This window comes from Pristiophorus japonicus, chromosome 19 (assembly GCF_044704955.1).
Source record: "Pristiophorus japonicus isolate sPriJap1 chromosome 19, sPriJap1.hap1, whole genome shotgun sequence".
In the NCBI taxonomy this organism is placed as follows: Eukaryota; Metazoa; Chordata; class Chondrichthyes; family Pristiophoridae; genus Pristiophorus; species Pristiophorus japonicus.
The window spans coordinates 9,067,415-9,135,542 of NC_091995.1; the positions used below are offsets into that span (position 1 = coordinate 9,067,415).

The 68,128-nt window shown below is 46.8% G+C and overlaps 1 pseudogene; it reads left to right on the forward strand.

The window, feature by feature from the left end:
- The first annotated feature begins 17,378 nt into the window (after positions 1-17,378).
- LOC139230651 (cytochrome P450 2K6-like) lies at positions 17,379-60,290 on the forward strand (annotated as a pseudogene).
- Positions 60,291-68,128: the final 7,838 nt, after the last annotated feature.

Sequence of the window (68,128 nt, forward strand, 5' to 3'; positions counted from 1 at the left end):
GATATTTTTTTCCCCAATTTAAAATGTTTTTTGACGAGTTTCTCTGCTGCCAGCTTCGATTTCATCGCTGAGCGAACATTGTGGTTTCTCAAGGTTATTGCATGTGATTTGTGGAAAAGCGAATGAAGCTTAAGTAACATGTATACTTTACCTGGGGCGGGGGGGTTTAGGGGATGGGGAGATGGACGGACGGGAGATTTTTGTGTGTCGGAATAAATACATTGCTTTGAAAAAAGTCAACAATTGCAGTTTTCAACGGTTTCATTGCAAGGAAAGAACGCAGCAAGGGCAAAAATATTCTGGAGAGATTTGCACAGAACAAGGGGAGAGAGCATGTTGGCAAACATGGAGTCATTCTATCCAAGTCCCTTCGCAGCAAGGATCAGATCACACTTGGCAGTGGGTCAATTGCACAGCTGTAAATGTCACATCTGTGACTTTTGCAAATCTTTGACTGCCGGCAAAAATATAGATTGAGCCGTGTCCACTCCTCAGCTCTCCCCGGCATTGGATTCAGCTGCCTTGTGAATGCCTCTAATGCCATAGGAACATAGGAACAGGAGGAGGCCATTCAACCACTCGGGCCTGTTCCGCCATTCAATTGGATCATGGTTGATCTGTATATTAACTCCAATTACCCGCCTTGGTTCCATAACTCTTAATATCCTTGTCCAACAAATATCTGACAATTTCAGTTTTGAAATTTTCAATTGGCCCCAGCCTTTTCGGGATGAGCGTTCCAGATTTCCACTACTCTTTGTGTGAAGAAGTGCTTCCCAACATCACCCCTGAACGGCCTGGCTCTAATTTTAAGGTTATGTCCCTTTGTTACGAACTCCCTCCACCAGAGGAACCCATCACAGTCCTGGTCCCCAAGGTACCCCAGCTCCTTTAACTAAATAGGGAAATCCTACTCACGTCCAGTTTATATTGCTTCCTCTAATTGTCTCCCTTTCTCTCTTGCTGCTGCAATAAAAATCAAAGCTATGGAAACCTGGTTGCAGAGTCTAGGACTACGAGACCTAGTCTAAAAATTAGAGCCAGGCCTATAGAAGCGAAGTTAGGAAACACTTCTACACGCAAAACCTGGTAGAAGTTTGGAACTCTCTTCCGCAAATGGCAATTGATACTGGTTCATTTTAAAACTGAGTTTGTACGATTTTTGTTAGCCAAGGGTAGTGAGGGATATGGGCACTCTATGGAACCATGTCTACGGAGTTAGGTCACAGATCAGCCATGATCCGATTGAATGGCGGAACAGGCTCGAGGGGCTGAAAGGCCTTCTCCTGTTTCTATATTCAGAATAGAATAGGCCACAATATTATATATTATATCATGTACTTTGTATGTTTGTAGGTTGAAATTGAAGCATTTAATGTACAAGGAGTCTAGGAAAATGCAACTTTTAATAGAAAGCAGTGATAACATTCCTGCAGTGGCCGTTTCTTGTATTTGACCTGATTTCTCAGGTTATCTCTGAGTAAATAAATCCATGGCTTCCCTTGCACAGACTGCGGTTAATGAGTAAAATGTTAACAAATATTTTTATCAACAATTTGAAGCTCATTGGGGGTGGATGGAGTGACACCACACAAAATGCCAACGAACAGATTGAGCAGTCACAGAAATACAGCTGCTGGTGGAAATGCATTTTTTTTAATTAAATGCAATAAAAAGCATACCACTCTGTATCTTTGCAGAAACGGTAATGAAATGGGGAATAGGGAACCTTCCATAGTAACTGGGTTGCTAGGCGTTGAGCTGCTTATGGAAGCAGGTTTAAGGAGGCCAGTAAAAACAAGAGTTGTTCAATGGCGTTGAGACCATTGCTGCACTTGCCTTTCCTCTCCTGGGTAGGTGCTCATGGTCCTTTACCCAGCTGGATATATTGTAGCACTTTGGCCCCCAGCACCAGTACGAGCACCAATGAGCTTTGCCGTGGCTCAGTGGTGGCACACTCGTCTCTGAGTCAGAAGGTTGTGGGTTCATGTCTCACTCCAGAGACACGAGCACAAAAATCTCGGCTGACACTCCAGTGCAGTACTGAGGGAGCGCTGCACTGTCAGAGGTGCTGACTTTCGGATGAGACGTTCAACCTGCTCTCTCAGATGGACGAAAAGATCCCTCAGCTCTATTTTGAAGAGCGGGGGCTTTATCCCTGGTGTCCTGGCCAATATTTATCCCTCAATTGACATCACTAAATACAAATTATCTGGTCATTATCACATTGCTGAATGTGAGAGCTTGCTGTGCACAAATTGGCCGATGCATTTCCCACATTACAACAGTGACTACACTAAAAATAATAGTACTTCATTGGCAGTATTGTACTTCATCGGGATGTCCTGAGGCTGTGAATGGCACTGTATAAATGCATTATGTTCTTTCAGAAAGTGTTATTTAGAATGTGGTCTGACTGTGTATACATCCATCTATATATCTTATGCAAAAGCTTTACTTCTGTGTGATCTGGCCTAATTATTCACAGACTGACAACTTCAATTCACTTGAAGGCTGCACGCCCTGGTGTAGATGTTGGTCTTTACTCGCTGGACATTAAGGGACCAGAATTCACCCCCGCCGGAAACGGGGCTCACTTACCATTTTTGCTGTGACGCAGCGACCCATCCTGCGGAACTCAGCTCTGTGTCATTTTTTTTCGAGTGGGGCGGAAGTCGGTCATAGTGGGGGTGGGAGCGGAGTCTCGGCCGCTGTCAGTCATCAGTGCCGGGCTGGTGACATCATCGCGCTGGCGCGCCACAATGTCTTTCCCCTTCAGTTAAAGGGTAAGTCCGCTGAGAGCTTGGCATCTTTTTACGTTCGGTCCATTGGGCCACCAGGGAGGGTTTCGGCCGAGCCAGCGACCTGGTACCCAAGAGGGGGGTACCAAGCTGCCTGTTGGCGGCCCGGCCGAACCCAGGGGCATAATTGTTGGGCCGACCTGGCAGTTGACCGACAAACAAAGTAAGATGGCCGCCGCGACAGTGCGCCCTCCCCTTTAATGGCGGCCACGCCACCATTTTGCACACTGTGCACTGTCAAAAAATGCTGTCAGGGGTACCGGCCGGCAGCCAGAAGATTATCTCAGCTGAATGTCGCTCGCGGGGCGGGATATCGGCGGTGTGCGCTCTGATGACGCACTGAGGAGGCTTTGGCAGCAACGGGGCAGAAGTGGGGGGGGGGAAGCGGAGTGGATATGGTCACCGCTGGGAAAAACCCTGAGGAGAATTTTGCACGTGTCGGTCAGTCCGGCCACAAGTCGGTGACCATTTAACGCCGCCCTCTGGCTGCTGTTCTCCGGCAGCCAGAGGCTTTATCAGGAGGCTGAATTTCGACCCCTAAACACAGAAAGTAAAGGTTGAGTGCGTTAGGGAATCGTTCAGTTGTAACAGAAACCACTGACTTTCCTTTTATTATAATCTACTCCCCCCCCCCCCCCCCCCCCACAACACACATACCTTGTACAATGCCACAGGTGATCGCCTAGTGCTAGGTCTGGGGCAGTTTTAACCTAACCCACCCGTCGGGAAATTGACGGGTTCAGGCGCAGCGCTGCTTTTTACACCCCATTGAATTTCGCGCTGACTGATGTGGAACGGGGGGCGTAAAACCCCATCCTATGGGATTTCCGCCGTGGGGCGATTCGGTTAAAATTTACAGCCATTAATCATCGCCACCTTCTCTTCTCTTCTTCAGCTGCACTCATGGATCTATTTGAGGGTAACACGTCTACTGAATCAGATATTTGGCGTCATGCAAAATCCAGAGGCAATCACAGGAACCAGTTGTGCTCCTGTTCTGGGTGGTTGAGTGCAGACTTCTGCTTGTTTTTAAGCCGTCTTTCCTGCAATATTAGTTTAACAAATATAATTGCTGTTGCTGAATTAAAGTGGTTCAAAGGGTGACCGAACAGGTCAGCCGCTGGAGGTGGGCCCAACTGTACAATGGTTGAACTCTGAAGGGGGAGTGGGGTTATAACTTTCGGATACAGCGCTACTCCACGACTTTTCTGAGTATGAATCTTCCCAGTCCCAGCTCAGTGGTGCTGATCTGCGCCGTAATTGTCTTGCTTTGTTTGATAAACCGATGTGGACACAAAACTCGCTTCAACTATCCTCCCACTCATCGGCACCCTGCATCAACTGGATCCGAAGAGACTTTATAAATCCCCGCTTGAGGTAAGATAGAACCACGGTCCACAGACCAGAAGGCAATTGCTGTCAGTAACACTGACGGCATGATTGCGAGTAATCTCCAAGACAGAACGTTTCCGCGAACAGTTTTGAGCCACAACTTTTCTGTTTTCATTTCCTAAAGTAATATTTGTACTGGTTATTTTGACATTCATAGCTATGGCTTGCATTGTACCATTGAACCGTTTTTTGCCTTTAAATAATACTGCGCAATGAGTATGTTAATTGTTAAAATAGCAAACATTAAAGTGGTAGTGTGAAATTTATTTGTCTTCTGTTTTAATGAATAAATGGCTTAAAATGGCCAGTCAAGGAAATGTATATTACATAGAATCCATTGCTGTATCTGGTTCTGGAGAATGAGCTGGGTCAAGTATAAGGGGTAATCTAAGGATAAGGGGTAAGCCATTTAGAACCGAGATGAGGAGAAACTTCTTCACCCAGGGAGTGGTGAACCTGTGGAATTCTCTACCACAGAAAGTTGTTGAGGCCAATTCACTAAATATATTCAAAAAGGAGTTAGATGTAGTCCTTACTACTAGGGGGATCAAGGGGTATGGCGAGAAAGCAGGAATGGGGTACTGAAGTTGCATGTTCAGCCATGAACTCATTGAATGGCGGTGCAGGCTCGAAGGGACGAATGGCCTACTCCTGCACCTATATTCTATGTTTCTAAGTAAAGGAAGTGTCAGCAGGGCAACATGTATGGAACAGTGAGCATAGTATCATAAGGTTTAGATTAGCTATGTAACAGGATTAGAGTAAAAAAAAATACTTAATTGGAGGAAAGCCAATTTTAGTGGTTGAGAATGGTAAATTGGAATCAAAGATTGGCAGGCAAAACTGTAATCGAACAATGGGCTGCCTTTAAAGAGGAGATAGAAACATAGAAAATAGGAGCAGGAGTAGGCCTTTTGGCCCTTCGAGTCTGCACCGCCATTCAATATGATCATGGCTGAGCCTCTATTTCAACACCATATTCCCGCTTTTTCCCCATACCCCTTGATGCCTTTTGTTTCTAGAAATCTATCTATCTCCCTCTTAAATATATTCAGTGACTTGGCCCCCAATGCCTTCTGTGGTAGAGAATTCCATAGGTTCTGAGTAAAGAAATTTCTCCTCATCTCGATCCTAAATTTCCTACACCGTATCCTGAGGCTGTTCGGGTACAGTCAAGGTACACTTCCAGGAGGGAGAAAGCTAGGGCAAATAAACTAGAGATCACTGGATGATGAAAGAGATAGAGAGTAAGATGAAACAGTAAAATGGGGTATATGTCACAAGAAATCTACAAAGGGATATAGACAGACTAAGTGAATGGGCAAACATTTGGCAGATGGAGTATAATGTGGGAAACTGTGAGCTTATCCACTTTGACAGAAAAAATAGAAAAGCAAATTATAATTTAAATGGCGAAAAATTGCAAAGTGCTGCAGTACAGAGGGACCTGGGGGTCCTTGTGCATGAAACACAAAATCATTATCAGCAGTCCCTCGAAATCGAGGAAGAATTGCTTCCACTCTAAAAGTGAGTTCTCAGGTGACTGTATAGTCCAATACGGGAATTACAGTCTCTGACACAGGTGGGACAGACAGTGGTTGAAGGAAAGTGTGGCTGGGGAGCTATCTGCGCTGGATTTCCGCATGCTCTTGGCGATGAGACTCGAGGTGCTCAGCACCCTCCTCTACTTTGGGCGGTCTTGGGCCAGGGACTCCCAGGTGCCGGTGGGGATGTTGCACTTTATCAAGGAGGCTGTGAGGGTGTTCTTGAAACATTTCCTCTGCCCACCTGGGGCTCGCTTGGTGTGTCGGAGCTCCGAGTAGATCATTTGCTTAGAGAGTCTCGTGTCGGGCATGTGGATGATGTGGCCCGCCCAACGGAGCTGGTCGACTGTGGTCAGTGCTTCAATGCTGGAGATGTTGGCCTGAGCGAGAACACTGACATTGGTACGTCTGTCCACCCAGGGGATTTGCAGATCTTGTGGAAGCAGCATTGGTGGTACTTCTCCAGCGCTTTGAGATGTCTGCTGTGTATAGTCCATGTCTATGAGCCATGTCTATAGGAGGGCGGTTATCACTACTAAGAAAAAGTTAGTGTGCAGGTACAGCAAGTGATCAGGAAGGCAAATGGAATGTTGGTCTTTATTGCAAGGGGGATGGAGCAGAGAAGTCCTGCTACAACTATACAGGGTATTGGTGAGGCCACACCTGGAGTACTGCATCCAGTTTTATTCTCCGTATTGAAGGAAGGATATACTTGCTTTGGAGGCTGTTCAGAGAAGTTTCACTAGGCTGATTCTGGAGATGAGGGGGTTGACTTATGAAGATAGGTTGAGTAGGTTGGCCCTATACTCACTGGAGTACAGAAGAATGAGAGGTGATCTTATCAAAAGATATAAGATAATGAGGGGGCTCAAAAAGGTGAATGCAGAGAGGATATTCTGCATAGGGGAAACTAAAACTAGGGGGCATAGTCTCAGAATAAGGGGCCGCCCATTTAAAACTGAGATGAGGAGGAATTTCTTCTCTCAGAGGGTTGCAAATCTGGAATTCTCTGTCCCAGAGACCTGTTGACGCTGGGTCATTGAATATATTTAAGGCGGAGATCGACAGATTTTTGAGCGATAAGGGAATAAAGGTGTTATGCTCATAACAAAGGATGAAACTGAGTACTGTGTACAATGAGCAAGTGTGACCTTAGCTCCTTTAATGCGACTCCAGAGTGCAGGTACCTCGTGGGTGGCCTGCTTATATACCGTGCTCCCAAGGGATGCTGAGATCCCTTGGGACTCCAACAGGTAAGCCCTGTTGGTAACACAGGTTACAAGGGTTTAAATACATAACATCACTCCCCCGTAAAGTCAACAGTACACTTATTTACAAGGTGAGATGATCTGGGGCTTTTCGCTCCCTTGTTGATTGTCTCGGTACAAATGCGGGTGTGGGTGAGTTGATCAATTCTTCACTGGGCTGTTGGGCAGCCGGCATTGCCGGGCTGCTGGGGATGGTGAGTTCAGCTTCGTGGTCAAACATGATGTCAGTTGCCACTTGTGTGTGTGTTGGAGGGTCAAAGTTGGTGGTGTCTGCTTCGGGTTGTTCGTAGCTGTTGATGAACCGCAATTTGATTTGGGCCAAATGTTTTCTGTACATTTGTCCATTGGTCAACTTAACCTGAAACACCCTACTCCCCTCTGGTTGTGACCGTGCCAGCAAGCCATTTGGGACCATGTCTATAATTGAGCACAAACACAGGATGATTGATCTCAATATCGTGTGACAAATTTGCGCGATCATGGTACACACTTTGTTGATGCCACTTGCCCTCCACGTGATCATGGAGATCAGAATAGACAAGAGAGAGCCTAGTTTTTAGTGCCTTTTTCATGAACAGCCCGGCTGGGGGAACCGCGGTGAGAGTGTGGGGTCTGGTGCGGTAGCTGAGCAGCACGCGGGACAGCCGGGTCTGCATGGAGCCTTCTGACACGCGTTTCAAGCTTTGCTTGATGGTCTGAACTGCCCGTTCTGCCTGACCGTTGGATGCAGGCTTGAACGGGGCATAGAAACATAGAAACATAGAAAATAGTTGCAGGAATAGGCCATTCGGCCCTTCGAGCCTGCACCACCATTCAATAAGATCATGGCTGATCATTCCCTCAGTATCCCTTTCCCGCTTTCTCTCCATAACCCTTGATCACTTTAGCCGTAAGGGCCATATCTAACTCCCTCTTGAATATTTCCAATGAACTGTCATCAACAACTCTCTGCGGCAGGGAATTCCACAGGTTAACAACTCTCTGAGTGAAGAAGTTTCTCCTCATCTCAAGCCTACCCCTTATCCAAAGACTGTGTCCCCTGGTTCTGGACTTCCCCATCATCGGGAACATTCTTCCTGCATCTAATCTGTCCAGTCCCGTCAGAAGCTTATAAGTTTCTATGAGATCCCCTCCCATCCTTCTAAACTCCAGTGTATAAAAGCCCAGTTGATCCAGTCTCTCCTCATATGTCAGTCCCGCCATCCCGGAAATCAGTCTGGTGAACCTTCGCTGCACTCCCTCAATAGCAAGAACGTCCTTCCTCAGATTACGAGACCAAAACTGAACACAATATTCCAGGTGAGGCCTCACCAAGGCCCTGTACAACTGCAGTAAGACCTCCCTGCTCCTATACTCAAATCTTGTAGCTATGAAGACCAACATACCATTTGCCTTCTTCACCGCCTACTGTACCTGTATGCCAACTTTCAATGACTGATGAACCATGACACCCAGGTCTCATTGCACCTTCTCCTTTCCTAATCTGCTATCATTCAAATAATATTTTGCCTTCATGTTTTTGCCCCCAAAGTGGATAACCTCGCATTTATCCACATTATACTGCATCTGCCATGCATTTGCCCACTCACCTAACATGTCCAAGTCACCCTGCAGTCTTTTAGCGTCCTCCTCACAGCTCACACCGCCACCCAGTTTAGTGTCATCCGCAAACTTGGAGATATTACACTCAATTCCTTCATCTAAATCATTAATGTATATTGTAAAGAGCTGGGGTCCCAGCACTGAGCCCTGCGGCACTCCACTAGTCACTGCCTGCCATTCTGAAAAGGACCCGTTTATCCCGACTCTGCTTCCGGTCTGCCAACCAGTTCTCTATCCACGTCAGTACATTACCCCTAATACCATGTGCTTTGATTTTGCACACCAATCTCTTGTGTGGGACCTTATCAAAAGCCTTTTGAAAGTCCAAATACACCACATCCACTGGTTCTCCCTTGTCCATGCTGCTCGTTAAATCCTCAAAAAATTCCAGAAAATTTGTCGAGCATGATTTCCCTTTCATTGGACCGATCCTATCACTGCTTTCCAAATGTGCTGCTATTTCATCTTTAATAATTGATTCCAACATTTTCCCCACTACTGATGTCAGGCTAACCGGTCTATAATTACCCATTTTCTCTCTCCCTCCTTTTTTAAACAATGGTGTTACATTAGCTACCCTCCAATCCATAGGAACTGATCCAGAGTCGATAGACTGTTGGAAAATAATCACCAATGCATCCACTATTTCTATGGCCACTTCCTTAAGTACTCTGGGATGCAGACTATCAGGCCCCGGGGATTTATCGGCCTTCAATCCCATCAATTTTCCTAACACAATTTCCCGTTTTATAAGGATATCCTTCAGTTCCTCCTTCTCACTAGACCCTCGGTCGCCTAGTATTTCCAGAAGGTTATTTGTGTCTTCCTTTGTGAAAACAGAATCAAAGTATTTGTTTATCTGGTCCGCCATTTCTTTGTTCTCCATTATAATTTCACCTGAGTCTGACTGCAAGGGACCCACGTTTGTTTTCATTAATGTGACATGTTTGATCCTGTTGCGGGTCATGAATTCCTTGAATTCAGCACTGGTGAAGCACGGCCCATTGTCGCTGACTAGGACATCAGGCAAACCGTGCGTGGCAAACATAGCTCGAAGGCTTTCAATTGTGGCCGTGGACATGCTTACAGACATAATCGCACATTCAATCCATTTTGAGTAAGCGTCCACGACAACCAAAAACATTTTGCCTAGAAATGGGCCTGCATAGTCCACGTGGATCCTTGACCACGGTTTGGAGGGCCACGACCAGAAACTTAGTGGTGCCTCTCTGGGTGCATTGCTCAACTGAGAGCAAGTGTTGCACTGGCGCACTCATGACTCTAAATCTGAGTCGGTGCCTGGCCACCACACGTGGGATCTGGCTATGGCTTTCATTATTACAATGCCCGGGCGGGTGCAGTGCAGTTCACAAATGAACGTATCTCTTCCTTTCTTGGGCAAGACCAAGCGATTGCCCCTCAACAGACAGTCCGCCTGCAGGGACATATCGTCTTTGCGCCTGTGGAACTGCTTCATCACCTCCTGCAGCTCTGCTGGGACACCGGACCAGCTCCCATGGAGGACACAGTGTTTTACCAAGGACAGTAAAGGATCCTGGCTGGTCCAGGTCCTGATCTGGCAGGCCGTAACGGGGGACTTTCCTTTCTCGAATGTTTCCATGACCATGAGCCAGTCCGCCGGCTGCGCCATTTCCACCCCGGTGATGGGCAATGGCAGCTGACTGAGAGCATCTGCGCAGTTCTCTGTGCCCGGTCTGTGACGGATTACATAGTTGTATGCCAACAGCGTGAGCGCCCATCTTTGGATATGGCAGAGGCATTGGTGTTAATGCCTTTGCTCTCAGAGAACAGCGATATGAGCGGTTTGTGGTCAGTTTCAAGCTCAAACTTGAGGCCAAATAAGTACTGGTGCATTTTTTTACCCCGTAAACGCACACCAGAGCCTCTTTTTCAATCATGCTGTAGGCCCTTTCGGCCTTGGACAAACTACTGGACACATACGCGACCGGTTGCAAAATCCCCGATTCGTTAGCCTGTTGTAACACACACCTGACCCCGTGTGGCGACACATCGCAAGCTAGCACTAATCGTTTACAAGGGTTATACAGGACAAGCAGTTTGTTTAAACACAACAGATTTCTGGCTTTCTTAAAGGCAGCCTCTTGTGAATTCCCCCATAACCAGTCATCTCCCTTGCGCAGTAGCACAAGTAGGGATTCTAGCAGGGTGTTTAACCTCGGTGGGAAATTACCGAAATAGTTAAGGAGTCCCGGGAACGACTGCAGCTCCATCACATTCTGTGGTCTCGTCGCATTCTTGATGGCTTCCATCTTGGTGTCGGTGGGTCTGATGCCGTCTGCTGCAATTCTTCTTCCCAAGAACTCGACCTCCTGTCCCAGGAAAACACACTTCGAGCGTTTCAACCTGAGCCCCACGCGATCCTACCGACTAAGAACCTCTTCCAGGTTCTTCAAGTGCTCAATGGTGTCCCGACCTGTAACCAGTATGCCATCCTGGAAAACCATGGTGCGAGGAACCGACTTTAGCAGGCTCTCCATGTTCCATTGGAAGATCGCCGCGGCCGACCGAATCTCGAATGGGCACTGGTTATAGATGAACAGACGTGTTGATGCAGTTGAGGCCTTTCGAGGACTCTTCCAGCTCCTGCATCATGTAGGTCGAGGTCAGGTCCAATTGGGTGAATGTCTTCCCTCCAGCCAGGGTTGCAAATAGGTCGTCTGCCTTGGGTAGCGGTTACTGGTCCTGTAGCGACAAACGGTTAATCGTTACTTTATAGTCCCCACAAATTCTAACTGCACCGTCCTCTTTATGTACCGGAACAATCGGACCAGCCCACTTGTTGAATTCCACCGGCACGATGATGCCTTCTCGCTGCAGCCTGTCCAGCTCAATTTCTACTTTCTCACGCATCATGTACAGTACCGCCTGTGCCTTGTGGTGGATGTGTCGCATACCGGGAACCAAATGGATTTGCACTTCTGCCCCCGAGAAGCTTTCAATGCCAGGCTCGAACAACGATGGGAACTTGCTCAGAACTTGGGCACATGAGGCATATTCGACGGATCAAAGCGCTCGGATGTCATCCCAGTTCCAGCAGATTTTTCCCAGCCAGCTTCTGCCAAGCAATGTGGAGCCATCCCCTGGCACAAACCATAGCGGGAGTTCGTGTACTGCTCCATCATAGGAGACTGACTTCTGCATTGTCAATTACAGGGATTAGTCCCTTGGTGTAAGTCCTTAGTTTGGTGTGAATGGGGCTGAGCTTGGGCCTGTGTGCCTTTTTGCCCCACAGCCTGTCGAAGGCCTTTTTACTCATTATGGACTGACTTGCCCCATGTCCAGCTCCATAGATACTGGAATGCCGTTCAGTTCAACTTTCAACATTATTGGTGGTGAATGTGTGTACCCCGTACACTTCTGCCTCCTCGGTATAAGTCTCCAATTCAGCCTGATCCCCAGTGGATCGATGTTCCTCTGCAACGTGGTGGTTTGCAGGGTTTGCAGGGTTTGCAGCTCGCCTGCACATTCGCTGGTGGTGTCCCATTGTTCTGCAGCCGTTGCACACATAGTGCTTAAAGCGGCATTGATGGGGCTGATGATCACCTCCACAGCGCCAACAAGGTGTTAACTGCCTCGCATTAACGATTGATGGCCGACTCTGGGTCATCTGAGGTCGGGCCGCAACATCCGGCGTGTACGTTCTGCCATGTACATTTCTGCTCGAAACCGACGTTACTTTGTGCACAGTACTGGCCAAAACTTCTTTCCTCTGTGAAATCTGTTTGGTGTTGTCGCTGGTGGACATAAGTGCCTGGGCTATCGTTAAGGCTTTACTTAGATTCGGAGTTTCTACAGTCAACAGTTTACGAAGGATTGTCTCATGGCCAATGCCCAGTACAAAAAAGTCTCTGAGCATTTGTTCAAGGAATCCATCAAATTCACAATGTCCTGCCAGGCGCCTTAGTTTGGCGACATAGCTCGCCACTTCCTGGCCCTCTGATCATTGACACGTGTAGAACCAATATCGCGCCATCAAAACGCTTTCCTTAGGATTTAGGTGCCCCCGGACAGGGTACACAATTCTTCGTAGGATTCCCCTGTTGGTTTTGCCGGAGCTAGGAGATTCTTCATGAGGCCATAGGTTATTGCCCCACTGAAAGTTAGGAGGATCGCCCTTCATTTGGCGGTGCTCTCATTCCCTTCCAGCTCATTGGCCACAAAGTATTGGTCAAGTCTCTCCATAAAGGCCTCCCAATCGTTCCCTTCTGAGAACTTCTCCAGGACACCAACTGTTCTTTGCATTTTCACGCGGTTGTTCATTACCTCATCGCCAATTGTTATGCTCATAACAAAGGATGAAACTGAGTGCTGTGTACAATGAGCAAGTGTGACCTTAGCTCCTTTAATGCGACTCCAGAGTGCAGGTACCTCGTGGGTGGCCTGCTTATATACCGTGCTCCCAAGGGATGCTGGGATCCCTTGGGACTCCAACAGGTAGGCCCTCTGGTGGTAGTGTAATACAGGTTACAAGGAGTTAAATACATTACATAAAAGGTTTATGGGGAACGGGAGCTGAGTCCATGATCAGATCAGCCATGATCTTATTAAATGGCAGAGCAGGTTCGAGGGGCCAGGTGGCCTACTCCTGCTCCTATTTCTTATGTTCTTATATCAAGTTGAGAATACACGTGAGAACCAGGCTGAATATAGAACTTTCAGAGGGGAAGTGAAAAAGGAAATAAGAGGGGCAAAGAGAGAATGTGAGATCAAATTGGAAGCTAACATAAAAGGGAATTAACAATTCTTCTATCGGTATATGTAATAAATGGGTAGTAAGCGGGAAGTTGGGCCGATTAGGGACTAAAATGGAGACCTCTGCATGGCTGAGTACTTTGCATCAGTCTTTACCAAGGAAGAAGATGGCCAAAGTCATAGTGAAAGAGGAGGTAGTTGAGAAACTGGAGGGGATAAAAATTGATGAGGAGGTACTAGAAAGGCTGGCTGTACTTAAAGTAGATAAAGTAGACTGTACTTGAAGTAGGATGCTCAGGGACGCAAACGTGGAAATTGCAGAGGTACTGGCCATAATCTTCCAATCCTCCTTGTTCAAAAAAGGGCGCAAGGATAAACCCAGCAGCTATAGGATGGTCAGTTTAACCTCAGTCGTGTGGAAGCTCTTAGAAATGATAATCAGGGACAAAATTAACAGTCATTTGGACAAGTATGGATTAATGAAGGAACGCCAGCACGGATTTGCAAAACCAACTTGATTGAGTTTTTTGATGAGGTAACAGAGAGGGTTGATGAGAGCAGTGTGGTTGATGTACTGTACATGGATTTCCAAAAGGTATTTGATAAAGTGCCACATAATTAGCTTGCCAGCAAAGTTGAAGCCCATGGAATAAAAGGCAGCATGGATATGAAATTTGCTAAGTGACAGGAAACAGAAGGGTGTGGTGAACGGTTGTTTTTTGGACTGGAGGAAGTGGTGTTCCCCAGCGGTTGCTTTTTTGGATATATATTAATGACAGACTTGGGTGTACAGGGCACAATTTCAAACTTTGCAGATGACACAAAACTTAGAAGTATAGTGAACAGTGAGGAGGATAGTGATAGACTGCAAGAAGACATAGACAGGCTGGTGGAAGGGGCAGAAGAAATTTAACGCAGAAAAGTACAAAGTGATACATTTTGGTAGGAAGAATAAGGAGAAGCAATATAAACTAAAGGGTACAATTCCAAAGTGGGTGCATGAACAGAGAGACCTGGGGGACATTTGTACAAATCGTTCAAGGTGACAGAGCAGGTTGAGAAAGCGGTTAAAAAAAAGCAGACGAGATCATGGGCTTCATGAATAGACGCACAGAGTACAAAAGCAAGGAAGTTATGATAAACCTTTATAAAACAGTAGTTTGGCCTCAACTGGAGTATTGTGTCCAATTCTGGGCACCACACTTTAGGAAGGATGTGAAGGCCTTAGAGAGGGTGCAGAAAAGATTTATGAGAATGATTCCAGGGATGAGGGACTCCAGTTACGTGGATAGACTGGAGAAGCTGGGGTTGTTCTCCTTAGAGCAGAGAAGGTTGAGAGGAGATTTGATAGAGGTGTACAAAATCATGAGGGGTCTGGACAAGATAGAGAGAAACTGTTCCCATTGGCAGAAGGGTCGGGAACCAGAGGACACAGATTTAAGGTGATTGGCAGAAGAACCAAAGGCGACATGAGGGAAAACCTTTTTACGCAGCGAGTGGTTAGGATCTGGAATGCACTGCCTGAAAGGGTGTAGGAGGCAGACTTAATTGTGGCTTTCAAAAGGAAATGGGATAATTACCTGAAGGAAAAAAAAATTGCAGGACTATGGGGAAAGGGCAGGGGAGTGGGACTAGCTGATATGCTCTTGCAGAGAGCCGGCACGGGCTCGACGGGCCGAATGGTCTCCTCCTGTGCTGTAACTATTCTACAATTCTATGATTCTATGAGCCTGTTAGCTGTGGTTCAGTTGGTAGCACGCTCGCCTCTGAGTTAGAAGATTATGGACTCAAGTTCCACTCCAGAGGCTTGAGCACAGAAAATCCAGGCTGACACTCCAGTGCAGAACTGAGGGAGCACTGCACTGTCGCAGGTGCCGTCTTTTGGATAAGGCATACAACCAGGTCCCATCTGCCCTCTCAGGTCGATGTAAAAGATCCCACGGCACTATTTCGAAGAAGGGCAAGGGAGTTATCCCCGGTGTCCTGGCCAATGTTTATCTCTCAAATAACATAACAAAAACAGATTATCTGGTCATTACATTGCTGTTTGCAGGCGCAAATTGGCTGCCAAGTTTCCCACATAACAACAGTGACTACATCTCAAAAGTACTTCATTGGCTGTAAAGCACTTTGGGACGTCCGGTGGTCCTTAAAGACGCTGTAGAAATGCAAGTCTTTTGTCCTTCTAATCCCTCTTCATCTTACCCCATCAACATATCCTTCTGGTCTTTTCTCCCACATGTACTTACTTAGCTTCTTCTTAAATGCATTTTTGTTATTCATCTCAACCACTCCTTTTGTTGGTGAAATCCACATTCTAACCACTCTCTGGATAAAGAAGTTTCTCTTGAATTCCCTATTGGATGTATGGGTCTATCTTGTATTTATGGCCCTTGGTTTTGATACCCCGCCGCCCGCCTCAAATGGAAACATCTTCTTTACATCTATCCTATCGAACCCTTTCATAATCTTAAAGACCTCTGTCAGGCCAATTCTCAGTCTTCTATTTACTCGAGCAAAGAGCCCCAGTCTGTTCAGTCTTTCCTGACAGGTAAAACCTGGTTCTGGTATCATTCTTGTACATTTTGGGGGGGCTTTCTCCGATGCTTCTATATCCTTTTTGTAATATGCAGAGAATGGGTGGGGAACTTTAACCCCATAAAACAGGTGGTTGAAAAGGTGACAACCTGAATCCTGCCCCCAACCCATCCACTTTCAGTTTTAATGGAGTTGCAACAAGGGGGCGGGCAGCCAACCTCCTCCCAGGAGGAGGGTTGGCCCTTTAAATATTATAATGAGGTTGTGTGCCTCAATTTGAATCTCCATTTTAAATTTAACTTTGTCGCCCGGGTTTCCCGAGTCTTGGGGAAAGGGAGACGAGGACTCCTGGGTCCAGGAGATAAGTGCCTTTCCACCTACTGCCTTGCCAAGCCCCCCTGACCCTTCCGATCTCCCCATAACCTCCCCACCGAGGCCTCTGATCTCCCCCATGAGGCTTACGACCATCTCCCCCCTCCCTCCGCCGCCATGAGGTCTCCGATCCCCTATCCCCCCCCAAGGCCCTCCTCGGGCCCATCGATCCTGGGCCCATCGCCTTCCAACAACCCCCCCCGTCCCCAAGATCCCGGCCTTGCAACCCACCCTGCTGCCTATCCGTACCCCGCCGATTCCAGCCTTCCAGCCCCCACTCCGATCCCGGCCTTCTGACAAAATGTGAATCAGGCCCTGCCGTTAAATTCGGTAGGGCCTGAGGGAAACTCGTTTTCCCAGGTTTCCCGACTGTAATGGGTTCTTTGCTTAAGAATTCATAGCAACACATTGTTAAACCAACTGCTTCTTAATAGCAATCACACTACACATTATCAGTTCAGTTTAACAATCACACGACACATTGCAGGCTCACAACCACCTGCCTCATCGTGAATCCCCCCCGAATCCAACTGGCTGGGGTTTTATTGACTCTTGTGAACATCACGTGACTGGCTAAGCCACTCCCAACTAAGCCATTCCCAACTCAACAGCTCCACCAACCTGTGAACATACTCACAGGTATATACATTACACCGACCACAATCCAGCTTCCTTGTTCCCTCCGGGAGTTCGAAGCCCTGATGAAAGAGCGCAGAGTTCGGGAGGTGGGGAGGAGGAGCAGCAGTTTGGGAGTTCGAGGCCCTGATAAAAGGGCGCAGAGTTCGGGAGGAGGGGAGGAGGAGCAGCAGTTTGGGAGCGGGAGATCGAGGCCGAAGGTAAAACAAAGAAGTAAAAAGAAATCAAGTGTGACATCACAGCCAAGAGGGTAAGTGATTGGCTGGTTGATTGGTGAGTAGTTTTACTTTTTTCATTTTCTTTTCTTTTTCGTATCAGTAAGAAACCTTTGGCATTGTTGCCAAATTAATTTAATTTAAGTCATGGCAGGAGAGCCTAGACCCGTGTCATGCTCCTCCTGTGCTATGTGGGAAATCAGAGACACTTCCAGTATCCCTGACTACTATGTGTGTGGGAAGTGTATCCAGCTGCAGCTCCTGTCAGACCCCATGATGTTACTGGAGCTGCGCATGGATTCACCCTGGAGCATCCGCGATGCTGAGGATGTCATGAATAGCACGTTTAGTGAGTTGGTCACGCCGCAGGTAAAGGTAACAAAGACAGATAGGGGATGGGTGACCATCAGGCAGAGCAGGAGTATGAAGGTAGTGCAGGAGTCCCCTGCAGTCATCTCCCTCCAAAACAGATATACCACTTTGGATACTGCTGGGGGAAATGGCTCATCAGGGGAAGGCTGCAGCAGCCAAGTTCATGCACCAGGGGTGGCTCTGCTGCACAGGAGGGCAGGAAAAAGAGTGGGAGAGCTATAGTGGTAGGAGATTCTACTGTAAGGGGAATAGCTAAGTGTTTCTGTGGCCGCAATTGAGACTCCAGGAAGGTATGTCTCCCTGGTGCAAGGGTCAAGGATGTCTCGGAGTGGCTGCAGGGCATTCTGGAGGGAGAGAGTGAACAGCCAGTTGTCGTGGTGCATATAGGTACCAACGATATAGGTAAAAAAATGAGATGAGGTCCTACAAGCTGAATTTAGGGAGCCTCAAAGGTAGTAATCTCAGGATTGCTACCAGTGCGACATGCTAGCTAGAGTAGAAATAGCAGGATAGTTAAGATGAATACGTGGCTTGAGGAATGGTGCAAGAGGGAGGGATTCAAATTCCTGGGACATTGGAACCCATTCTGGAGGAGGTGGGACCAGTACAGACTGGATGGTCTGCACCTGGGCAGGACTGGAACTGATATCCTAGGGGGAGTGTTTGCTAGTGCTGTTGGGGAGGGTTTAAACTAATATGGCAGGGGGATGGGAATCTATGCAGGGAGACAGAGGGAAGTAAAATGGGGGCAGAAGCAAAAGGTAAAAAGTGTTATGTCTCAAATAAAGCAATGTGACTGAGTACTGTAGACTTGAGTAAGTGTGACCTTAGTCTCTTTATTCTGACTCCAGAGTGCTGGCACAGCATTGGAGGCCTGCTTATATGCAGTGCTCCCAAGGGATGCTGGGATCCCTTGGGACTCCAAAAGATGCACCCTCTGATGGCAGTAGAATGCTGGTTGCAAGGTGTTGCATACATAACAGAAAGGAGAAAAAGAAAAGTGGAGGGCAGAGAAATCAAGTGCAAAAATCAAAAAGGGCCACATTACAACATAATTCAAAGTGTTAAAAAAACAAGCCTGAAGGCTCTGTGTCTCAATGCAAGGAGCATTCGTAATAAGGTGGATGAATTAAATGCGCAGATAACTGTTAACGGATATGATGTAATTGGGATTACGGAGACATGGCTCCAGGGTGACCAAGGCTGGGAACTCAACATCCAGGGGTATTCAATATTCAGGAAGGATGGACAGAAAGGAAAAGGAGGTGGGGTAGCGTTACTGGTTAAAGAGGAGATTAACGCAATAGTAAGGAAGGACATTAGCTTGGATGATGTGGAATCTGTATGGGTAGAGCTGCAGAACACTAAAGGGCAGAAAGCACTCGTAGGAGTTGTGTACAAACCACCAAACAGCAGTAGTGAGGTTGGGGATGGCATTAAACAGGAAATTAGGGATGTGTGCAATAAAGGTACAGCAGTTATCATGGGTGACTTTAATCTACATATAGATTGGGCTAACCAAACTGGTAGCAATACGATGGAGGAGGATTTCCTGGAGTGTATAAGGGATGGTTTTCTAGACCAATATGTCGAGGAAACAAGTAGAGAGCTGGCCATCCTAGACTGGGTGTTGTGTAATGAGAGAGGATTAATTAGCAATCTTGTGTGAGGCCCCATGGGGAAGAGTGACCATAATATGGTAGAATTCTTCATTAAGATGGAGAGTGACACAGTTAATTCAGAGATTAGGGTCCAGAACTTAAAGAAAGGTAACTTCGATGGTATGAGACGTGAATTGGCTAGGATAGACTGGAGAATGATACTTAAAGAGTTGACGGTGGATAGGCAATGGCAGACATTTAAAGATCACATGGATGAACTTCAACAATTGCACATCCCTGTCTGGAGTAAAAATAAAACGGGGAAGATGGCTCAACTGTGGCTAACACGGGAAGTTAGGGACAGTGTTAAATCCAAGGAAGAGGCATATAAATTGGTCAGAAAAAACAGTAATCCTGAGGACTGGGAGAAATTTAGAATTCAGCAGAGGAGGACAAAAGGTTTAATTACGAGGGGGAAAATAGAGTATGAGAGGAAACTTGCTGGGAACATAAAAACTGACTGCAAAAGCTTCTATAGATATGTGAAGAGAAAAAGATTAGTGAAGATAAATGTAGGTCCCTTGCCTTCAGAATCAGGTGGGAAACAAAGAAATGGCAGACCAATTGAACAAGTACTTTGGTTCTTTCTTCACTAAAGAAGACACAAATAACCTTCCGGAAATACTAGAAGACCGAGGGTCTAGTGAGAAGGGGGAACTGAAGGAAATCCTTACTAGTCAGGAAATTGTGTTAGGGAAATTAATGGGATTAAAGGCCGATAAATCCCCAGGGCCTGATAGTCTGCATCCCAGAGTACTTAAGGAAGTGGCCCTAGAAATAGAGGATGCATTGGTGGTCATTTTCCAACATTCTATGTTCAGTTCCTATGGATTGGAGGGTAGCTAATGTAACCCCACTTTTTAAAAAAGGAGGGAGAGAGAAAACAGGGAATTATATACCGGTTAGCCTGACATTGGCAGTGAGGAAAATGTTGGAATCAATTATTAAAGATGTAATGGCAGCGCATTTGGAAAGCAGTGACAAGATTGGTCCAAGTCAGCATGGATTTATGAAAGGGAATTTTTTGAGGATGTAACTAGTAGAGTGGACAAGGGAGCACCAGTGGATGTGGTGTATTTGGACTTTCAAAAGGCTTTTGACAAGGTCCCAAACAAGAGTTTAGTGTGCAAAATTAAAGCACATGTTATTGGGGGTAATGTATTGACGTGGATAGAGAACTGGTTGGCAGACAGGAAGCAAAGAGTAGGAATTAACGGGTCCTTTTCAGAATGGCAGGTAGTGACTAGTGGGTTACCGCAAGGTCCTCCAGTGTGCCAGTGCAGCCTTCGGCCAGCTGAGGAAAAGAGTGTTTGAAGACCAGGCCCTCAAAACTTCCACCAAACTCAGAGGTCTATAGTAATACCCGCCCTCCTGTATGGCTCAGAGACATGGACCATGTACAGTAGACACCTCAAGTTGCTGGAGAAATATCACCAACGATGTCTCCGCAAGATCCTACAAATCCGCTGGGAGGACAAGCGCACCAACATCATCATCATAGGCAATCCCTCGGGATCGAGGAAGACTTGCTTCCACTCTTAGCATGAGTTCTTAGGTGGCTGTACAGTCCAATACGAGAACCACAGTCCCTGTCAAAGGTGGGACAGACAGTCGTTGAGGGAAAGGAAGGGTGGGACTGGTTTACCGCACGCTCCTTCCGCTGCCTGCGCTTGATTTCTGCATGCTCTCGGCGACGAGACTCAAGGACCTCAGCGCCCTCCCGGATGCACTTCCTCCACTTAGGGCAGTCTATGGCCAAGGACTCCCAGGTGTCAGTGGGAATGTCGCACCACATCAGGGACGCTCCGAGGGTGTCCCTCCAACGCCTCCTCTGCCCACCTTTGGCTCGTCTGCCGTGGACGAGTTTCAAGTAGAGCGCTTGCTTTGGGAATCTCGTGTCTGCATCAGCGTCCTCATTCAGGCCAACATCCCCAACATTGAAGCACTAGCCACACTCAATCAGCTCAGCTGGGCAGGCCACATAGTCCGCATGCTGGACACAAGACTCCCAAAGCAAGTTCTTTACTCAGAGCTCCCTCACGGCAAACAAGCCAAAGGTGGGCAGCTGAAACGCTACAAGGACACCCTCAAAGCCTCCCTGATAAAGTGCGACATCCCCACTGACACCTGGGAGTCCCTGGACCAAGACCGCCCTAAGTGGAGGAAGTGCATTCGGGAGGGCTCTGAGCACCTCGAGTCTCAATGCCTTTGAGAGCATGGAGAAATCAAGCGCAGACAGCAGAAGGAGCGTGCGGCAAACCAGTCCCACCCACCCCTTCCCTCAACGACTATCTGTCCCACCTGTGACAGAGTCTGTGACTCTCGTATTGGATTGTTCAGCCACCAAAGAACTCACTCCAGGAGTGGATGCAAGTCTTCCTCGATTCCGAAGGACTGCCTATGTTGATGATGATGCCTGCATGGTTCAGTGCTGGGACCTCAGCTATTTACAATATACATTAATGATTTAGATGAAGGAATTGAATGTAATATTTCCAAGTTTGCAGATGACACTAAGCTGGGTGGCGGTGTGAGCTGTGAGGAGGATGCTAAGAGACTGCAGGGTGACTTGGACAGGTTAGGTGAGTGGGCAAATACATGGCAGATGCAGTATAATGCAGATAAATGTGAGGTTATCCACTTTGGTGGCAAAAACAGGAAGACAGAATATTATCTGAATGGTAACAGATTAGGAAAAGGGGAGGTGCAACGAGACCTGGGTGTCATGGTACATCAATCATTGAAAGTTGACATGCAGGTATAGCAGGCGGTGAAGAAGGCAAATGGCATGTTAGCCTTCATAGTGAGAGGATTTGAGTATAGGAGCAGGGAGGTCTTACTGCAGTTGTACAGGGCCTTGGTGAGGCCATACCTTGAATATTGTGTTCAGTTTTGGTCTCCTAATATGAAGAAGGACATTCTTGCTATTGAGGGAGGGCAGCGAAGGTTTACCAGACTGATTCCCGGGATAGCAGGACTGACATATGAAGAAAGACTGGATCGACTAGGCTTATATTCACTGGAATTTAGAAGAATGAGAGGGGATCTCATAGTAGCATATAAAATTCTGACGGGACTGGACAAGTTAAATGCAGGAAGAATGTTCCCGATATTGAGAAAGTCCAGAACCAGGGGTCACAGTCTAAGGATAAGGGGTAAGCCATTTAGGACCGAAATGAGGATAAACTTCTTCACTCAGAGAGTGGTGAATCTGTGGAATTCTTTACCACAGAAAGCCGTTGAGGTCAGTTCATTAGATATATTCAAGAGGGAGTTAGATGTGGCCCTTACGGCTAAAGGGATCAAGGGGTATGGAGAGAAAGCAGGAAAGGGGTACTGAGGTGAATGATCAGCTATGATCCTATTGAATGGTGGTGCAGGCTCGAAGGGCCGAATGGCCGACTCCTGCACCTATTTTCTATGTTTCTATGTTTTTACGTTACCTGCCTCCAAGTTAAAACCCTGCCTCACATCTTTATAATATGGTGTAAGTCATTGATTATTAACATTAGAAAGTCAAGTAATTTAAGTATACACAATCCCTTCACATGGCTTTACATGACATAAGAGAGTGGTGAGAATGTGGAGCTACTACCACAGGGGGTAGTTGAGGCAAATTGATGGATTTAAGGGGAAGCTAGATAAGCACATGAGGGATAAAGGAATACATGGAAATATTGATAGGGAGAGAGGAGGCTCGTGTGGAGCTTAAACACCGGCATGGACTTGTTGGGCCGAATGGCCTGTTTCTGTGCTGTAATTTGTAATGAAGTGAAACTTATTATAAAGCTTCAGTGTTTCAGGGGCATCACTGAAGGAAATGCCACGGGCAAAGTGGAGAGGTTTCTGAGGCTTCATTGCTTGAACAGTTAATGATTTTCAGGATACAAACTCAGGTCACAAAGTTTAAGCAACAATTGTACAAACCAGTCCCCTCCTGAAAGGAGATTTGCACGGATCCTGCACAAAGCATAACGAAACTGGAATGTAAGACATAAGCCAGGGGGATTATTGAGGGCAATCGGATCGTATTCGAGTCAGTTAGTGAGTCGTCATAAGGCAGTGAAATGTTCAGGCTCTCACTGAACCTCAAAAAAGGAAGAAAGACTTGCATTTATCATGACCTCAGGATGTCCCAAAGCACTTTGCTTTTGAAGTATCATCACTGTTGTAAGGTAGGAAACCTGGCAGCCAATTTGTGTACAGCAAGATCCCACAAAAAACACTGTGATAATGACCAGCTCATCTGTTTTTTTTGTGATGTTGATTAAGTGATAAATATCGGCCAGGACACCTGGGATAATTCCCCATCTCTTCAAAATAGTGGCCATGGGATCTTTTACACCCACCTGAGAGGGCTGGGTTTAACGACACATCAGAAAGATGGCACCTGCAACATTGCAGCACTCCCTCACTACTGCCCCTCTGACAGTGCGGCTCTACCTCAGTACTGCCCCTCCGACAGTGCAGCGCTCCCTCAGTACTGACCCTCCGACAATGTGGCTCTCCCTCAGTACTGACCCTCCGACAGTACAGCGCTCCCTCAGTACTGCCCCTCCGACAGTGCAGCGCTCCCTCAGTACTGACCCTCCGACAGCGCAGCACTCACTCAGTACTGACCCTCCGACAGTGCGGCTCTCCCTCAGTACTGCCCCTCCGACAGCGCAGCGCTCCCTCAGTACTGCCCCTCCGACAATGCAGCACTCCCTCAGTACTGACCCTCCGACAGTGCAGGACTCCCTCAGTACTGCCCCTCCGACAGTGTGGCTCTACCTCAGTACTGCCCCTCCGACAGTGCAGGACTCCCTCAGTACTGCCCCTCCGACAGTGTGGCTCTACCTCAGTACTGCCCCTCTGACAGTGCAGGACTCCCTCAGTGCTGCCCCTCCGACAGTGTGGCTCTACCTCAGTACTGCCCCTCTGACAGTGCAGGACTCCCTCAGTACTGCCCCTCCGACAATGCAGTACTCCCTCAGTACTGCCCCTCCGACTGTGTGGCTCCCCCTCAGTACTGCCCCTCCGACAGCGCAGCACTCCCTCAGTACTGCCCCTCCGACAATGCAGCACTCCCTCAGTACTGACCCTCCAACAGCGCAGCACTCCCTCAGTACTGATCCTCCGACAGTGCAGCGCTCCCTCAGTATGGACCCTCTGACAGTGCAGCACTCCCTCAGTACTGACCCTCCGACAGTGCAGCGCTCCCTCAGTACTGACCCTCCGACAGTGCAGCACGACCTCAGTACTGCCCCCCGACAGTGTAGCACTCCCTCAGTACTGCCCCTCCGACAGTGCAGCACTCCCTCAGTAATGATCCTCCAACAGTACAGCACGACCTCAGTACTGCCCCTCCGACAGCGCAGCACTCCCTCAGTACTGCTCCTCTGATAGTGCAGGACTTCCTCAGTACTGCCCATCCGACAATGCAGAACTCCCTCAGTACTGCCCCTCCGATAGTGCGGCTCTCCCTCAGTACTGCCCCTCCGACAGTGTGGCTCTACCTCAGTACTGCCCCTCTGACAGTGCAGGACTCCCTCAGTGCTGCCCCTCCGACAGTGTGGCTCTACCTCAGTACTGCCCCTCTGACAGTGCAGGACTCCCTCAGTACTGCCCCTCCGACAATGCAGTACTCCCTCAGTACTGCCCCTCCGACTGTGTGGCTCCCCCTCAGTACTGCCCCTCCGACAGCGCAGCACTCCCTCAGTACTGCCCCTCCGACAATGCAGCACTCCCTCAGTACTGACCCTCCAACAGCGCAGCACTCCCTCAGTACTGACCCTCCGACAGTGCAGCGCTCCCTCAGTATGGACCCTCTGACAGTGCAGCACTCCCTCAGTACTGACCCTCCGACAGTGCAGCGCTCCCTCAGTACTGACCCTCCGACAGTGCAGCACGACCTCAGTACTGCCCCCCGACAGTGTAGCACTCCCTCAGTACTGCCCCTCCGACAGTGCAGCACTCCCTCAGTAATGATCCTCCAACAGTACAGCACGACCTCAGTACTGCCCCTCCGACAGCGCAGCACTCCCTCAGTACTGCTCCTCTGATAGTGCAGGACTTCCTCAGTACTGCCCATCCGACAATGCAGAACTCCCTCAGTACTGCCCCTCCGATAGTGCGGCTCTCCCTCAGTACTGCCCCTCCGACAGCGCAGCACTCCCTCAGTACTGCCCCTCCGACAATGCAGCACTCCCTCAGTACTGACCCTCCAACAGTGCAGCACTCCCTCAGTACTGACCCTCCGACAGTGCAGCGCTCCCTCAGTATGGACCCTCTGACAGTGCAGCACTCCCTCAGTACTGACCCTCCGACAGTGCAGCGCTCCCTCAGTACTGACCCTCCGACAGTGCAGCACAACCTCAGTACTGCCCCCCGACAGTGCAGCACTCCCTCAGTACTGCCCCTCCGACAGTGCAGCGCTCCCTCAGTAATGATCCTCCAACAGTACAGCACGACCTCAGTACTGCCCCTCCGACAGTGCAGCGCTCCCTCAGTACTGACTCTCCGACAGTGCAGCACTCCCTCAGTACTGCCCCTCCGACAGTGCAGCACGACCTCAGTACTGCCCCTCCGACAGCGCAGCGCTCCCTCAGTACTGCCCCTCCTACAGTGCAGCACTCCCTCAGTACTGCCCCTCCGACAGTGCAGCACGACCTCAGTACTGCCCCTCCGACAGCGCAGCGCTCCCTCAGTACTGACCCTCCGACAGCGCAGCACTCCCTCAGTACTATCCCTCCGACAGTGCAGCACGACCTCAGTACTGACCCTCCGACAGTGCAGCACGATCTCAGTACTGACCCTCCGACAGTGCAGCACGACCTCAGTACTGACCCTCCGACAGTGCAGCACGACCTCAGTACTGCACTGCAGTGTCAGCCTAGATTTTTGTGCTGAAGTTTCTGGAGTGGGACTTGAACCCACAATCTTCTGATTCAGAGGCGAGTGTGCCACCCACTGAGCTGATACAGGAAAGGTGCTACATCCTCCAAGATGGAAGGAAAGTGGTAGTGTGACAATTGTGTGGGAAGTGTAAGTGTGAACACAAAGGTGAACTTTTACACTTCTGTCGCACTTCTCACATGTACAGGAAGAGGTCTCAAAACTCTGTGCCTATAGCGCCACCTCTAGGTACCAAGATTAGCTGTGACATTGTGAAATTCTTTCACTTTGTGGAATTTATGTATGTTTCTTTTTTTAACAGCTTTCAGAGAAGTACGGCACGGTGTCTTCAGTCCAATTAGGAGCAAGGAAATTTGTGGTGCTGGTAGGTTATGAGACAGTGAAGGATGCTCTTGTCAATCACGCCAATGAATTCATAGGAAGACCCTCCATACCAATAGTGCACATGTTGAAAAAAGGTTTGGGTAAGTCTTGAGATATTAGATTGATTCCTCGGAGGAGAGGGCTGTTCTCTGAGGAGAGATTGAGTAGATTACGCCTATACTCTCTGGAATTTAGAAAAAAAGTGTTAAAATTCTTAAAGGGATTGACAGGGTGGATGCAGGGAGGATGTTTCCCCTGGCTGGGGAGTCTAGAACCAGGGGTCACAGTCTCAGAATAAGGGGCTGGCCTTTTAAGACTGAGATGAGGAGAAATGTTTTCACTCAGAGCATTGTGAATCTTTGGAATTCTCTACCCCAGAGGGCTGTGGATGCTCAGTCGTTGAATATATTGGATTTTTGGACTCTAGGGGAATCAAGGGATATGGGGATCGGGCGGGAAGGTGGAGCTGAGATCGATGATCAGCCATGATCTTATTGAATGACGGAGCAGGCTCGAGGGGCCGAGAGCCTACTCCTGCTCCTATTTCCTATGTTCTTATAGTTAAACAGTCAAACACCACTATCTCACCATTCTTAGCTCACTTTTGTAAGTTATCTGACAGTACCACAATATTCAGTGTACCTCAGTGAGATGGGTTTGCTTTTTGGTTCTATTTGCAATTATGCAAAGACATCTTCATATACAACAACAACAAACACATCTTCTTATAAAACAATAACAAACAGCAGCAAGTTGCATTTAGACAGCGCCTGCAAGGTAGTAAAAGGTGCCAAGGTGCTTCACAGGAGTATTAATCACCGAGCCACATAAAGAGATATTAGGACAGGTGACCAAAAGCATTGGCCGTGCAACTTTTGTTACTTGTTTTTCTGCTTTCCCAATGACTGGGCAAATGTTTGTGCAGGGTAGGGATGTGAAAACCACATTAACCCTATACAGGAATGCTGTGTGCACAGCCCACTTATAGCCATCAAAATGCCTAGCCATTGGTGGCGGAGGTGCCATTTACAATGTAGTTCTGGCAACTTTGGTCTCGCAGGTCCTGAGAAAACTATAACTGGAGATGGCCCAGGGCGCTCCAGTGGGAGCATCTCATTTCGTTCACAGCTCTGTGCCTGAACTCACGGGAATCAGTGACACCCAGGCCGTACCATAAATAGCACATTGGATCAAATGGGAATAATTGCCCATTCATCGTTCATGACAAGCGTACTCTGCAACCTCCTCCAGCCCTACAGCCCTCCGACAACTCTGCGTTCCTCCAACTCTGGCCTCCCGTGTAACCCCCCCTTCCTTCGCCCTACAATTAGTGGCCGTGCCTTCAGCTGCCTGGGCCCCAAGCTCTGGAACTCCCTCCCTAATCCTCTCTGCCTCTCTATCTCTCTATCTCTATCTCCTCCTTTAAGAAGCTCCTTAAAAATGACCTCTTTAACCAAACATTTGGTCACCTGTCCTAATACAACAACATTTAGATTTAGATAGTGCCTTTAACATAGCATAAGCGCTTCACAGGAGGGGTGTGACACTGAGCCACACAAGAGATATCAGAGCAGATGACCAAATACTTGGTCGAAAAGGTAGATTTAAAGGAGCGTCGTAAAGGAAGAGAGAGAGGTAGAGAGGCTGAGATGTTTAGGGAGGGAAATTCTGGAGCTTGGGGCCTAGGCTGCTGAAGGCATGGCCGCCAATGGTGGAGCGATTAAAATCAGGGCTGCGTAAGAGATCAGAATTGGAGGAGCGCAGAGATCTTGGAGGGTTGTAGGGCTGGAGGAGGTTACAGAGATAGAGAGGGGAGGTGAGGCCATGAAGAGATTTGAAAACAAGGATGAAAACTGTTATATATGCAAACTATAGTTATACTCTCTGTGTAGTCACTGTATAGTTGCATAAGATGGAGACTTGTTAACTGATGTACTTTCAATAAGGTTTACACTGTGTATATACTATGCTGGCACCACTAGAGGGTGCAACTGGTGGAGACCGGGATTTCCTGCCCCTGTGACAGAGGGCACTGCGGTGGGAGACCTGAGAGTCACCTGTATAGGTGTGCAGGGCCCAGTATAAAAGGCTGCCCACCATGGAGTTACAAATAAAGGACTAAGGTCACTAAGTTTGTATACAACCTTGTGGAGTCATTCATAAGCACATTATAGACATAACAAAAACGTTTAAATTCTTTGGCTCGGTGTTACATTTTGTTTACATTAAAGGTGCTATATAAATGCAAATTGTTGTTTTTAGTCAGTCTAATCTATACTATATTGCAGCCCCTTCACTGCAGAAAATATTGGTGGTCGGAGGATTGGAAATGCTTCATTTCCACAGAAAGATTATCATTAGAATGCTGAGCCTCATGAATATTCATCAGGCATCCAGACCAGGTGCAACAGACTGCAAAGCACTTGAGGAAATGAGGTTAGATGTGGGCGGAAAGCTGGCACACACCCTTCACAGCTGATGGAGCGCGAGGAAGCTGTGTAGAGTATTGGGAAGGAGCTGATATTATTGCAAGCCTTACACAAAGACCTTGAATGTGCCATTCTGTGAATTAAAGACACAGTAGATTGACACTGGTGGTGGTTAAGTTATTGGAACCTATTATCAAGCAATCCAAGTGGATTTTATAAGGGTGAAAGCATTAGGGTGTAAAACTCCAACTGTTTTGGTCACAGATGAAGCTGAATTAAGTATATATTAACTTGTATTTAACGCGGAAACCAATCTCTTCCGGCAAAGAAATGACACGGAGTCATCCAGGCCGGGGCTGTGAAAAATCATCCAACCAGAAGTCCGTCTTAGTTTTCAGACTCTTTTTTTTTGAGAGCCAGCATCTCAACTACAACAACAACTTGCATTTATGTAGCACTTTTGGCTCAGTAAAACATCCCCAGGCGTTTCACAGGAGCGTTACCAAACAGAATTTAACAGCGGGCCAAAGAAAGATTTTTAAAATTCTCATCCCTGTTTACAAATTCCTTCCATGACCTCGCCACTCGCTATCTCTGTAATCTCTGCCAGCCCCACAACCCACCGAGATCTCTGCGCGCTTCGAATTCTGGCACCTTAGTCACTCCACCACTGGCGGCCGTGTCTTCAGCTGCTTGGGCCGTAAGCTCTGGAATTCCCTCCCTAAACCTATCCACCTCTCCACCAACATCTCCTGTAAGCTGCACTGCCTGCTGCATGACCTGCCTCCCGCTCTGCGCAGCCCATTCTAATTTTTGCGCATGCGCGATATCTACATTGTCATCATCATCATAGGCAGTCCCTCCGAATCGAGGAAGACTTGCTTCCACTCTTAGGCTGAGTCATTAGGTGGATGTACAGTCCAATAGGAGAACCACAGTCCCTGACACAGGTGGGACAGACAGTCATTGAGGGAAAGGGTGGGTGGGACTGGTTTGCCACACGTTCTTTCCGCTGCCTGCGCTTGGTTTCTGCACGCTCTCGGCGATGAGACTCGAGGTGCTCGGCGCCCTCCCGGATGCACTTCCTCCACTTAGGGTGGTCTTTGGCCAGGGACTGCTAGGTGTCGGTGGGGATGTTGCACTTTATCAGGGAGGCTTTGAGGGTGTTCTTGTAATGTTTCCTCTGCCCACCTTTGGCTCGTTTGCCGTGAAGGAGGTCCAAGTAGAGCGCTTGCTTTGGGAGTCTCGTGTCTGGCATGCGGACAATGTAGCCTGCCCAGCGGAGCTGATCGAGTGTGGTCAGTGCTTCAATGCTGGGGATGTTGGCCCGGTCATAGCCAGTGAGTGGCCTGTGCAGGAACTTTCAGATGACTGCACGGCTGTGTGGCCACACAGCTTAGCAGGAACATTGCTCTCTACCTCTCTCTCCTCCTTTAAGCCTCTCCTTAAAACCTACTTCTTTGACCAAGCTTTTTGGTCACCTGTTCTAATGTCTCCTTATGTGGCTCGGTGTCAAATTTAGCTTGATAATGGCTCCTGTGAAATGCCTTGGGACGTTTTATTACGTTAAAGGTGTTATATAAATGCTAGTTGTTGTTGTATTCGGATAGGTGACCAAAACTTTGGTCAAAGTCGTAGAAACCTTTCCAAGGCCTAACACAGGAGCGATTATCAGACAAAATTTGACCCCGAGCCACATATGGAGATATTGAAGCTTGGTCAAAGAGGTAGGTTTTAACAAGCAGCTTAAAGGAGGAAAGAGAGAGGTGAAGAGGTGGAGAGGTTTAGGGTGGGAATTCCAGAGCTTAGAGCCTTGGCAGCTGAAGCACTGTCTTGTCCAAGAGCTGGTCTTAGTAAAGCTCTGACATGTTATTCCATGGAGTGGCGGGACACAAGGTTACACCCACCTGTAATTCCCAATTGATGAAGCACTGTGGTTAGTTTCTGAATGGTGGCCAGGTAATTCTTCACATATATATATAAACTGTAGATCTTATTGTCTTATTATTCTACCTTACGTAAACGAGAGGTGATCCAAAACTTGGCTGCCCGTGTCCTAACTCTCACCAAGTCCCGCTCACCCATTGCCCCTGTGCTCGCTGACCTACAGTGGCTCCCGGTTAAGCAACGCCTCGATTTCAAAATTCTCATCCTTGTTTACAAATCCCTCGATGGCCCTCACCCCTCCCTATCTCTGTAATCTCCTCTGGCCCCACAACCCCCACAAGATGTCTGCGCTCCTCTAATTCTGCCCTCCTGAGCATCCCTGATTATAATTGCTCAACCATCGGTGGCCGTGCCTTCAGCTGCCTGGGCCCCAAGCTGTGGGACTCCCTCCCTAAACCTCTCCACCTCGCTACCTCTCCTCCTTTAAGACGCTCCTTAAAACCTCCCTCTTTGACCAAGCTTTTGGTCACCTGCCGTAATTTCTCCTTTTGTGGCCCGGTTTTGTCTCATAATACCCCTGTGAATCTCCTTGGGACGTTTCACTATGTTAAAGGGGCTATATAAATACAAGTTGTTGATGTTATTAGAGCTCTTTCACTAGCTTTATGAATGCTAGGCTAGTGCTGCCTCCTTGTAAACATTCCCTTGCCTTCTCTCACTGGAGAAATCGAGTGAGAAATCAAACGTATCTGTATCAACACTGAAAGCCCCCACTGAAGGTGTCTTTCCCGAATTGACGAGCTCTTTGGGTTGACCTGCAGGTGTTGTTTGGTCCAAAGGTGAGCTGCGGAAACAAATGCGAAGGTTCACGCTCGCGACCCTGTGGGATTTCGGAATGGGCAAGAAATCCATCGAGGAAAAGATAATCGAGGAAGCTGGCTTCCCGGCGGGAAAGATCGAAACGTACAAAGGTGAGGCCTCAGCGGAGATTTTCTGACCTTGTGCGGCTGCTGGAAGTCTCACCCGTTGACAGAACGTGATGGAGATTGGAACGGTGGCACAGTGGTTATGTTACCGAACTAGTAATAGCTTCTGGGGGAGGAGGGACCTGTACAAGCCGGACGGGTTGCACCTCAACAGAGCCGGGACCAGTATCCTCGAGGGGGGGAGGGTTTGCTAGTGCTGTTGGGGAGGGTTTGAACTGGCTTGGCAGGGGGATGGGAACCTGAGAATAGATTCAGTAGGGAGGGGAGTAAAGCTGGAATTGAAGAGCAAGGATGTAGGAAGTGAATTTGAAGGTTAGAGGAAACAAGGGCTAGAAAGTAGTCAACAAGGCGGTCAGGCTGTACAAATGGTATATACCTCAATGCAAGGAGTATAGGACTAAGGCAGATGAGCTGAGAGCACAGGTAGACACTTGGGAGTATGATATTATAGTTATTATAGAGACATGGCTAAGAGTATGCCAGCTCAACAATCCTGCTTACAGGATTTTCAGACAGGATAGAGAGGGCGGTAAAAAGGGGAGGGTCACGGTATTGATTAAGGAAACTATTACAGCGGTGAGGAGGGATGATATGTTAGAGGGATCATCAAATGAGGCCAAATGGGTCGAACTGAAAGACAAAAAAGGGGCGATCACATTGCTGGGCATGTATTATAGACCCCCAAACAGTGGGAGGGAGATAGAGGAGCAAATATATAGGCAAATTTCTGAGAAATGTAAAAACCTTCGGGCAGTAATAGTAGGGGATTTCAAGTATCCTAATATTAACTGAGACAAAATTAGTGTGAAGGGTATAGAGGGTACAGAATTCCTAAAATGCATTCAAGGGAACTTTTTTAGCCAGTATGTAGCAAGCCCAACATGGGAGGGGGTTTGGATTTAGTTTTCAGGAATGAAGGTGGAAGGGATATCAGTGGGAGAGCATTTAGGTGCTAGTGACCATAATTCAGTTAGATTAAAGGTAGTTATGAAAAAGGACAAGGATAGACCAGGAATAAAAGTTCTAAATTGAGGAAAAGCCAACTTTGCTAAGCTGAGAAGTGATTTGGCCATAGTGGACTGGAAACAGCTACTTGAAGGTAAATCAGTGTCGGAGCAGTGGGAAGCTTTCAAGGAGGAGATCCGTAGGGTTCAGGCCAAATATGTGCCTTTAAAGAAAAAGGGTGGGACTAACAAATCTAGAACCCCTGGATGTTGAGGGATATACAAGGTAGGATAAAGAAAAAAAGGGAGGTTTATGACAGATACCGAGGGCTAAATACTGCAGAATCTCTAGAGGGGGAAAGAAAGTTCAGGGGTGAAATTAAAAAGGATATTCGGAAAGCAAAGAGAGAGCATGAAAAATTATTGGTAAGTAAAATCAAGGAAAACCCAAAGATGTCTTATGAATATATTAAGAGCAAGAGGATAACTAAAGAAAGGGTAGAGCCTATTAGAGACCATGAGGGTAATGTGTGTGTGGAGGCGGGAGATGTGGGTATGGTTCTTAATGAATACTTTGCATCTGTTTACACAAAAGAGAGGGGCAATGCAGACACTACTATCGAGGAGAAGAAGTGTGAAATATTAGATGAAATAAACATAGTGAGAGAGGAGGTATTAAGGGGTTTAGCAACTTTGAAGATGGATAAGTCCCCAGACTCAGATGAAATGCATTCCAGGCTGTTAAGCAAAACAAAAGAGGAAATAGCAGAGGCTTTGACGATCATTTTCCAATCCTCTCTGACTTCAGGTGCGGTGCCAGAGGACTGGAGGACTGCTAATGAGATACCTTTGTTTAAGAAGGAAGAAAGGGATAGACCGAGTAATTACAGGCCAGTCAGCCTAACCTCAGTGGTGGGAAAAATATTGGGAAAAATCCTGAAGGACAGGATAAATCTACCTTTAGAAAGACATGGGTTAATCAGGGACAGTCAGCATGGATTTGTTAAGGGAGGGTCGGATCTGACTATCTTGATTGAATTTTTCGAAGAGGTAACCAGGAGGGTCGGTGAGGGCAGTGAGTATGATGTAGTGTATATGGATTTTAGCAAAGCTTTTGATAAGGTCCAATATGGCAGACTGTCGCAAAAGTAAAAGCCCATGGGATCCAGGGCAAAGTGGCAAGTTGGATCCAAAATTGTCTCAGAGGCAGGAAGCAAAGGGTAATGGTTGATCGGTGTTTTTGTGACTGGAAGGATGTTCCCAGTGGAGTTCCGCAGGGCTCAGTACTAGGTCCCTTGTTTTTTGTGGTATACATCAATGATCTAGACTTGAATATAGGCAGTACAATTAAGAAGTTTGCAGATGATACTAAAATCGGATGTGTGGATGATAATGAAGAAGAAAGCTGCGGACTGCAGGAAGATATCAATCAACTGGTCAGGTGGGCAGAACAGTGGCAAATGGAACTTAATCCAGAGAAGTGTGAGGTAATGCATTTGGGGAGGGCTAACAAGGAAAGAGAATACACATTAAATAGTAGGACACTGAGAAGTGTAGAGGAACAAAGTGACCTGGGAGTGCATGTCCACAGATCTCTGAAGATAGCAGGCCAGGTAGATAAAGTGGTTAAGAAGGCATATGGAATGCTTGCCTTTATTAGCTGAGGCATAGAATAGAAGAGCGAGCGGGGGTGGGGGGGGGGGGCGGTTATGCTTGAACTGTATAAAACACTGGTTAGGCCTCAGCTGGAGTAATGCGTGCAGTTCTGGTCACCGCATTACAGGAAGGACGTGATTGCACGGGAGAGGGTGTAGAGGAGATTTACAAGGATGTTAAGGGGAGTGGAGAATTTTAGCTATGAGGACAGATTGGATAGGCTGGGTTTGTTTTCCTCGGAACAGAGGAGGCTGAGGGGAGACCTCATTGAGGTGCATAAAATTATGAGGGGCCTAGATATAGTGGATAGACAGGGCCTATTTCCCTTAGCAAAAGGGTCAACAACCAAGGGGCATAAATTTAAAGTAATTGGTAGAAGGTTTAGAGGGGATTTGAGGGTTGTGGGAGTCTGGAACTCACTGCCTGATAGGGTGGTAGAGGATGTTTAGAGACATTTAAAAAGTAGTTGGATGTGCACTTGAAGTGCCGTAACCTGCAGGGTTATGGACCTAGAGCTGGAAAGTGGAATTAGGCTGGATGGCCATATGTTGGTTGGCACGGACACAATGGGCTGAAATGAACTCCTTCCGTGGTGTAAACTTCGATGATTCTATAATGTAGTGGGCCTGGACTAATGATCCACGAGACTTGAGTTCAAATCCCATCACCGCAACTATGGAACATAAATTCAGTAAATTAAATAAATCTGGAATTTTAACAAAAAACTACTATCCATAATGGTGATTGTTGTAAAAACCCATTTGGTTCCTCAATGTCCTTTAGGGAAGGAGATCTGCTGCCCTTACCCGGTCTGGCCTATATGTGACTCCAGAGCCACAGCAATGTGGTTCACTCTTAACTGTCCTCTGAAATTGCTTAGCAAACCACTCAGGAAAGATATTAAGAATAAAACTAGACGGACCTCCTGACATCGACCGAGGCACCGAATTCAGACATGACAATGGCACACCCAGCCCAGTCAATCACTAAGTCCTCCTCACTAACATCTAGGGACCTGTGCCAAAATTGGGAGAGCTGTCCCACAGTCAAGTAACAGCCTGTCGCTGTGGCTGCAGTGTATACCTCTGAGCCATATAGGAGGGTGGGAATCACTACTGCTCTGCAGACCATAAGCTCGGTGCCAGATTTGAGGTTCTTGACTTTAAACACTCTCTTCCTCAGGCAACTGGAGGTGGTGTTGGACCTCGTCATCGATGTCTGCCGTTGCTGATAATAGGCTCCCGAGGTATGGAAAATGGTCCACGTTGTCCAAGGCCGTGCCATGGATTTTGATGACCGGAGGGCAGTGCTGTGTGGCGGGGTCAGGTGGGTGGAGAACATTTGTCTTACGGATGTTTATTGTAAGGCCCATGCTTCCATATGCCTCAGTGAAGGTGTTGACGATGGCGTGGAGTTCGGCACCTGAGTGTGCGCAGACGCAAGAGTTGTCCGCGTATTGTAGTTTGATGACAGAGGATGGGACGACCTTGGAGCTAGCCTGGAGAAGTAACACCAGAGTTGCCTCTGCAAGATCCTGTAAATCCACTGGGAGGACAAACGCACCAACGTCAGTGTTCTCGCTCAGGCCAACATCCCCAGCATCGAAGCACTGACCACACTCGACCAGCCCCGTTGGGCGGGCTACATCATCTGCATACCCGACACGAGACTCCCAAAGCAAGCGCTCTACTCCTACACAGCAAGTGAGCCCCAGGTGGGCAGAGGAAAAATTTCAAGGACACCCTCAAAGCCTCCTTGATAAAGTACATCATCCTCACCGGTACCTGGGAATCCCTGGCCCAAGACCGCCCTAAGTGGAGGAAGTGCATCCGGGAGGGCGCTGAGCACCTCAAGTCTCGTCGCCAAGAGCATGCAGAAATCAAGCGCAGACAGCAGAAGGAGCGTGCAGTAAACCAGACCCCCCACCCACCCTTTCCTTCAACCACTGTCTGCCCACCTGTGACACAGACTGTAATTCCCGTATTGGACTGTTCAGTCACCTGAGAACTCACTTTTAGAGTAGAAGCAAGTCTTCCTCGATTTTGAGGGACTGCCTATGATGATGATGATGATGAGTGTATACCAACTATAAGATGCACTGCAGCTACTCGCCAAACTCACTACCTCCACCACCTAGAAGGACAAGGGCAGCAGGCGCATAGGTACACCATCACCTCCAAGTCACACACCATCCTGACTTGGAAATATATCGCCGGTCCTTCATCGTCGCTGGGTCAAAATCCTGGAACTCCCTCCCTAACAGCACTGTGGGAGCACCTTCACCACATGGACTGCATTGGTTGAAGAAGGCAGCTCACCACCACCTTCTCAAGGACAACTAGGAATGGAAAATAAATGCCGGCATAGCCAGCGACGCCCTTTATCCCGTGTATGATTTTTTTTTTTAAATGATTTTATAAAAGACTCTGAAAAGAACTCTAATAATTCAAATATTTTGAAGTACATGGGTTGTTTAAGGAACAATGAGAGTAAAAGTACAATATTGCTATTTTAAGTGGTGATTTATATTACTTCTCTATAAATTTCTGTCTTACAATTTATAGTTTGCCCTTAAATTTATGGGCTAGTTTTTCCTGAGTGTATTGAATCAGTTGGGCGCAGAGAATGCAGGAACTCAGGCAAGAAGGAACACACTGCCTGTAAGTGACCCTGTCTGATTCTCCATAAGAGTGGTTTGGCATTTACTTACCCCGACTCCCTATGGCATTGTTTGTATTTGCAATACATCCATTAAATAGCCAAAGATGAATATTCCGCTAATCCTTCTTTACTCGGGGAGTGATTAGAATGTGAAACTCACTAACACAGGAAGTTGTTGAGGCAAATAGCTTAGATGCTTTCAAAAGGACACTAGACAAGTAAGTGAGAGAAAAAGAGAACAGAGAGGTAAGCTGCAAGGCTGAGATGAGGCAGATGGAATGGGAGGAGATGTGTGTGGAGTATAAACCCCAGCACAGACTAGTTGAGCTGAATTGGCTGTTTCTGTGCAGTGGCTCAGTGGGCAGTACCTCTTGTTTCTGGGTCAGAAGGTTGTGGGGTTCAAGACCCACTCCAGGAACTTACTTGAACACATAAATCTCAGCTGACACTCCAGTGGAGTACTGCACTGTTGGAGGTGCTGTCTTTCAGATGAAATGTTAAACCGAGATCCTGTCTGCTCTCTCCAGTAGATGTGAAAGATCCCATTGCAATATTTTAAAGAAGAGCAAGGGGAGTTATCCCTGATATCCTGGCCAATATTTATCTCTCAATCAACATAAGAAAAATAGAGTGTCTGGTATGCTGTTTGTGGGAGCTTGCTGTGCAAGTTGACTGCTGCATTTCCCACATTACAACAGTGATTACACTACCAAAGTACTTTGTTGGCTGTAAAGTACTTTGGGACATTCGGTGTTCGTGAAAAGCGCTATATAAATCTACGTCTTTCTTTCTATTTTATGTAACTCTCTTTCATCCTTATCCTTAATTCTCACCTATCCCTCGTGTCTGAGGACTTGTAGACTTCTGTCCCCCTCATTCCTCATCCCCAAAGATTGAGAGCCCTGTTCCTCACCCCCTATCTAGGGGCATTTGGCACCCTCTAATCTCCATCATTTTGTTTACAGGGCAGCCCCTTGACACCAACATCATCTTAAATTCTGCTACAGCCAATGTCATCTGTTCCATCGTGTTTGGTCACCGGTTCGATTATGAGGAAGAAACATTTCTCAGCCTAGTGAAGATGACCAACGATAACTTCAAGCTGCTTGCAAGCACAATGATACAGGTACAGTGTTTACAATGGCAGCACAATATTTGGAACATAGGAACAGGAGGAGGCCATTCAGCCCCTCGAGCCTGTTCCTCCATTCAATTAGATTATGGCTGATCCGTATCTTAACTTGGTTCCGTAACCCTTAATACCCGTGCCTAACAAAAATTGTACCAATCTCAGTTTTGACATTTTCAGTTGACCCCTAGCCTCAACAGTTTCTTGGGGAGCGAGTTCCAGATTTCCACGACCCTTTGTGTGAAGAAGTGCTTCCTGATATCACCCCCAGACAGCCTAGCTCTAATTTTAAGATTAGGCCCCCTTTTTCTAGATTGCCTCCCCAAGAAGGAATAGTTTCTCTCTCTCTATCCTAGCAACTCCTTTAATCATCTTAAACAGCTTAATTGGTTCACCCCTTAATCTTTTATATTCGAAGGAGTATAAGCCTAGTCTATGCAACCCGTCCTCATAATTTAACCCTGTGAGCACCAGTATCATTCTGCTCAATCAAAACTGCACCCCCTCTAAGGCCAATATATCATTTCTGAGGTGCGGTGCCTAGAACTGAACGCAGTGCTCCAGCTGGGATCTAACCAGAGCATTTTATTTAACACAGTGGATGTGATTTTTTTTTTTAAACCATTTATTTTTTTGGCTCCCAGCAACACTTATTTTGTTCTGGCTTTGATCCCATTATCCTCCTTGGCTAGAAATCAGCACAAAATGTCTTCACACAAAAATTTGTGAGAACTTACTGTCTCAGAAGGCAAAATCAATTGACATGTTTTAACGGGAAATAAATACTTATTTGAGAAGGGACATAGAGAAATGGCGAGGTATTGGGATCAGTAAGATAAAGATCATCCTTGGCTAACAAAATAGCACAGCAGACTCGATGGGCCGAATGGCCTACTCCTGTCCCCATCCTCAAGCTGCTGGAGTGTTTCCGTACCCCCAAAGTCTGGATCACCTGCTCAAGTCTCTGGAGTGGGACTTGAACCCACAACCTTCTGACTCAGAAGAGAGAGTGCTACTCAAGGCACCAATCTTCATTGTAAGAATCCAGCCTGATCGTACATCCATTAATATAAATTGGGCTCCCTTTTAGAAGTTTACAGCACCGAAGGAGGCCATTCAACCCATCGTGTCCGTGCCGGCCGACAAAGAGCTATTCAGCCTAATCCCATTACAATGAATAATTGATCACAGAACATACCAGAGTCAAAATGGAAGAGACACATCGATTTACATGAGTGGCTGATCCGTTAAGAACCACAGACTTAGTTCTAAAGTGAGTTTTCTAGTCCCACTGCATGGTTCCGTGTGCCCAGAGAGTCAAATAGCTCCAGTGTCGAGCTCACCCAATATTAAGCAGGAAAAGGTGGTTTACATTAACATAGGCACTTAACGGAAATATTGGGCAGAAATATTTTAGCGGTGTTAAAATCTGCAGCATTTACTGTTTCTAATATTACTGTAGCTGAATAGTCTGCCAATCATTCCATTGTGTTCCAGATCTTTAATTCCTACCCATTCCTGGGATTTCTGCCAAGAGTTCATAAGAAAGTTTTCCAGTACATAAAGGACACAAAGGCATTGCTGAATAATAGCATTAACCAGAGAAGACGGACTCTGAATGAGGGCAACATCAGCAGTTTTATTGACACGTTCCTTCTCAAGCAAAGAGAGGTAAGGTGATAATAGATAAACAGAAAGCAATGAGCAGAATGGAAAACGGGGATTACAGTAATAACTTACACCCCCGAGTAACAGAAGCTAAGATCAGAGTAATAGCCCACACCACAGCTAACAGGAACTGAGATAGAGTATAAATTACAGTACAGAACATTCGGAACTGAGATTAAAGTGATTACTCACACCAGAAAGTAATATGATCTGAGATTACAGCAATTACTCACATTACAGAATAATAGGATCAGAGATTTCAATGCAAGGAGTCTCCAGCAAATAAGGCAGATGAGCTGAGGGTACAGTCTGGGAGTATGATATAGCTATTACTGAGACATGGCTGAAAGAAGGGCAGGAATAGCAGCTCAACACTCCTGGTTACAGGGTTTTCAGACGGGATAGAGAGGGGCATAAAAAAGTGGGGGGGGGGGTGAGGTGGGATCACAGTATTGATTAAAGAAATTATTACAGCTGTGATGGGGGATGATATGTTAGAAGGATCATCAAGTGAGGCCATATGGGTTGAACTGAAGAACAAAAAAGGGGCACTGTTGGGAATATACGATCGACCCCCAAACCATCAGAGGGAGATAGAAGAGCAAATATGTAGACAAATTTCTGAGAAGTGCAAAAACTATAGGGCAGTCATAGGGGATTTCAACTACCCTAATATGAACTGGGATAGAATTAGTGTGAATGGTATAGAGGGAGCAAAATTCTTAAACGCATTCAGGAGAACTTTTTCAGCCAGTACGTAGCAAACCCAACAAGAGAGGGGGTGGTTCTGGACTTCGTTTTAAGGAATAAAACTGGACAGGATTAGGGTTAGGCTTCGGGTTGGGAAGTGGTATCATTGGGAGAGCATTTTGGTGCTAGTGATCGTAATTCAGTTAGATTTAGGGTAGTGGAAAAGGACAAAGATAGACCAGGAATATAAGTTCTCAATTAGGAAAAAGCTAATTTTACTAAGCTGAGATGTAATTTATCCAAAGTGGACTGGAAACAGCTACTTGAAGGTAAATCAGGCTTTCAAGGAGGAGATCCGGAGGGCTCAGAGCAAGCATGTTCCCTTAAAGAAAAAGGGGTTGGACTAACAAATCTAGAGTCCCCTGGATGTCAAGGGACATACAGGGTAGGATAAAGAAAAAAAAAGGGAAGCTTATGACAGATATCAAGGGCTTAATACTGCAGGAACCCTGGAGAAAGTGCAGGGGTAAAATTAAAAAGGAAGTTTGGAAGCAAAGAGAGAGTGTGGTAAATAAGGTTGGTTCACTGCAGTCACAGATATCCACATCGGAATATGATGTTGTGTTGATAACGGAGACCTGACTCAAAAATGGGCAGGATTGGGTTCTAAATATTCCTGGATACAAGGTGCTCAGGAAAGATAGGGAAGGAAGGAAAGGAGATGGGTTGGGAGTATTGGTTCAGGAGAATATTACAGTGTTGGAGAGAGAGGATGTCCTGGAGCAGTCAAATACAGAAACCTTTTGATTAGTGTTGAGATGCCATTAGACTACTAGGTGAATTCTATAGGCAGCCAACTAATGCAAAGGGTATAGAGCAGCAAATTTGTAGGGAAATTACAGAGAGGTGCAAGAACTATAGAGTAGTGATAATGGGGGACTTTAACTATCCTAATATAAACTGGGATAGTAATAGTGTAAAGGGCAGAGAGGGGGATGAAATTCTGAAGTGTGTTCAGGAGAACTTTCTTGATCAGTACGTTTCTGGCCCAATTAGGAAGGAGGCATTGCTGGATCTGGTTCTGGGAATGAGATGGGTCAAGTGGAGCAAGTGTCAGTAGGGAAACATTTAAGGAACAGTGATCACAGTATCATAAGGTTTAGACTAGCTATGGAAAAGGATATGGAGCAATCTAGAGTAAAAATTCTTAATTGGAGGAAAGCGAATTTTAGTGGGTTGAGAATGGTAAATTGGAATCAAAGCTTGGCAGGCAAAACTGTAATCGAACAATGGCTACCTTTAAAGGGGAGATGGTTCAGGTACAGTCGACTGGAGAATTGTAACTGTTACACCCTTGTTCAAAAACGGGTGTAAGGATAAATCCAGCAACTGCAGGCCAGTCAGTTTAACCTCGGTAGTGGAGAAGCTTTTAGAAATGATTATCAAGGACAAAATTAACAATCACTTGGACAGTATGGAATAATTAAAGAAAGCCAGCATGGATTTGTTAAAGACAAATTCTGCTTAACTAACTTGATTGATTTTTTTGATGAGGTAACAGAGAGGGTTGATGAGAGTAATGTGGTTGATGTGGTGTATATGGACTTGCAAAAGGCGTTAGATAATGTGCCACATGATAGGCTTACCAGCAAAGTTGAAGCCCATAGAATAAAAGGAACAGTGGCAGAATGGATATGAAATTGGCTAAGTGATAGGAAACAGAATAGTTGTGAACGGTTGTTTTTTCAGACTGGAGGAAGGTATACAGTGCTGTTCCCCAAGGGCCGGTTCTGGGACCACTACTTTTCTTGATATATATTAATAACAGCCTTGGGTGTACAGGGCATAATTTCAAAATTTGCAGATGACACAAAACTTGGAAGTATTGTGAATAGTGAGGAAGGTAGTGATAGACTTCAAGAAGACATAGATAGGCTGGTGGAATGGACGGACACGTGGCAGATGAAATTTAATGCAGAGAAGTGCGAAGTGATACATTTTGGTAGGAAGTATGAGGAGAGGCAATATAAACTAAATGGCACAGTATTAAAGCGGGTGCATGAATAGGGAGACCTGGGGGTCTATGTGCACAAATCGTTGAAGGTGGCAGGGCAGGTTGGGAAATCGGTTAAAAAAGCAGACGGGATCTTGGACTTCATAAATAGAGGCATAGAGTACAAAAGCAAGGACGTTATGATGAACATTTATAAAATATTGGTTCGGTCTCAACTGGAGTATTGTGACCAATTCTGGGCACCGCACCTTAGGAAGAAGGTGAAGGCCTGAGAGAGGGTGCAGAAAAGATTTACAAGAATGGTTCCAGGGGTGAGGGACTTCAGCTACGTGGATAGACTGGAGAACCCGGGCTGTTCTCCTTTATCAGAAAATGTTGAGAGGAGATTTGATAGAGGTGTTCAAAATCATGAGGGGTCTAGACAGAGTAGATAGAGAGAAACTGTTCCCATTGGCGGAAGGGTCAAGAACCAGAGGACACAGATTGAAGGTGATTGGTAGAAGAACGAAAGGCGACATGAGGGAAACATTTTTACGCATCGAGTGGTTAGGATCTGGAATGCACTGCCTGAAAGGGTGGTGGAGGCAGACTCAATCATGGCTTTCAAAAGCAAATTGGATAAGTACCTGAAGAAAAAAGATTTGCAGGGCTATGGCGAAAGGCCGGGGGAGTGGGACTAGTTGAGGTGCTCTTGCAAAGAGCCGGCACGGGCTCGTCGGGCCGAATGGTCTCCTATTTTGCTGTAACCATTCTATGATTCTATGTTTCTATTCTATGAACTGAAGCAAGAATAATGGGGTGGAAATTCGTCTCGGGCGATGGAGCAAGCAACTGTCCATTAGACGCAGCGCCTGATATTCAGATCCATTGCTATAAATACTTTATACTACTTTTAAATTTCATCACCAATTCAACTCGGAATGTATGGTTTCTGTAAATGAATGTCAACTAACTCAACTTTGTTAAGGTGCTGCAGATTATGTTTTGAAAGGTATTTGCCTTGTTTCCCAGCTTGGCATCGGGTTCTGTTTATTGACAGGCCTCTTGCGATTGATTTTTTCCCCGCTCCCTGTAGGGTATGGATTGCCCTGCTGACTGCCCTCTGCTCTCCCTGTGTAACACAATAGCTGCACTCTGTGAGCAGGAGGCCAAACATGGCCTCTGCCAATGGAACATGGAGCTGGCTGCCAACATGCACACCGAGTGTAACGCAGCCAAATTTGCTTCTGATACAAAGATGGGTGGGAAAGCAAGTTGTGAGGAGAACGCAAAGAATCTGCAAAGGAATATAGACAGGCTAAGTGAGTGGGCAAAAATTTGGCAGATGGAGTATAATGTGGGAAAATATGAGGTTACCCACTTTGGTAGGAAAAATAAAAAAGTAAATTATTATTTAAATGGGGAGAGATTACAAAATGCAGCGATTCAGAGGGACCTGGGGGTCCTCATACATGAAACACAAAAAGTTAGTATGCAGGTACAGCAAGTAATCAGGAAGGCAAATGGAATGTTGGCTTTTATTGCAAGGGGGATAGAGTATAAAAGCAGAGAAGTCCTGATACAACTGTACATGGTATTGGTGAGACCACACCTGGAGTACTGCGTACAGTTTTGGTCTCCTTATTTAAGGAAGAGGATATATTTGCATTGCAGGCAATTTAGAAAAGGTTCACTAAGTTGATTCTTGGGTTATAGGGGTTGTCTTATGAAGAAAGCTTGAGCAGGTTGGGCCTATACTCATTGAAGTTTAGAAGAATGAGAGGTGATCTTATTGAAACGTATAAGATGCTGAGTGGATTCGACAGGTTAGATGCAGAGAGGATGTTACTCCTAGTGGGAGAATATGGAACGAGGGGGCATCGTTTCAGAATAAGGGGTCGCCCATTTAGAACAGAAATTAGGAGTTTCTCATCTCAGAGGTTCGTGAATCTTTGGAACTCTGCCCCAGAGAGCTGTGGAGGGTCATTGAATATATTTAAGAAGAAGATAGTCAGACTTTTGAGCGATAAGGGAGTCAAGGATTATGGGGAGCGGGCAGGGAAGTGGAGCTGAGTCCATGATCAGATCAGCCATGATTTTATTCAATGGCGGAGCAGGCTCGAGGAGCCAAATGGTCGACACCCACTCCTATTTCTTATGTTCTTATGTATGTTCTTAAGGCGGCCCCAGTAGGGCTCCCCTGCTTCTTCACCTAATGACACCCCACGACAGTGTGACTGCGATTGGCAACTCGGTGGAGGATGGAAATTCAGCCCGCGCCCAGCATTGACTGCTGCAGGACGTTCATCAGATGTAATGCGTTGTGCTACAGGGTGTGCACGTCACATCAAAGATGTTTGACTGAACTGTCACTCTGTGTTCGCTGACTTACACTGGCTCCCGGTCCAGCAACGGCGCGAATTTTAAGTTTTCATCTTTGTGTTCAAATCCCTCCATGGCCTCGCCCCTCCCTATTTTAGAACCTTCTCCAGCCCTACAACCTTTTGATACCTCTGCGCTCCTCCAATTTTGGTCTCCTGTGCATCTCCCCTTTCCTTCACTCTACCATTGGTGGCCGTACCTTCAGTTGCCTGGGGCCTCAAGCTCTGGAATGTCCTCCCTAAACCTCTCTACATCTCTACCTCCTTTTAGACCCTCCTTAGAACCTACCTCTTTGACCAAGCTTTTGTTCACCCTGTCCTAATATCTCCTTATGCAGCTCGGTGTCAAATTGTTTCTGGCAACGCTCGTGTGAAACACCTTGAGACATTTTGCTACGTTAAAGAGGCTATATAAATGCAAGTTGTTGTTGTTCCAGTCTCAATCCATGGCCTCCAATTGTTTTCAAGGAATCAGGAAATCCGGAGAACCTTTTCCACAACAAGAACCTGCTGATTGCAACTCACGATCTGTTTTCTGCTGGGGACTTCTCCTCATGATGAAATACCAAGAGATTCAGAGTACGAGCCAACAGCAGTTCAGCTAGCAATTACTGTTGTGATGTTAGTAGATCAACATTTAATGATTGGTCTGAACTACATTGTTATTTTAGTGTTAGAAACATAGAAATTTACAGCGCAGAAGGAGGCCATTTCAGCCCATCGTGTCCGCGCCGGCCGACAAAGAGCCGCACGGCCCTCGGTCAGCAACCCTGAAGGTTACATATAAATCTATGAACAATGAACAATGACGGAAAGTCAAAGAGCATCCGGCCCAACCAGTCTGCCCCCCACAACTGCGATACTCCATGTATCGCAACATTTTACACTCCACCCCACCCGGAGCCACACGATCTCCTGGGAGAGGCAAAAAAACAGATAAAAACCAGTCAATGTCAGTGCGCATGTCAGCTGTGGCTCAGCTGGTAGCATGCTCGCCTCTGAATCAGAAGGGCATGGGTTCAAGCCCCCACTCCAGAGACTTGAGCAGAAAAATCCAGGCCGACACTGCCAGTGCAGTACTGAGGGAGTGCTGCATTGCCAGAGGTGCCGTCTTTCAGATGAGACATTAAACCAAGGCCCTCTGAGGTGGGCATAAAAGATCTCATGGCCACTATTTGAAGAAGAGTGAGATTTATCTCTCAACCAACAGCTAAAACGGATGATCTGGTCACTATCACACTGCTGTTTATGGGAGCTTGCTGTGTGCAAATTAGCTGCCACATTACAATAGTGACTACACTTCAAAAGTATTCCAATGCCTGTAGCTGTGGGCCATCCTGAAGTTGTGAAAGGCATTACAAAAATGCAACTCTTTCAGCCTTTAACATTGCGGAAGAAGATTGCTTCAAGAACATGTTAAGCGCTCGGTCGATAATAGCGACAACAGTAATTTCCAAGCTCTTGTGTTGATATATCTGACAGCTTGAGATGAGACTGAGCCACATTATAACCGGATTCACCCAATCTTTCATCTTTACTGTGAGACTATAGGAAACTTCAGCCCCAATAAGTCTGTCCTTTCTTCACACATCAATCCCAGTCTCCTTCTCACCACATCCTTCGAACCTTCTCACTTCAGAAAAGCATCCAATTATCTCAAGCTCATTATAGTATCCACTTCAAATACCTTATTTCCCTTATTTCTCCTAACTTCCGAATTGCATCCTTCCTGTTTCAGCCCTTTTTACAGCAATGAGTAATTAACCAGCTTTGTCAATCCTTTTGTAATCGTAAAAATGTTACGATGCAGTCCGTGTGGTGAAGGCACTGTTCGGGAGGCAGTCCCAGGATTTTGACCCAGCGACGATGAAGGAACTGCGATATATTTCCAAGTCAGGATGGTGTGTGACTTGGCGGGAAACTTAGAGGTGACGGTGTTTCCATGCGCCTGCTGCCCTTGTCGTTCTGGGTGGTAGAAGTCACGGGGTTTGGGAGGTGCTGTCGAAGAAGCCTTGGCGAGTTGCTGCAGTGCATCTTGTAGATGGTACACACTGCAGCCACGGTGCGCCGGGAGTGAATGTTTAAGGTGGTGGATCTGGGTGCCAATCAAACAGATTGCTCTGTTCTGGATGGTGTCGAACATATTGGGTTTTGTTGCAGCTGTTATATATTACTTATATTGTCTTCATTATATATCACTTATATTAAGCCTATTGCATATTACTTATATTGACCCCATTATATATTATTTATAGTAAGCTTGTTATATATTAGTTACATTATCCCTGTTATATATTACTTAGGTGCTTCTTTGTCCTAAAATAAAAAGATCTATTTGTTTCTGTTTCAGAGAAAGTGCAGGAAGAAATCGACCAAGTGATTGGATCAGAGTGATCTCCCAGAATGGAAATGTAAGCACATGCCCTACACTGACGCAGTTATACACAAGGTGCAGAGGTTTGCCAACATCGTGCCACTAGGTGTTCCTCGGGCAACGACCGTGGACATTAATTTCCGAGGCTATTTTATACCCAAGGTAGGCCTTTTTCGGCACGTTGTCCCTTCCTGGTTATATTTTCTCCGGCTTCCCCCATCTAGAGCCCTTCGCACCTCAGACTAGTGACTGTATCCCAGGTCTTTACCCATCTGGCCACCAGCGGTGCATGGGTGGCCCTGGTCTGTCAGGTCGCCTCCTTACATCTCAGGTAGGGAATCATGACTGTAGGATCCTCGTTCTCTGTCTCCATGGTAACCATTGGCGCTCCAATATGTTCCCTCAACATAGATATTAATACGTGCATCTGAAGCCCAGGTTACAAGAAAAGATTAGGTAATTAAATATGTTCAAATCTTCAATTCCCATTTCTAATTTCTTTTGTCCTATATCTGACCTATTTATTTTTCACAACGAGTTGGGATTTGATAGAAGCACAGGCACTCAGTCCTACCTCATTCATCTTTCGGATGAGACGTTAAACTGAGGCCTCGTCTTTCTCTCAGGTGGACGTAAAAGATCCCATGGCACTATTTCAAATAGCAGGAGAGTTCTCCCCAGTGCCCTGGGCCAATAGTTATCCCTCGTCCAACACCACTAAAAAACAGATGATCTGGTTGTGATCTGTTTGTGGGAACTTGCTGTGCGCAAATTGGCCTGTCGTGTCCCCCTACATTACAACAGTGACTACACTTCACAGAAGTGCTTCATTGCCTGTGAAGCGCTTTGGGACATGCTGAGGTTGTGAAAGGCGTTATCGAAATGCAAGTTCTCTCTTTTATCGCAAGATCTGCCCATGTTTTTGGGGACATGGGGGAAGAGAGTGAAATGAAGTAACATGCAAAATAAGCAAGCTCATACCATCCCAGCAGAATGTTTGTGATCTGTGTTTGTGTCAAGTTACAGGTCCCGAAGTGTTGGGCAACAGCCAAGCTGCTTGTGTTTAAAAGATCATTTCAGTGTGTCATTGCATTTTATTGCAAAGATAGTGTTACTGATCTGCAGGGAAAGCCAAGGACTTTAACATGCTACCATTAGGTCATCAACTTAAATTTCATTAAATTTTACAGCACAGAAGGAGGCCATTCAGCCCATCATGTGCCGGCTCTTTGAAAGAGCTGTCCAAATTAGTCCCACGACCCTGCCCTTTCCCCCCATAGCCTTGCAATTTTTTCCATTTCAAGTATATATCCAATTCCCTTTTGAAAGTTACTATTGAATCTGCACCAGACTGATTCCCGGGATGGCTGGACTGACATATGAGAAGACACTGGATCAACTGGGAATTTATACACTGGAGTTTAGAAGGATGAGAGGGGATCTCATAGAAACATATAAGATTCTGACGGGACTGGACAAGTTAGATGGGGGAAGAATGTTCCCGATGTTGGGGAAGTCCAGAACCAGGAGACACAGTCTTAGGATAAGGGGTAGGTCATTTAGGACTGAGATGAGGAGAAACTTCTTCACCCAGAGAGTTGTTAACCTGTGGAATTCCCTGCCGCAGAGAGTTGTTGTTGCCAGTTCATTGGAAATATTCAAGAGTGGGTTAGATATGGCCCTTACTGCTAAGGGGATCAAGGGGTATGGGGAGAAAGCAGGAAAGGGGTACTGAGGGAATGATCAGCCATGATCTTATTGAATGGCGGTGCAGGCTCGAAGGGCCGAATGGCCTACTCCTGCACCTATTTTCTATGTTCTATGTTCTATGACATGAAATAAATGGAAACAAACTGCTTCTCCTCAGGCTCAGAGCAAGAGATCAGATAGTGGGAGTGGTGGGGAGTAGGAGGCAGACTGGCGCTGGCGAGGCTGTCCGCTATGAACGCAGCTTCGTGAAATTACCTCCAGCCAGTTAACCAGTAGCTCTTCTGTACACCCAGTGACTGTTCAACAGCATTGACAGACATCGGAGAGGAGATTGCGGGGGGGGTGAAATTGGACGGTGGAGGGAGGCAAAACCGAGGGAATCACTTTTTCCGCCCGTTATACCGCACGCCCGATATACAATTTTGTTGATGTCAATGGACTGAATATGGAGCGAAGCGCATAACAGACGTCCTTTTGTTTTATTCGTACATAAAATATAAATATCACTGGCAAGGCTGGCATTTATTGGCCATTCCTAATTGCCCTTGAGAAGGTGGTGGTAAGCCACCTTCTTGAGCTGCTGCAGTCCGTGTGATAACGGAGCAGCTGGCTAGGCCATTTCAGAGGGCCGTTAAGAGTCAACCACATTGCTGTGGGTCTGGAGTCACATATAGGCCAGACCAGGTAAGGGCAGCAGAGTTCCTTCCCTAAAGGACATTAGTGAACCACATGAGCCTTTACAACAACCCAGTAGTTTCATGGTCACCATTACTGACACTAGCTTTGTAATTCCAGAGGTATTTAATTAACTATATTTAAATTCCCCAGCTGCCGTGGTAGGATTTGAACTCATGTCTGCAGATCAGTACTCCAGGCCTGCTGGATTACTAGTCCAGTAACATAGCCATGATGCCACCATTCGTCCGATGTGACACTGCCTGCTTTGCGTCCCCCGCCCACTGTCCAATTTCACGCCCACATGCCTGTTTAATCTTAGCTTGGAGAAGCACGGGGGAAACCCATGTGACCTTTCCTTTCCTGTGCTTAACATTGATAAAAGTAATTTTCATATCATCGCTTTTGTGTGAATAGTAAGACTCACTGCAATTATACGGTGTCATGATTTTAAGGATATCTCAGTGCCCCTGCATAATGAATCATGTTTGAAGTGTAGTGACTAATAACGTCTCATTCAAAGGCCCGGACCTCAGACAATGCAATGCTCCCTCCAGACTATGCTGCAATGGCAGCGCAGGGTAGGAGCTCTAACTCTGAAGTGGTCTCAAACCCGTTACAACGGCGCAGCTTAAAAATAAATGTGGTCCACGAGTACATCTCAAGTGGCACCTAAATAATTGCAGCGTAGCAACGGCAGAGCTGTCACATCACCATAGCAACAGAGCGACTCACTGTGAGATCATCGGCTTCGTAACCATGTGAGTGTCACCAGGCCAACTTACCTTCTCTTCCCGCCACCTTGCCCCAAATGATCGTGTGTGCTTCCGTTGTTGGCTTCCGTGCTTTACGACAAAACTCAATGGGAAAAACCGGATGAGTTCAAGCCGGCTCATTTTCTGGATGTCCGGAGGAAGTTTGTGAACAAGTATGCCTTCATGCCTTTCTCTGCAGGTGAGGTGCTGGTCACCTGTCCATGGGCATCTTCCGAGTCTTAGAATATCACTCTGTGGAGGGAGCCGGGCTTTTGGCTCCGAGGTAGCATTCCCGCCTCTGGATCAGAAAGTGGAGGGTTCAAACCCGGCTCCTGCCAATCTCGGGCTCCGAATTTCTGGGTTAATATCCTGTGATATACTTTCATCCGGTGGGTATGAGTGGCCCTTCTCCCTGCTCACTGTATGGGTTGTGGGAGCCCATAAAATGCTCCCACAGTATAGGACTAAACTCCCACCCCCTTCCCGCCCCCCCCCCCCCCCCCCCGCAACTCTCAGAACATAAGAAATAGGACTATGTCATTTGGCCCCTCGAGCCTGCTCTGCCATTCAATAAGATTTAAAGCTATGATCTGATCTTGGCCTAAACTCCACTTCCCTGCCCGCTCCCCATAACCCTTGACTCGCTCGTTTAGCTGGTAGAAAAGATGGTTATGGCCCTCTGAAGGATTGAGCATGGTGGGGTTGATTTCCTAAGAACAGAGGAGGCTGAGGGGAGATTTAATTGAGCTGTATAAAATTATGAGGGGCCTAGATAGGATAGGAAGGACCTATTTCCCTTGGCAGAGGGATCAATAACCAGGGGGCATAGATTTAAAGTAGTTGGTAGAAGGATTAGAGGGGAGATGAAGAAACATTTCTTCTCCCAGAAGTTGCTGGGGGCCTGGAACCCACTGCCTGAAAAGATGGTAGATGCAGAAACCCTCAACACATTTAAAAGCTACTTGGATGTGCAGTTGAAGAGCCGTAACCTGCAGGACTACGGACCAAGAGCTGGAAGGTGGGATTAGGCTAGTGTAATGTCTGTAACTCCACACTCTGGACGCCTGTGTTAACATAGAAACATAGAAAGTAAGTGCAGGAGTAGGCCATTCAGCCCTTCGAGCCTGCACCACCATTCAATATGATCATAGCTGATCATGCAACTTCAGTACCCCATTTCTGCCTTCTCTCCATACCCCTTGATCCCTTTAGCCGTGAGGGCCACATCTAACTCCCTTTTGAATATATCTAACGAACTGGCCTCAACAACTTTCTGTGGCAGAGAATTCCACAGGTTCACAATTCACTGAGTGAAGACGTTTCTCCTCATCTCGGTCCTAAATGGCTTATCCCTTATCCTTAGATTGTGACCCCTGGTTCTGGACTTCCCCACATCGGGAACATTCTTCCTGCATCTAACCTGTCCAATCCCGTCAGAATTTTATATGTTTCCATGAGATCCCCTCTCATTCTTCTAAATTCCAGTGAATATAAGCCTAGTCGATCCAGTCTTTCTTCATATGCCAGTCCTGCCATCCCGGGAATCAGTGTGGAGAACTGCACTCCCTCAATAACAAGAATATCGTTCCTCAGATTAGGAGACCAAAACTGCACACAATACTCAAGGTGTGGCCTCATCAAGGCCCTGTACAACTGCAGTAATAACTCCCTGCTCCTATATTCAAATCCCCTCGTTATGAAGGCCAGCATGCCATTTGCTTTCTTTATTGCCTGCTGTACCTGCATGCCAACCTTCAATGACTGATGTACCATGACACCCAGGTCTCGTTGCACCTCCCTTTTTAACTAATCTGTCACCATTCAGATAATAATCTGCCTTCCTGTTTTTGCCACCAAAGTGGATAAACTCACACTTATCCACATTATACTGCATCTGCCATGCACTTGCCCATTCACCTAACCTGTCCAAGTCCCCGTGCAGGCTCCTAGCATCCTCCTCACAGCTCACACTGCCACCCAGCTTAGTGTCATCTTCAAATTGGAGATATGACATTCAATTCCTTCGTCTAAATCATTAATGTACATTGTAAATAGCTGGGGTACCAGCACTGACCCCTGCGGCACCCCACTAGTCACTGCCTGCCATTCTGAAAAGGACTCATTTATTCCCACTCTTTGCTTCCTGTCTGCCAACCAGTTCTCTATCCACGTCAATACATTACCCCCAATTATCTGTGCCTTAATTTTGCACACTAATCTCGTGTGGGACCTTGTCAAAAGCCTTTTGAAAGTCCAAATACACCACATCCAGTGGTTCTCCCTTATCCACTCTACTAGTTACATCCTCAAAAAACTCTAGGAGATTTGTCAAGCATGGTTTCCCTTTCATAAATCCATGCTGACTTGGACTGATCCTGTCACTGCTTTCCAAATGCGCTGCTATTTCATCTTTAATAATTGATTCCAGCATTTTCCCCACCATTGATGTCAGGCTAACCAGTCTATAATTCCCTGTTTTCTCTCTCCCTCCTTTTTTTAAAAGTGGTGTTACATTAGCTATCCTCCAATCCATAGGAACTGATCCAGAGTCCATGGAATGTTGGAAAATGACCACCAATGCATCTACTATTTGTCGGGCTACTTCCTTAAGTACTCTGGGATGCAAACTATCAGGCCCTGAGGATTTATCGGCCTTCAGTCCCTTCAATTTCCCTAACACCATTTCCTGACTAATAAGGATTTCCCTCAGTTCCCACTTCTCGCTCGACCCTCGATCCCCTAATATTTTCGGGAGGTTATTTGTGTCTTCCTTAGTGAAGACAGAACCAAAGTATTTGTTCAATTGGTCTGCCATTTCCTTGTTCCCCATTATGAATTCACCTGATTCTGACTGCAAGAGACCTACATTAGTCTTCACTTATCTTTTTCTCTTCACATATTTATAGAAGCTTTTGCAGTCAGTTTTTATGTTCCCTGCAAGCTTACTCTCATACTCTATTTTCCCCCTCATTAAACCCTTAGTCCTTCTCTGCTGAATTCTAAATTTCTCCCAATCCTCAGGTTTGCTGCTTTTTCGGGCCAATTTATATGCCTCTTCCTTGGATTTAACACTTTACCTAATTTGCTTTGTTAGCCACGGTTAAGCCACCTTCCCTTTTTTATTCTTATGCCAGACAGGAATGTACAATTGTTGTAGTTCATCTACGTGATATTTAAATGTCTGCCATTGCCTAACCACTGTCAACCCTTTAAGTATCATTCTCCAGTCTATCCTATCCTAGACGTGTCATACCGTCGAGGTTTCCTTTTTTTAAGTTCAGGACCCTAGTTTCTGACTTAACTGTGTCACTCTCCATCTTTATGAAGAATTCTACCATATTATGGTCACTCTTCCCCAAGGGGCCCTGCACGACCAGATTGCTAATTAATCCTCTCTCGTTACACAAGACCCAATCTAGGTTGGCCAGCTCTCTAGTTGGTTCCTTGACATATTGGTCTAGAAAACCATTCCTTATACACTCCAGGAAATCCTCCTCCACAGTATTGCTACCAGTTGATTCGCCAAATCAATATGCAGATTAAAGTCACCCATGATAACTGCTGTACCCTTATTGCATGCATCCCTAATTTCCTGTTTGATGCCATCCCCAATCTCTGTTTGGTGGTCTGTACATAATGCCCATGAGCGCTTTCTGCCCTTTGGTGTTCTGCAGCTCTAACCATACAGATTCCACATCATCCAAGCTAATGTTCTTCCTTACTATTGTGTTAATCTCCTCTTTAACCAGTAACGCTACCCCACCTCATTTTCCTTCCTGTCTGTCATTCCTGAATATTGAATACCCTTGAATGTTGAATTCCCAGCCTTGGTTGCCTTGGAGCCATGTCTCCGTAATCTCAATTACATCATATCCATTAGCAGCTATCTGCGCAGTCAATTCATCCACCTTATTACGAATGCTCCTCGCATTGAGACTCAGAGCCTTCAGGCTTGTTTTTTTTAACACTCTTTGTCCTTTTAGAATTATGTTGTAATGTGGTCCTTTCTGATTTTTGCACTTAATTTCTCTGCCCTCCACTCCTGCTTTTCTCTAGCTGTTACTGCAGCTAGTGCTGTTTAATAAAGAGCATGTCACCTGACCAGCAGGGGAAGTCTCCGGAACCTGCAGCCATGTGTGTTAGTGTGCTTGCTGAAGCTATCACATTTGGCGGCAAGAATGGGCTGTAATCGGATAATACAAAGCTGAAATTTTTGTAAGTGAAGGATTCAGCTAGCCGACAGAGAGACTTTGAGAGCTTCTCTGTTTTGAAAACAGCTACAAATCCGAGGTAAATTACGAGCACACTTGGTTAAACTGCCAGAGTCAAAATGGCTGCTCCTATAGGAGTTATAGGTCATTTGGGGTCATTTCAATGTGACCGTGAAAGTTTCAGAGCATATGTGAATCGGCTAGAAATGTTTTTCACTGCAAATAATATCATCAAAATCCCCAGTAATGAAGACAATAACCAGGAGATATTGGAACGAAAAAGATCTATATTCTTAACTGAGGCCGGGCCCGAGTTGTATGAAACACTGATAAATTTGCTTGTGCCTGACAAGCCAAAGGATACAACGCTGAAACAGATTCTAACTAAGCAAAAACAACATTACAGCCCCGTTCCGTTAGAAATTGCTGAAAGTTATCGTTTCGGAATATGAAATCAGAAGGCCGAAGAAAATATCAGTGAATACATTGTAGCATTAAAAAAGCTATCTATTCACTGTAATTTCTGAGACTTTCAGAACCGAGTGTTGCGAGACTGCTTTGTTTGTGGGATGAAAAATCATGCAATCAGAAGAAAGTTGTTATTGACGACACCTCACTTGACTTTTATTTAGCTTGTCAGACAGCTAGGTCGATGAGCATGGCCGACCAATATTCCTAAGAATTTCATACCAATTTCAGTCATCAGACAACTGAGGTGAATCGCCTGCAGGTTCAAAGTAAAAGGCGGTGGGGCCCTAAAATCTCAGAAACTGGAAATGGGAACAAAGCATTGATGTCCTGCTATCGGTGCCTGGGACAACACATTGCTCAAAGTTGTCCATGTATGAAGGCAGAGTGTTTCTTCTGCAGGAAAACTGGGCATCTTGCGAAGGCATGCCGACTAAAGGGTAAACCAGCTTTCAAAGCTATGAGTAGAAATCCCCAGAGATTACATAGCATTGAAGAACAACAACAGGACGAGGAGATGTTAGAGCTAAATGTCATCAGGAGCACGAGGTCAATGGACAGCAATTCAAAAAGTATCATAATCCACATCGATGTTGCGGGATTCAAGATACCCATGGAAATCAACACTGGTGCATCCGTGAGTGTAGTACCAGAGTCGTTATACCTCGACAAATTGTGGGATTTCCCATTGGAGAAAGCCAAGATAGAGCTGCGAGGCTACTCGGGAGAGAACATTCCGGTGGTAGGTCGTATCACCATACCAGTGAAAGGATCAAGTTCAGAGCTTGCCTCTAATAGTAGTGGCAGGAGACAAGCTTGTCTTACTAGGAAGAAATTGGTTGGGATCACTGAAGCTGGATTGGAGTGAGATTTTTCGTGTTGAAATGAGATTTGCGTCAAAGGATGATGTCATCAAGAATTACCCGAAGGTGTTCTGCAAAACAGGCAGTCCGATCCAAGGCTTCAAAGTGAGTGTCAGGGTATAGAAGGACGCTAGATCGGTTTACTACAGGCCACGTTCTGTACCATATGCACTCAAGGAGAAAGTTGAGCAAGAACTCAAAGGACTAGAGACTGAAAACATTATTTCTAAGATAGAGCGATGTAATTGAGCTAACCCATTGTTGTTGTACCTAAGTCCGATGGTAAGGTACGATTGTGTGGAGATTATAAAGTAACAGTAAACCAGGTTCTAGAGAGTAATGTCCCCAATACATTACCAAATATAGAAGATTTGTTCACAACACTGACAGGGGTTCAGATTTTCTCAAAGTTGGATCTTACGAATGCCTACTTACAGCTTGAACTAGATGAGGAGTCCAAGTCATGCTTGACTATAAATACTCATCTAGACCTATATCAATTTAATAGGCTACTATTTGGAGTGTCTTCCGCCCCTGCCATATTCCAAGGGATAATGAACCAGATTTTGCAAGGTATTGAAGGGGTAGTATGTTATTTAGATGACATACTAATTTCAGCACCAAATAAACAAATTCATAATAACATATTGAATGAAGTCCTCAAATGGCTAGAGAAACACAGAGTACGAGTGTCTGCTCACTGCAAGTGTGAGTTATTTCAAAACTCAGTGGAGTACTTAGGATACAGAGTAGACAAAGATGGTTTACATCCAACCAAGGAAAAACTGAATGCAATCAGAAACGCACCCACTCCCAAGAATGTCACTGAACTTCGATCATTTTTGGGACTTTGGAACTATTATGGGAAGTTCCTACCAAATTTGGCTACAGTATTACATCCACTGAATGACCTATTGAAAAAACAAGTCCATTGGAAGTGGTCAAAAAGAATGCGATTCAGCATTCAAGAAGTGTAAAAGCAACTTGGTAGAGAGCACCAAGTTAATTCACTAAGACGTATCTCAGGAGATCAAGCTAGCATGTGATGCCTCTCCATATGGAGTTGGGGCAGTAATCTCTCATGTATTACGTAGTGGGGAGGAGAGACCAATTGCTTTTGCTTCACGCACTCTCAGTGCCAGTGAGCGTAATTATGCGCAAATCAAAAGGGATACTTTGGCATTAATTTTTGGGGTCAAGGAGTTCCACAAATAATTGTATGAGCGTATGTTTACTCTCGTTATGGACCATAAGCCCCTGACAGCAATCCTCCATCCAAAGTCCCCAGTTCCAACATTAGCTGCTGCTTGAATGCATTCATGCAACAAGTAAAACATTAGGCATTTTGCGAAGATTATTTTCTTCATTTGGCCTCCCAGTAGAAATTGTTTCGGATAATGGACCACAATTTTATTCAGAAGAATTTGCACAGTTCACGAGCAAAAATGGTGTGAAACATACCAAGGTTCCACCATAACACCCTGCTTCGAATGGTGCAGCAGAGCGCACTGTACAAATTGTAAAACGTGCTCTCGTCAAACAAATGTTGGATCCAAATCCAAAGAAACGACAATTGTCATTGGACAACAAATTGGCTCATTTTCTAATAACGTATCGTAATACTCTTCACACAACCATCAGAAAACCAGCACAGTTGTTTCTCAAACGAGAGCCACGAACCAGATTTTCGTTGTTAAAACCAGACTTGGCACAGTCCGGAGAAGAGACACAATTAAGACAGAAAGAGAATCATGATAGAGGTAGAGTAAAAGAGACAAGTGTTGAAATTAAATCGAAGGTGAGAATGAAGAACCATCACCATAAATGGGTAAAGTGGTTACCAAGAAGAGTGGTGAAAAAAGTGGTCCTCGCACATATTTGGTCAAGATGTTTGATCATGGACAGGTTAGGTTTATTCACATTGATCATATTTTATCCACAGACATAGAAGTAGTTGAAGGTGGGAGTGATTCAATTATTTCTGACTCATCAGACAGTTTTGATACACCAGTAGCATATCCTACACCTAATGTACTGGAAACAAATCCAAGAGAAAGTCAGAATTTAAATCTGAGTCCGAGTCAGGAAAACAAACAGTCTGAAGTTAGAGCTCAAATGGAAATCAAGGGCATCCCTTGGAGGAAAACTTCTCTCAGGATCAGCCTTGAATGAGTTTAAATTCAACACTATGTTTGGAAGGTTCTGATCGAGAGCAGAAAACAAGTGGTTAAGCTTGATTTGTAAATATGGCAAAATAAGTCCATATCCTTTGTTATGTATAACCATGTAAGTTATGTATGATGATTGTTTGTTATAATAACTTCTTCATTAAGGAGGGAGAAGTGAAATGTCTGTAGCTCCACACTGTGGATGCCTGTGTTACTGCAGCTAGTGCTGTTTAATAAAGAGCAGGTCACCTGACCAGCAGGGGAAGTCTCCGGAACCTGCAGCCATCTTACAGGTTGTGTGTTAGTGTGCTCGCTGAAGATATCACAGCTGGGTAACTCTTTTTTGACCAGCATGGGCACGATGGACCAAATGGCCTCCTTCTGTGTCGTAATTTTCTAGCCTGAGAATCTTCAAAGGAAGAGTTCACACTTCAAACAATTCTCCAAGGGACACTCTGGCCAACTTTACCTATGTTCTGGGGAATCTACACATCACTGCTGCCTCAGCCCAAATTGAGCGAGATTATTGATTGACTCTGGGGCTATGTAGCTTATGGCCACACCTCACAGTGAATTTAAGCATTCAAATATTTGGATTGGTGTACTGTCAAGGTGTATTTGGCTTTAATCAATAACTACTTGTTTCGATGAGCACATTATGTTGGAGATGGAAGAGTGGGATCCAAATGTGTTCATACATTAATAGTGTTATTTCTCGATTGTTATCGCCTGTGCAAGTGCTCCGTTATCATTCGGAGATCATTCAGCTTCAACACGTTGGAGTGATGGCCAGCTCAATGTCCCTTCTAATTGGGAATACAGTGCAAGGCTTTGGGAACTAAATGGCTCTCACTCAATGTGGGGTAATTTCCAGCTTCCCATTGATTTGGGCAGACATTGTAAATGCCAGTTTACTGCCCAAGTGGCGATGGCAGAAGCTGTGGCTCAGTGGGTAGCACCCTTGGCTGCGGGTCAGAAGATTGTGGGTTCAAGTCTCCACTTCAGAGACTTGAGCACAAAATCCAGGCTGACTCGCCAGTGCAGTACTGAGGGAGCACTGCACTGTCGGAGGTGCCGTTTTTCAGATGCGACGTTGAACAGAGGCCCCAACTGTCCTCTTGGGTAGACATAAAAGATCCCATGGCAGAAGCGGAGGGGAGTTCTCCCCAAGATTTGTCCCTCAACCAGCACCACTTTAACAGATGATCTGTGTCATTATCACATTGCTGTTTGTGGGAGCTTGCTGTGCACAAATTGGCTGCCACATTTCCTACATTACAACATCGACTACACTTCAAAATATACGTCATGGTCTGTAAAACACTTTAGGACGTCCTGAGGTCGTGAAAGGCGCTATAGAAATGCAAGTTCTTTCTTTCTTTCCCCTGCGTGTTTGAATCAGTCAAGGGGCCGAGATTGCCCACCGCTGGAAACAGGGGCGCACTTACCCTGCTTCTGCTGTTTTTACTGGTGCAGTGGATGCGGTGGCCTCTTGAGTGAAATTCCGCTCTTTGGCTTATTTTTCCCGGAGGACCAGAAGTCGGTCATAATGGGGGCGGAAGTGTGGCAGTAAGCACACGAGAGGGGCGGGCGGAGTGATCACGGTGCCACATTGCCACGGCTCTCCCCTTCACTTAAAGGGGAGAGCCTGCACGATTGTTTAAGTTCGGCCCACTGGGCCACCAGGGAGGGTTTCGTCCGGGCCAGCGGCCGGGCACCCAAGAGGGTGTGCCAGGCTGCCTGACGGTGGCCCGGCCGAACCCGGGGGCATAATTGTCGGCCAGACATGGCAGTCGGCCGACCCAAAATAAAACAGGGCAGCAGCAGCAGTAGGCCCTCCCCTTTAATGGGAGCCACACCGCCATTTTGCAAGGACAATAGCCTCACTGCACCGGCAGAAAAAAAAGGCAGCTTTTGGCACCGCGCGGCAGGACCAAGATCTTTTTCGGCGGAATTTCACCGTCGGCGGGTAACGGGCATTAAAGGGGATGTGCAATTTCGGCCCCCCAAGTGCTTTCCAAACCAGGGTTTTCAGTCAGACTGCTTGCGTTCTGTCTCCCTTTTGCAGGTCGCAGGATTTGTGCTGGGGAGACTTTGGCCAAGGTGGAACTCTTCTTCCTCTTTACAACTTTGCTCCAGAGGTTTCATCTGCACACTCCACCTGCTGTCACTAACCTGGACCTCACACCTGTTGTAGCAGCAACACTGATGCCCAAGCCTCACAAGGTGTGTGCCGTGCCCCGCTAGATGGCCTGTACCAGCTGGCCATCGACCACCTCAACCATGGATAGCGTTCCTGGAGCACACCGAGACCGATAGAGGGCCCGTTTTGTACAACGCTTAGCACCTAGAATTAATGCCAAGTGACGCTAAGAGACTGCAGGGGGAGCTCGTATCTCTCTAGTCATAATCCGTTCCCCAACACTGCGTGTTCGTAGCCATTGGCCTGATATAAACTCCTCGTTCAATGCTTTGATTCTGTTTCCACATTTCGTCATACTGCTTATGGGAGAAGACAATTCTCCAGTGGTAATTCTAGCAACTTGCAACTAAAACAAGGAAGCATTGACCCCTGGAAGATGGATGACGTTGGAGAATTCAGCCCAATGTGTGTGGAAAGGAGAATGACTGATAGGAATGTTAGCGGCAGACTCCTTTGTGACCATTGTTTTAATGCTTCTTGCTCATAGCCTTAACACTAAGAGTCAAATAAAAGCATAACACCTCTTTAACATGTATGTTTGTATGATATTAAAAAAGGGTCCATTGCATATTGCCTACATCTGCACAATCATATCTTTGTTTGATGGCTTGGTTGTTGTAAGTGCGCTGCCCAAAGCTGAGCTGAGGTAGACGGTCCCATGCTGTTGATCTTTGGCCGCCCGGCATGGACGGGAGCAAGCAGATCAGAGGACCTCCTCGTAGGACTGCTCCTGGGCCTGGTCATCAGGTCCAGGCAGCGGGTGGTCAAGCGAGTTACTTGGCCCGACTGCCTGCCTCTCTTCCATGGCTACACTCACGCCTGGGTGTCAAGAACAAAACATAAGAACATAAGAATTCGGAGCAGGAGTTGGTCATACGGCCCTTCGCACCAACTCCGCCTTTCAGTAAGATCATGGCAAATTTTCGACCTCAGTTCCACTTTCCCGCCCGATCCCCATACCCCTTGATTCCCCTAGAGTCCAAAAATCTCAGCCTTGAATATATTCAGAGACTCAGCATCCACAGCTCTCTGGGGCAGAGAATTTTAAAGATTCACAACCCTCTGAGTGAAGAAATTCCTCCTCATCACTATCTTAAATGGCCGACCCCTTATCCTGGAGATGGAGTACATCGTACCCACGGGTACGCTTGAGGCCTTCCGCTCACCGGAGCAGAATTTTAATTTAACTTTTAAGATTTGTTTAATTTACAGTTTATTGGTTGTGCCCCTTTAAGAAGGGGCCACTTGCTGCTTATAATTGACCGTAACACCGATCATCAATTAACTAATTAACATAAAAGGTGGATGGATGGTGGCGGGAACAAATCCCAAGCTGGGCTCCCGGTGTGGGGCGAGTTTATTAACAGTAACTACGGCAAAAGTACAGGCCATGGGCCAGGGAGGGAGAAGTGGGAATGGAGGGAGGAAATCAAGTAGAGGTCCTGTGGTGTCCCTGCACCTTGCTACAAACTCACACGAGGCATGTATATATCAGACACGGTCACTCTGTGACCTTCACCTTTATTCCCAGGACCAAGGAGTGCTGACCCTGGGTGGGACCTCCCCTTTTATACCTGGAAACCCAGGTGAGGAGTGTCTCCCGCAAGTTCACCCCCTGTGGTCAGGATGTGCATTTCTAGGGTACAGGTACAGTGCACATGAGTTACAGTAACATGACTATGCCATTGCAAGATGGTTAAATACATGACATCACCTCCTCCCTTAAGTCTTTTCGTTTCAGAGGTTAAGTCTGTCGGGTGGTCGACGCTCTCTCGTGGAGCGCCGCAGTTGTGGCTCTGGTGGCTGAGCCTCAGCACGCGTCTCTGTCACTTGAGGTGATTCCGGCCTGTCCGGGCTGGCCGCAGGGACTGTGCATGCTGAGGACTGTCTTTGTTGCTCGTCCGCTGACAGTGGTGTGGGTGGCATCTCATGCTCTTCTTCAGGTTCCTCCGTGTCTATGCTGAACCTTTTCTTTACTGGGTCCAAGTGTTTGCGGCATATCTGCCCATTGTTTCGCCGTACCACCATGACCCTGTTTCCTTCTTTGCCAATTACGGTGCCCTCAAGCCACTTGGGTCCCAAAGCATGGTTAAGAACAAATACCGGGTCATCTATTTCTATACACCTCGCCCTTGAGTTTCGATCATGGAGCTCGGTTTGGGACTGGCGCGTACCCTCAACAATGTCTGCCAGGGCTGGGTGAATGAGGGACAGCCATGTCTTGACTGTGCATTTCATGAGGAGTTCCGCTGGCGGGACTCCCATGAGCGAGTGCGGGCGGGACCTGTAGGCCAGCAGGAGGCGCGATAGGTGGTACTGAGGGAGGGTCCTTGGATGCGTAGCATGCCCTGTTTTATGACTTGGACCGCACGTTCCACCTGGCCATTGGAAGCCGGCTTGAACGCCGCTGTCCAGACGTGCTTGATCCCATTGCCCGACATGAACTCCTGGAATTCATTGCTGGTGAAACATGGGCCATTGTCGCTGACCAGGATGTCCGGCAAGCCATGGGTCGTGAAAACCGTACGCAGACTCTCCACGGTGATGGATGTCGTGCACGAGTTCAATATGATGCACTCGATCCACTTCAAGTATGCATCAACAACAATCAGGAACATTTTCCCCATGAACGGGCCCGCATAGTCTATGTGAATACGTAACCATGGTCTGGTGGGCCAGGGCCACAGGCTGAGTGGGGCCTCCCTGGGGGCATTGCTCAGCTGGGCACACGTCGTGCACCTGTGAACCCAGTGTTCCAGGTCTTGAGTCAATCCCCGGCCACCATACATGTGACCGGGCAATGGCCTTCATTAACACGATGCCAGGGTGCTCGCTGTGGAGTTCCCTTCCTTTCTGGGGCATGACAGGCAGTCGGCTTGGATGGAGAGCTCATCCATCCATCTCTGAAACGGTCTGACTTCCTCAGTCAGGACACATTTCTTTATCATGGATAGGAGGGGGTCCCTATTGGTCCAGAGTTTGATCTGGCGGGCTGTGATGGGGGAGCCGCAGTGTCAAAAGCCTCAGCAGCCATGACCATCTCGACGCTCTGCTCCGACACTCCCTCGGTGCCTGCTGAGCGCGTCAGCGCAATTTTCGGTGCCTGGCCAGTGCCGTATGGTGTAGTCATACGCAGCCAGCGTGAGGGCCCAGCGCTGTATGCGAGCTGACACATTGGCGTTGACAGCCTTGCTGTCAGACAACAAGGGTGTTAACGGCTTGTGGTCCGTCTCTAGCTCGAACTGTCTACCAAAAAGGTACTGGTGCATCTTTTTCACACCGTAAACACACGCGAGTGCTTCCTGCTCGACCATGCTGTACCCACGCTCTGCCTGGGAGGGCGACCTGGAGGCGTAAGCCACCGGTTGGAGTCGGCCGTCATCATTACCCTGCTGCAACACACACCTAACCCCGTAGGATGACCCATCGCATGTTAAGACCAGTTTTTACAGGGGCCATACAAAGTCAACAGTTTGTTGGAACACAGCAGGTTCCTCGCCTTATTGAAAGCCCGTTCTTGACAGTCCCCCCAAAACCATTCACAACCTTTACGCAGGAGCATGTGTAACAACAATGTGCTTAAGTTCGGCAGAAAGTTCCCAAAATAGTTCAAAAGACCCAGGAATGATCGCAGCTCCGACGTGTTGCCGGGCCTGGGCGCCCGGCGGATCACCTCCGTTTTTGATTCGGTGGGCCGGATCCCGTCTGCGGCAACCCTTCTCCCAAAAACTCAACCTCTGGAGCCAAAAACACACACTTAGCCTTTTTCAGCCATAAGCCTACCTGATCCAATCGGCCTAGCACCTCCTCCAGGTTGTGGAGGCGTTCTTCGGTGTCTTGACCCGTTATGAAAATGTCGTCTTGGAATACGATCGTTCCAGGAATGGATTTGAGCAAGCTTTCCGTGTTTCTCTGAAAGATGGTTGCTGCTGAACGAATGCCAAACGGACACCTGTTGTAGACAAATAATCCCTTGTGATGGTGGCCAGAAGCTTGGATTCTTCAGCCAGTTCCTGAGTCATGTATTCCGAAGTGAGGTCCAACTTCATGAACAGCTTGCCACCTGCCAACGTGGCAAAAAGGTCCTCCGATCTCGGAAGCGGGTATTGGTCTTGCAGCAACACTCGGTTGATGGTTGCTTTGTAGTCGCCACAAATCCTAACCGAGCCATCTGCTTTGAGGACGGGAACGATGGGACTTGCCCAGTCGCTGAATTGAACGGCCGAAATTATGCCCTCTCTGAGTAGCCTGTCCAGTTCACATTCAATTTTTTCACGCATCACATACGCATCGCTCTGGCTTTGTGGTGCACTGGTCTGGTGTCCGGAGTGGTGCGTATCACTACTTTAGTGCCCTTGAACGTTCCGACACCAGATTGAAACAGTGACCCGAATTTTTGCAGGACCTGTGAGCATGAACTTCGCTCCACGGATGAAATGGCCTGCACATCCCCCCATTTCCAATTCATCTCAGCTAGCCAACTCCTCCCCAAAAGCGCGGGGCCATTTCCCGGAACAATCCAGAGTGGCAGCCGGTTCTGTAATCCATTATGAGTTACCACCAAATTTGCACTGCCCAGCACTGGGATGATCTCTTTGTTGTACGTCCGTAGCTGCGTCTCAATGTGTTCCAGTTTGGGCCTGCTAGCTCTGTGTGGCCATAGTCTCTCAAATTGTTGGGTGCTCATGAGTGACCGGCTAGCTCCCGTATCCAGTTCTATGTGCACCGGGATGCCATTCAGTAAGATTTTCATCGTCATGGGTCGCGTTTTAGTGTATGAGCTGTGGATGTCAGCCACGTGAACCCGCTGTACTTCAACATCTATGGCTTTACCCCAGGCCTCATCCTGCATTGCAGACCCCTCATCTGGTTCCTCTGTCTCGCAGATTAGCCTCGCTACTGCCTTTTTTCACATCCTGGCCAAGTGTCCACTGACATTACAAATCCTACAGATATAATGCTAGAACCTGCAGCTTTTCACAGTGTATCTACCCCCGCACCTCCAGCATGGGCTGAGATTGAGATTGCTGTTGAAAAAAGGACTATTACCAGGCATTCCTCTCTGTTTGCCCATTTGGCTGTTTCCAGGCACTCTGATGGTGGGTGTTAATGGTCCCATCGCGGGACGCATTGTTCCTTGTGATGGTGTGAATTGCTGATCCCCTTTCCATTGTCCTTCTTGTGGGCCCATGTTAGAGCCTGTTGCTGCCTGGGTGGTTTTGAAATGCCCTTGCCTGCCTGCGGGGTCGCGAGCCGCGTTCACCATATTAACTCCCTGCTCTGTCGCCATGTTTGGACCAGGGCTGTGCGCGTAAATTAGCTTGGTCTCCTCTTCCCCTGCCATAAGGGTCTGAGCTATCAACGCCGCCCCATCTAAAGTCAAGTCCTTAGTCTTTATGAGCTTCCTGAAAATGCCGGCATGATTAATGCCCTCGATGAAAAAGTCCCTTAACATCTCCCCCCTGCAGGCATCGGAGAACTTACAGAGACTGGCCAAGCACCGCAGTTCCGCCACGAAGTCCGAGACATTTTGTCCCTCCCGACGCCAGTGAGAGTAGAACCGGTGTCGGGCCATGTGTACGCTACTTGTCGGCTTGAGATGCTCACTGATCAGCTGGCTGAGCTCTTCAAAAGACTTGTCCGGCGGCTTTTAGGGTGCGAGCAGGTCTTTCATCAGCGCATACGTCTGTGGTCCGCAGCTGGTCAGTAGATGCGCCCTCTACTTGTCAGCCGCTGCCTCTTATAAGAATTAGGAACAGGAGTAGGCCATCTAGCCCCTCGAGCCTGCTCCGCCACGTTTGGACTAGGGCTGTGTGCGTAAATTAGCTTGGTCTCCTTTGTGACAAAGCTCTGCTGGAGTCTTTCCACGAAGTCGTCCCAGTCCTCACCCACCAGTGGCCATCCTCGTGGTTCGGTGATTCCCATTTCTCATCGCCAAATGTGGTGTCCCTGCACCTTGCTACAAACTCACACGAGGCATGGATATATCAGACCCGGTCACTCTGTGACCTTCACCTTTATTGCCAGGACCAAGGAATGAGGGCCCTGGATGGGACCTCCCCTTTTAAACCTGGAAACCCAGGTGAGGAGTGTCTCCCGCAAGTTCACCCCCTGTGGTCAGGGTGTGCATTTCTAGGGTACAGGTACAGTGTTCATGAGTTACACTTACATGACTATGTCATTGCAAGATGGCTAAATACATGACAGTTCCCACTCCTGGTCCCATCCAGTGAGTGTTGTAAAAGCATGCCTGTGATGAGGCTCTGTGGTGATGCCCTTCAGCAGTCGAGTACCAAGCTGCCATTCAGTGTAAGCATCAAATAACCCCCCATTGGACATGGACCCTAATCTGAATCAATGCCTTCAGGAGACGGAAACATGAAAGAGGAAAATAATTCTTCTCAGACTATGATTATCCGTTGACTCTTGATGCATTAAATTTTGTGAGAAGATATTTATTTGCGGTTATGGCCACGATTTTAACTTCATGTGTCTTTCCCAACTAGTTAAAATTACAGGCGGGTCTCAATTATGTCATCGGGCCATCTCAATGATGTCATCAGGCCACAACATGCCTATGTAAAGAAGGACCCTGTTGGCTCCAGACACATGTCCTTGCTGCCCGCTCAGGAGAGCAGAATTAAATTGCAGATGTTGTGATCATGGCGGCTTTTGGACAGGCAAGGGTGATTTTAATAGCTCACCCGCCAGGTTTCTGTTGAGCAAGTAGAGTTAAAATTTCCTCTTGAGAGTTCTGGCCTTCTTTATTGAGTTTCACGTTGATGAAGACCGTCTTAATGGCCAGAGATTCCTCAGCCCCTTCGGTTCACCATCAAGTGTTCCATGAGGATCAGGCCACAGAAATTGAGGTCTGACTTTAACCTAACCTGTCCTGCAGGAAAGGGAGGATGGGGGTGGGGGGCAAGGTTCAGGTTGGACGTACATTTTGCAACCCTTCTGACCGTACACTCAACTGAAGTCAGTGTAGAGTAATATTGGACAGGGGTTGTAAAACCAGAATTCCGCCTGATCCCATGGGATTCCCGCCCAGGGAGTTAGGTTAAAACCACCCCCTCCTGAGAACCATGAAAATGACACACACATTATTTAAATTTCCTTAAATTCATCACCAGCATCTTTACTTTCTTTTTCCTGATACTCCTTTCATCCATAATATTTTCTGAGGTGTAGGCTTTGTTGAATGCACTACTGAGGGAGTGCTGCATTGTCACAGGAGCCTATAGACAGGTGCGGCTTGAAAGGTAATCCTGCTCTGTCTGGTTGGAGATGCCATGGAAGAGGGGCAGGGACTGTTCCCAGAGTCGTGACTAATGCCCCCCTCATGAGCGAAGCCCCCAAGAGACATCTTTTATTTAGAGTCATAGAACAATAGAATGATACAGCACAGAAGTGAACATTACTCCCAGGTAGTATATATAGGAACATTAAAAAAATATATATATGTTAAGAGTTATAGAACTGCTCCCAATGAATGACAATATAGCAACCTGTACAGAGACTAGTTCCATCCCACAGGCTATGTCCAGCACCAGTGCTTGGTCATGGTCTTGAAGCATTACTGCCACTAGACTCTCCGCATCCAAGAGAGGAGAAGCAATTGAAGGATATTATAGAGATAGAGAGGGGCGAGGCCATAGAGCGATTTATAAACAAGGATGAGAATGTTGAAATCGAGGTGTTGCTTAACCGGGAACAAAGATACATTCTCGAGATGAACAGGCAAATGGACTTATGTATGTGTGTGTGTGTATGTGCGTGTGTGCTAGGGCCATGCAGCACAGCCTGGTCTCTAATCGTCTTGGATCCCCTTACCATTGGACCAAGACCTTGCTCTTTCAAGCCCCTGTGGCGGCTGGTGTGC